The 72,089-nt window shown below is 38.5% G+C and overlaps 1 protein-coding gene and 1 non-coding gene across 2 annotated transcripts; both read left to right on the forward strand.

The window, feature by feature from the left end:
• The first annotated feature begins 13,243 nt into the window (after window positions 1-13,243).
• On the forward strand, window positions 13,244-13,350 carry LOC145161785 (small nucleolar RNA R71). The gene has a single exon (XR_013738659.1). It is a non-coding gene; the product is annotated as a small nucleolar RNA R71 (small nucleolar RNA).
• Window positions 13,351-38,679: 25,329 nt separating this feature from the next.
• Window positions 38,680-45,057, forward strand: LOC145157698 (uncharacterized). The gene is made up of 4 exons (XM_079076701.1): window positions 38,680-38,984; window positions 39,449-39,629; window positions 43,194-43,807; window positions 44,034-45,057. The coding sequence occupies exons 1-4, from the start codon at window positions 38,680-38,682 to the stop codon at window positions 45,055-45,057; spliced, it is 2,124 nt and encodes a 707-aa protein (XP_078932827.1).
• Window positions 45,058-72,089: the final 27,032 nt, after the last annotated feature.

Raw genomic sequence — 72,089 nt, forward strand, 5'->3', positions numbered from 1 at the left:
CTCTTCCCTTATTCTTTTCACTTCCTTGAGCACCATCCTGTTATTCTCTTGTTTTCGAGTCACCTGTTGATCTAGCCTCCTCATCATGGCAAAAAGCTCATTGTTGGAGACTATTATCGGATGATCTTGGGATCCTTGTCTAGTGACTGGTGGAGTGGTTTTCTTTGGCACATTAGGATTCTTTTTGGGACCTCCAGCTGGTGGTGGAAGGTTTTTGGAGGAAATGGGAGGAAATGAGGAAGAAGATAGGGTCGATTACGTAGACATGATTTTCCAAAAGGTTTTGAACACCACGGCCCCACGGTGGGAGCCAAATTGTTTTAGTCAAAAATTACACAAGTGAAACTCAACCAAATTGAATGAGAGGTTGTGGTGTTTGGATTGATGTAAGCAGAAAATTGTAATCAAGACAACACGAGGGTTTACAAGGAAACCCGTTGATCCTTGCTAGGATCTCTGGCACAAAACCTTGGGAGGTGATAATCATTACCTGCCTTGATGATTGATTTTATTGATTAAATTGTTGATTACAGAGATAAATATGTAAATGTAAGTACACATTTCGTGGATGAGCTAATCGTGTCTGTAGTGTGATGAATACAAGTGTTATTTATAGTCCAATGCTAATAACAAGAAGTCTGATAATTCTGGGATCCTCCGAGAATCAGTATATGAATGTTGTTTGACTTGGTATTCCAAGTCTTTTGCCTGGTCAAGATGATTCTTCATGGAGAATAAGTCTTTAGTTGTCTATTTCTACACATGTGAGAAAAATAAAGAAGAATATAACTGTTAAGGCTAGGATCTCGTAACTACATTTAGTTCCTCAAGTCTAAGGATCTTCAAAGGCTCAGGATCCTCGAACCTCAGGATCCCGAATATACTCCAGGATCCAGACTAATATTTTTTATTTATAATGGCCATATATTCTCTTGTCTTTCTCACATGTGCAAAAATAACTAGTCAAAGTCACACTCTTAATGAATACTCGTCACAACCATGCAAAAGACCTGGAGGACCAAGTCAAGCAACGACTATAAGTTGATCTCGGAGGATCCCAGAATTTTCAGAATTCTAGTTATTAGACTTTGACTATATAAATCACTTGTATTCACCACACTATACACGAGACTTGGCGGATCAATAGCATTTGTACTCATACTCTTTACATTTTCTCTATAATCAATCATTTCAGTCAATAAAATCATCAAGGCAGGTGATCATTATCACCTCCTAAGGTTTTGTGGCAGAGATCCTAGCAAGGATCAAGGGCTTTCCTTGTAAAACACTTGTGTAATCTTGTTCTAATTTCGTTAATCATTTCACTTACAACACCACAGCCTCTCATACACTTTGGTTGATATCCACTTAGTCGATTTTTGACCAAAACAATGATCATTATAGATGCTAGGAAAATAAACGATAGTAATCGTGATCTTGAAGTATGTTTAAGGATCCTGAGGCTTGAGGATCCTGAATGTAATTCTGGGGTCCTGGCCCTAACACTTATCATCTGCAGACCAACGGCTAGAGTGAGCGGACCATACAAACACTTGAGGATATATTACAGGTTTGTGATATCGATTTTGGTGGGAGTTGGGATTCCTACCTACTTCTTGCGGAGTTCTCCTATAATAATAGCTATCACTCCAGCATTAGTGCCCCGCCTTTTGAGCTCATGTATGGTCGGAGATGTCGTACCCCAATTTGTTGGGGGAGGTTGGCCATAGAATCATGGGAAGGACTGAGGTAGTCCTTAAGACCACGGAGCTTATTTAGCAGATTAGGCAGATATTGCAAACAACTCAGAGTCGGCAGTAGAGTTATGCCGACTGGTGTCGATCAAATTTGGAATTTCAGGTAGGCGATATGGTGCTAGTGAAGGTCTTTCTCTGGAAGCATGTGATATGCTTCAGGAAGAGGGGGAAATTAGGTCTCTGGTATATTAGACCATTCCGAGTGATCGCTAGGGTACGCACGGTGGCCTATCGATTGGATTTTCCTAGTGAGCTCAGCCAGATCCAGAACACTTTCCATGTTTCGTAGTTATGGAAGAGCATGTTGGAAAATGAGGCAATGGTTCCCTTGGATGATATTCAGGTCGATGAACACCTGAATTATGTTGAGAGGCCAGTAGTGATAGTGGAAAGGAAGATGAAGATTATGTGCAACAAGAAGATACATTTGGTAAAGGTACAGTGGGAGCATAGGAAAGGCTCCAAGTGGACCTAGGAGGCGTAGGCGGAGATGTGGGATCATTATCCTGAGTTGTTCGTGACGGCCGACTTCGAGGACGAAGTCTAGTTCAACTGGAGGAGAATTGTAACATCCCAATTATGAGGTACTTCTAATTTGACCTTAAGAATGAAGATTATTTGTATTTTAGCCTTGTGGATGGAAAGTATTGCGAAATGGCCCATACTAGCATTGTTGTAAATTTAGGCGAAACACACATACGCTGGGCGTAAGGAAGATTTAAGGAAACGACGCCGTTTTGGGAGTACGCCGGGCGTACTCTCTCTGGACGAAAACCCTAATCTTGAGGGTTTGGACCCTATATATTGAACCTTAAGTCACTTTTCCCCACCCCATTTCCAGCCTCCATCATTAGAAATGTCTTCTTTTGTAAACCCTAGCCCCATTGTTGCATTTTGAAGCTCGAGTGTCTGTTTTTGTGTGTTCGAAAGGAAGAAGAAGGTGGTGGTGAAGCTTGGAAGCTAGAAGCAAGCATGAATCTGGAAGTCTTGCATCATTCTCCATCTCTAGAAGGTATATAGTTCATACCTTGATGATTAGCTTGTTAGATCTTGGTTATATGATGATTTTATGACCTTTTGTCCCTAAGTTATGACCTTCTTGTGCATGGCATGCTGTAGAACGTATGATTTGTCCTTTTGGATGTTTTTCCATATTTATTAGTCATAAAAATATGATCTTATCCCCTTAGTTTTCCCCATGCAAGTTATTAAGAGCTTTAGTGGTTAAGAAAAGTTAGGGTTTTGTTGTTGGGCTTGATTTAGACGTGTAGAACCATAAAGCTGGAAACTTTATGGGTTGGAGTGTCACTTGGGACTAGAATTAAGAATTATGCGAAGTGTCTTAAGGGACTAAGTCCTTAAAATCAAGGTTGGACAGACGTCGTGTACGCTGGGCGTACGCTGGAGAGAGCCCCGATCTGGATCGCGAGTATGTGGGGCGTATGTGCCGAGTATGCTGGGCATACTCTGTCTGAGTTGACTTTTTGACCGTTGATTGTGACCAAGTTTGAACTAAGGGTATTTTGGTTATTTTGGATTGTATTTGAGAGTTTTGGATTGTATTTGAGAGTTTGTCACTTTTGATGGATATGTGACGGGTAGAGATGAGATTCGGAGCCGCGACCTTATCAACCATTGTGCAGATTAAGAGGTGAGTTTTCCTCACTGTACTTATGGGTCGTAGGCACCAAGGCCAGCCCATTGGATTGATATCCTGATTACCATATTTTTTTGGTTAAAAATTACACAAGTGAAACTCAACCAAATTGTATGAGAGGCTATGATGTTCAGAATAAACAAGTACAATATGATGATCAAAGTGACACAAGTGTTTTACAAGGAAAGCCCTTGATCTTTGCTAGGATCTCCGACACAAAACCTTGGGAGGTGATAATGATCACCTGCCTTGATGATTTTTTTGATTGAAGAAGTTGATTAGAGAGATGAATGTAAAATGTAAGTACAAGTATCGTGGATAAGCTAAAAATTATGTCTTTAGTGTGATGAATACAAGTGTTATTTACAGTCTAAAGCTAGTAACAAGAAGTCCGATAATTCCAAGATCCTTCGAGATCAGCTTATAGATGTTATTTGACTTGATATTCCGGGTCTTTTGCCTGGTCAAGATGATTCTTCGTTGAGAATAAGTCCTTGGCTGACTGTTTTTGCACATGTGAGAAAAATACAGAAGCATATGACCGTTATATATGTTAGGAAAATAAATGATAGTAATCAGGATCCTGGAGTATGTTTAAGGATCATAAGGCTTTGAGGATCCTGAATGTAATTCTGGGATCCTGGCCCTAACAATTGCCCCCAAATTATTCCTGCGAAATATTTTGAAGTTAGTTTATCAATATTTAAAGGGATAATTTAGGTATATTAAAAATAATTAAGAGAAAGAGATAGGAAATTTGAATTTCAAATCTTAAGTGGATAGGATTTATCCGATCTAGAGTAATTATTGCTCAGTCAAATCATATCTTCCTTCTTCTACCGCTAGGTTAAATAGGGTGAGGAACCGTCACTTTCTTTTACCTTCTTTACCATTCCCTCCGATTTTCCACAATTGCTCTCAGAGGTGATTCCCTTTTTCCTTGTTATTCTTTGTTCTTTCTATAGTCATCCATGGGAAAAAAGATGACCCGTTCGCGCGCTAGCATTATGGCTCCGTCGGAGAATGATTTCGTCGACCAGGGGATCCTGCCCTATAATGAGGTCTGTTCCTTCGATGACGAAGACATGTAATACCTAAGGTCTATAGGAGCTTTTCCTTCCGATGTCGTTTTCAAACATTTCGATGCCTTTATTCAATCCGATTTTGCATCTTCCTCATGGGTATGTTTTCCGAAATACCCTTTTTCCCTTGGTTTAAAGTATCCATTTTCTGGCATTGTCTCCAAGTTCTTTCAAGCTACTAAACTTTCATTTGTTCAACCATGCCTGTAATTTGGAGGATTTTGTCTTGGATTGACCGAGTAAATCTTTGCCATGAACAAGAGATAGGTCTTCCTGGGTTAGCCTTCGTTTATGAGCTATCTACCTTTGGAAATTCTTGTTTCTTACTCAAGCTTAAGCCCAAACAGTCCCCTTTAATTCTGAAATCAAAACACAATGACGGAGCTTAGAAGGAGAAGTATTTCTTTGTGAGGCGTGATTCCATTGCCGACGGAGAGTTTTTAGTAAAACTTGGGCTAAAAAGGGTAGTGTTCGTTTGTTGGTTTCGAGGATCTTAAAATTTAACCTTCTTATTTTGTTTGTTTCAATGCAGGTTTGAAGTTTAGGGAAGCATTTTCTGAAGCTGAAGATACCGAGGCAAAGGTTGCAGGCTTTCTCACTTTACCAATAGGTGTTAGGACGTTCAAGTTTGATTGTGCAAACACGACTACTTCCATGGCTACCGGTTAGGATACGTTTCTATTTTTTACTTCAATATTAGTATCCTGAATTTACAAGGATCCCTCATGACTTGAAGGATCCAAAACTACTCATTCTAGTGCTCGCTTCGATTTGGTCGATCTTGAGGATGACATGTCTAGTGTTTTGCTCGCTATGAGGAAGGAGAAGATCCCACCTTCTGCTCCTACCAACAAGACCCAGGTTGCCTTTCCTATGAAGCCTTCTTCATCTCTCAAGAGAAAATCTTCTAATATTTGGGATCTTGAGAATCTAGGGACGGACGAAACACTATGGAAGCTCATTTCTTTCTCCCAGTCTATAAGTGTTTTTGTGTTCCCCTTGTTCAAATTTGATTTTCTGCTTATTGTTGCTTTTGACAGGTGGATGATCATATCTATTGTTCTAATATGGATTCCAAGGCAAAGCTGGCTCAAACAGAGTGTGCCTTGAGAGAGCAAGAGGAGATCAATAAGGAGATTCTGCAGAGGGTGGAGATGTTGTTGAAGGAAAAAGCTGATAAGGAGGAGGACCACGCGACTGAGATGAATGAGGTCATAGCCAAGGTAAAAGCTAGTGCTGCAGTGGCTATTTGGGAGACAAAGTTCAAGCTCGCAGAGGATCTAGGGAATGCAAGATCCTTGGACGTGGCCGGATGGCGTGAGCCCCTGACCAAGTTGACTGTTGATGTTGAAATATTACTACACCTAATTTTACCTACTATCTAACTAGCTATTCAACTAAAGGCAATGTACCTTTTTGCAAATAGTATAGCACAAACAATCGGGTTTCGAACAGAAGGAACAGATTCAATTAACTAATCTAAGTACTAAAGATTAATCTAAAATAAGTAAAAGTTAATTAGGTTTTTATCTGATATTGCAAGTTCAGACAAACTTAAGCACTTAACTATCAAATTCAATCAATTACTGAAAACACTTATGTTTAGTTTGAATCCACTTCTCCTCTATCGTTAGCTACTAATTATGGATTATTAAAGTTGGTTACCAAATATTATATTATTAGTAATTTGAGTCTAAATTTACTAATGTTTCACTAACTCATGTAAAACTATGCATGATCACACACAATTAAACACATAATCAGTTATGGATTATGAAATTGGCTATGTTAGATTTATTAAACAAACACAATTATGGTTATAATTTATGTTCTCCAACACAACTAAATTTAATTACTTCAATTATTTACCTAAGATTGGGTTGATCCTAGCTCTAGCAATTCGATGGTCACTAAATCACTAGGTGTCAAGTTTATGTATTTTAATAGTTACTAAGCTACACATAACATGAATTCAAGCAATTTAAGTATCAAATATTAATATGCTAGGTATTAACAATCAAACATAAGCACATAACCAACCATCAAAAATCCATAATTAATTAAGCTAATCCATAAAGTTGAAGCTTCATCTAGCTAAACACAAGCTTCTAGATTCAGCTACTCATGGCTGAAATCACACACATAAACTCAATAAATAAAGACATGACCGAATATACCAAACTAAAGTGATGATTATGATCTTCAATCTCTAACCCTTTAATCAATTCACCTTCCTTCAATGCTTGGACTTGGTTTTTCGGACCAAACTTCCTCCTCAAATTGTTTACTAAACCCTACAAATCTCTAGAAAAAACCCCCAAAATCGTAAGTGCCAAGGACTTTATATAGTTTTCATGAAATCCTTGCTCATGTCGTGAGATAAGGTCTCTCACGTCGTGAGCTTAGTTGTAATTCGTATCGAACATGGACTATCACCTCCGGATGTCTATCTTCTAAATGCTCGAGGCTTACGTCGTGAGAAGGATTCCTCACGTCGTGAGGTTGACTTTTCAGCTAGATTCTTCTTCTTTTAAGCTCCAATCCTCCAAAGTTCCAATTCTTGTCGCTTTTGGTCCTTTATCTTCAAGAATGTTCCTTTTGGCTGCAAAATATAATTCAATCTCATAAGTACAACATATCTTTGCAAATAACAAAAATATTAAACAAAATGTATTAAAATATTGCCTAAAGATGTTTATAAATATGGCAATATCAAATACCCCACACTTATCCTTTGCTTGCCCCCAAGCAAAACTAATTAATTTTAAGTCAAACTTTCATCACCAATATCACATAAGACAATCCATTTTGAACTTATCCATTATATCAAGACCTCAATGCGCATATTTGTGTCTAAGGTTCCTAAAAACTTCCCAATCCTAAATACTCACAATCCTTATGAACCTTCACCCCTTAGCTTATACGACACTCATTTCTGCAACCCTCCAAATCCATCCTCATAAATCTTTCTTAACCTCAAGGTATTTTTGGTTAAGCTACCCAGCATACATAATCTAAAAAAATTATAACTTTAGATACCATAATGGAGCTCTTTGGAATTCTTCACTTCTTTGATATATTGATCTTTGATTTCTTTGAATTCACCACCTTTTTGTTTGATTTTTGGTATCTTCAACTTTTTGGATCTTCAGAATTTCTGATCTTTTGATCTTCATACTTTGATAGCTCCAAAATTCTTCAATTTTTTGGTAATTTCTCTCTTTTTCTTTTTATAACTCATTTTTTTCAAATCAAATCCTACATGCTTAAGCAAGGGAGCTTAACTTCAACCTTTATTAGATAGAGGTATTAGTCTAAGTGCAATGACTACATAAGCTCTCCTAGATAGGTTTCAGGTTTAGGCTACAAAACTTATTATGCCATATAAATTATCAGATTACCTTTCATATCTCATGACTTTTCACTAAGACTTAAGAAGCCACAAATATACTATAACATATGTTGGCTTAATTAAACATTTGAGCTCGCATTGGATCATTCCACACAACACTAGCAAGTTAAGTTTAAACTATTAATAGATTCAATTTTTAGATTAGTATTTCAAATCTATTTCTAACTTTTTCAAAATTTTAAATTTTAATTTTAAAATTTTCTAGCAATTTACTTTTTCGACCCCGTACCCCACACTTATTTCATACAATGCCCTTATTGTATGCATAAAATAATTTAAAAGCAATAAAAGGGAGAAAGAGGAACAGAATCCCCTAGGGTAGTAGTGGCGAAATCGAGTCGGAAAGTGTGGATAACTTGAACATCTTGAATTTGTGAATGGAACTCGAATCTTCTGAGATACGTGAATGTTCCGGCAAAATGTGAAGTAAAAACGAACAACTTCAACAAGCTTGGTGAATAAAACCTTCATAGTAATGCTTCGTAATGTGGGAAAGCATACACCACATTTTATGGTTGAGAGAAAGAGTAATAACCAGATTTATGATATCTTAGGTCATGATAATAGTGATCCATGACATGAATATGGAATAAAAGGCTTCCAAACCGTTGAAATATATGACTCACGACGTGGGGTATGAAACTCACGATGTGGTGTCATATGAAATCGACTTCTGAATATTATTGTCTTCGAGCTCACGATGTGAGGGATGAATGCTCACGTCGTGAGAACTGGGTATCACAGATTGTCATCTTGTAAAAACTTCTTCTAACAAGTGCAAGGCAACTGAGTGTCTTGATATATTAAGACCCTTCTATGACTCTATATTTGCTTAACTCTTTCCTCGTTAATCTTGTTTCACTCACGAAATTAACCCCACACTTATAAAAAATTATGGGTCTCGACTCTCAACTCTAAACGAAACGGCTTAACTCGTATACTCTCTTATCTCTATATCTCTATTTCTCTCACGATTTTCTGCAAACAAGCACCCAAAATATGGAAGGAAGCAACATAATCATCAAAAAGTTTTGTTACACAATCAAACCAAAACAAATAAAAACAAACAAAAACAAACACACCAAAAATTAGAAAAATAAAAACTAAAAAGAAAAGGATAAATATTAGTCATCATCTTCTTCGTCGTGTGTGCCACTCTGCTCAGCTCCATCTCCTCGTCTTGTCCTATAGTCGCTCTATGTTGGACAAACTGGATAGTGATCTCCTAAATGAGGTGGTTGCGAAACATTGAAGTGCTAGATCATATTCTCCATCGCCCCTCCAATCCAATTCATGATTAAGGTCACTTGATCAAAATAACCAGCCATAGTATCCTCGCCAAAAGGTGCAGCTCCCATGGGTACATTCTGGTGCACCGATTGACCTCTCTCACCACACCTTCTCACATTCCGCCTTCCTCTTTGTTGTGGTGGCTCATCCTCCTCATCATCAGCCGATATACTCCAATGTGTACCCATATTAATTAACACACACATTTTTTCCAAATAACTTAAGGAAAACTCATTCCACTCTTTACATGTGAAAGTCCTAGTCATCCCGGGAATGATAGCTCCATAAGAACGTGCTAAACGGGTCACAAAATTCCCATCACATATCGGGCTTCCGACCCGAGAACTAACTGCATGATCTGCCAAATACCTCACCAGAAAGTAAGGTATGTTGCAACATACCTCGGGTGCCAAAATTGTCAATAAAAAGAACAAATTAATTTTTGTGACCTTATCCCCGTGTTTCCTGTTGTGAATGGAAAAGGTAATGAGGCGGTGAATCGGGGATCTATTATTGCTTTCTGGATAAACACCGGAATTAAAATCCCCCATAGCAATTGTGCTCCAAAACTCATACCCGGATACACCCTCCGAATACTCCCTCACTGTACCTCTTAAAAATGCAGAACAAAACCGGTGTCATTGCTTCGTGTGCTTCGTACAAACCCATTCTCCATGAAAAATCAGAAAGGCTACACTCCCGCTATTACCATCCTAATAAAAAAACTAAAGCTTGTGGAAATTACAGTTCTTCCACATTATCATGAAACGCCACGGTAGAGAAAAATTCAACACAAAGCTCCTTGTAAACCCGCTCCTGAATAGCAAACAGGTTGCTCCATCCCTTGCATGTGAAAGTTATCACGTTCCCCACAAATGTTTTGGTGAGAAATGGGTTCAACCGGTCAAGTAGTCCGACTTCTCGCATCTTGTTCCAATTTATTCTTGGGGCTATAGCAAACTCGCGACTATGTAGCCACCCCAATTTGTTGATATACTGATTATACACTTCTCTAGAGATGTTATTTGGAAAATGCATATAACGAATGGAGGTTAGAAACATCTCCTTGAGATTGCTGGGTATTTCTCCTTGGACCCATATTCCTGTAAAAGTTTTTAAATAACAAAACCAAACCAAAACAACCATTAAAACTCAACAGAAGATAAAATATTGTTGTAATGCAGTTCTCACTTCGTGAGTATTAAAACTCGCATCGTGAGTCCGATACGAAGGCAGATCGAAGTGAGATCAAAATAAGATAGTTTCTAGGGCTAATCAAGTCCAAAATTCGCATAGGGTTTTGTCTTTCAGTGATTCTAAACATAAATAAGAAACATGCAAGTCAAAAATCACACAAAAATCGGGGGTAATTGCAAATATGAACATAAACCCTAACTCCTAAATCCCTAAAATTAGTCAACACAACGAGTGAATGACATGAAACGCTTACCTTTTGTGAGGATTATGTAAGAGAGAAAAAGATTTTTAAGAGGGGTAGCCAAAATCGAAGTGGGGGGGGGGCAAAATATGAGCTCACGTCGTAGGTGAAGAACAAGAGAGTTTAAAATATGCATCTAATTCGTTTAAGTCTGTGGTCCCGTGTTTAGTAAAGATCACATCGTGGGCCTTAGAGCTCACATTGTGAGTTTCTGTCTGGGCTAAGTAAATGGGCCAATTTAATGGATCACGAGGTGGGCTTTAGACCATGACGTGTTATCGAGTTTTTTAACAAAAAAATTCCATTTTTTTTGTTAAAACTTCCATTTCTTTCTAAATAAAAATTAATCACTCTAAATTTATGAACCCCACACTTGATTTTTGTTGGGTTTAAAAAAAAGATGACTTGGATGATGTTTACCCAAAATATCAACTAAAAATGCAAAAACGAAAAAAAAATTGCAAACCGAGCCTGGGTTGCCTCCCGAGAAGCGCTTCTTTTTATAGGAGTCATGAGTCAGACTCTATGTTGCTTCACGTTCAATCTTTAGGAGTTTCAATCACCATTTTCACCTTTTGTTCCGTCCATCGTTTTTTGTATGCTTGCACTCGTCGAAGATAAGCCTTTTTAGAATTCGGTTTTTTAACCTTAGCATCACCTTCTTCAAGCTTCCTGTTCACCCCTTTATTTCTCATAATAAACTCGTGTTTGTTACCTTCTTTTTCTTCATTTTTTAGTTCCATAGTAGCAATATTCTCATCAACAAAGGTTGGAGGTTCCAAAATTTGGGTAACTTCATCATCACTCGATACCAAATCTTCATCACTTTCCTCGCTTACTAAATACGTTGGATTTGTATAAGCAAATACCTCGAAAACCATCGAAATGGATGCTCTTGGCTTTGTACACTTAACTTCTTGAATGGCTTGAATCTCTTCTTCCATCAATTTCTCCAACTCCTCAAGCTCGTTTCCGTCATCCATGTTGAACACTTCATCTGGAGCATAGGCTGCTTTGAATCCATCTTCCACTCCAAAGGTCATTTCTTCATCTCCCACTCATAATGTGAGTTTTGACTCGCGTATATCCACCAAAGCTCGAGCAGTATTAACTAAAGGGCGTCCAAGGATTATGGGAACATTTTTATCTTCCTTCACATCTATCACGACAAAATCAATTGGGAAAACAAAATTTCCAATCTTTACTAATATGTCCTCAACTATTCCTCGAGGATGAGTCACTGAACGATTAACCATGTGAATAGCCATTCTAGTAGCCTTCAAATCTGGAAGATTTAGCTTCTGATAGAACGAGTAAGGCCTTAAATTTATGCTTGCTCCAGAATTAGCTAATGCATAAGTCTTCATATTATTCCCGAATTCACAAGGAAGTCTGAGGCGTCTAGGATCTCCCATCTTCTTTGGTATTTCTCCCAATATCACCCTGGAGCTCTGCTCACTAAGGATTACTTTAGATGTCTTTTCTAATTGTTGGCGAGTTTCGAGTAAGTCTTGGAGAAACTTCGCATATTCTAGTACTTGTGCAAAAGATTCAATAAAAGGATTATTTATAGGGATACCCTTGACTTGCTTCATGAAATTTAAATGTTCTTGCTCCAGTGGATGAATCTTAGCTTGAGAAGGAAACGACAGCGAAGGGAGATAAGCTTGAACATCAGCCACAATTTTCTGTTCAGACTGGTCCCACATCGTGAGAATGGGATCCTCACGATGTGAGATCGATGATTTAGCACAAATTTTTTCTTTGATCTTTGATTTCTTCGGCTGTGGTCCGGGTAGATGTGGCTCTACTTCTAGGGCTTCTAGGAACTCAGAGATAGTATCTTCTTCGGTATCGATGACCATGACATGTGGTTGTGGCTTTTTATCGGGAATTTGTGGAGAGAGTCGCTCATTAACCAATGTAGTTAATTGTTCAAGTTGAGCTTTGAAGTTTTGGATCGATGTTTGATGATTCCTTAGCAAAGCTTGCTAGTCCCTCATGAGAATTTGCTAGTCTCTTATAACCGCATTGGTCTCATCATGTCGTTTTTTCGAGCCTCCGTGAATCTAGTTAGCATGGAATCTAAAGCAACATTCTTTTCAGGTGGTGGTTGCTCTTTTTGATAAAAGCCCCGACCAGTTTGCCTAAATTTTCTTCTTTTTGCTTTCTATTTTCATCATATGGCAACCACTCCTTCTTTGGCTTCCTCCAATCTTCATCAGATTTGTCTCCACTAGAGTAGCATACTTGAGCCTTCTTATTCCCGTTCTCGTCCAAGTGGCAATCTTTTATCAAATGTGGACCATTGCATATTTCACAACCCACACGAGTAACATGTATCGATTGTTCCATCTTGGTCATTCTTCGGTCCATAGTATTTAGCATAGCTAAAACAAATGCCATATCCTCAGAAGTGCCACTCCCGATGCCTTTCGCTCCATCATGTCTAGGATTGTGGTATTCACGCGAATGCTTAGAAAACACTTCAATCAATTCCTTAATCTCACTTGGATTTTTCTTGGTTAAAGGTCCTTGAGAATCAAGGATTTGCCTTGTCATCACGTTTACCCATCATAGAAGATTGATACTTCTTGTTGCTCATTCAATTTGTTTTGGGGACAATTTCTTATTAATCCCTTGTATCTCTCCCATGCCTCGTAGAGTGACTCACCCAGTTGTTGCTCAAATTTTGCTATGACCTTCTTGAGTTTAGCAACTTTAGAAGGTGAGTCAAAAATTTCTAAGAATTGTTCTTGTATTTGCCCCCAAGTAGTAATTGCACCAGGTGGAAGCGCCTTCAACCAATCCTTAACAGCTCCTTTAAAAGTGACTGGAAGCATTAAAAATAACATCGTCTCTCTTAGGACATTCGGGATATTGAAGTAATAAACTATGTCATTAATTTCATCAAGGTGATTTTAAGCATCCTCATGATCTTTCCTGAAAAATGGGACTTCCTTAAGCAAGGAAAGAATATGTCCCTTCAGCTCGAATGTTGCAGTAGCGTGAATTGCAGGTTGCACTACACCGGGACCGGTGTCCTCTCGGATTCTTTTCTTGTATGCTTCCATGGACATGTTGGCAATATTTTCCATCTCATCTTTTGGCTCATCTTTAGGTCATTGTCTTCTTTTTCTAATTCGGGTTCAGACTTGTATTCAGTTTCTTGAGTATTAGGATTTTGCTCAAAGCTTTCAACCTTTCTTTCGTCTTTTGAGGAATTGCTCGATTCACCTATGTTCTTGCCTTTATTTTTTCCAAGATCTGATTTAGGATCCTTGAAAGGTGATTTCTTTGGTGGTTGAGTTTCTCCTACATGCTTATCCGTCTTCTTACGAAGGGCTGACTCTGGATCTTCAAGCGGTGGTATCAAAGGTGTATTGGATCCACGGATCACGTACTACTACAACAAAAACAAACATAAAAACGTAAAATTGAACAAAAACTATATAAAAATGCCTACTGACTGTTCACCACGACGTGGTAGAGAGTACCACCTCGTGTTGTCGCAAAAAAAATATATATATACGAAAGAAAATACGAAATTACTACACTCACGTCGTGAGGCTAAAAGCTCACGTCGTGAGTATGGTTATTCAGAAAAATCAACTAATACTAAAAATTAACTTTTTGCAGGTTTTAACCCCACAAAAAGGATCGATTAAACTAAAACAAATAAATTAAAAACTAAACTAGCCGTTCCCCGGAAACGGTGCAAAAAACTTGATGTTGAAATATTACTACACCTAATTTTATCTACTCTCTAACTAGCTATTCGACTAAAGGCAGTGTACCTTTTCGCAAATAGTATAGCACAAACAGTCAGGTTTCGAACACAGGGAACAAATTTAATTAACTAATCTAACTACTAAAGATTAATCTAAAACAAGTAAAAGTTAATTAGGTTTTTATATGATTTTGCAAGTTCAGACAAACTTAAGCACTTAACTATCAAATTGAAGGACCCTGTAAATGGTTTGGTCTAGGCTTTCATTGTGTTTAGTTCAGTTTGAGTCTGTAATAGTATTTAATGGGTTGTTTGTGCTTTTTGGTCATTTTGTGTGTTTACGACCGTAAACCCTGTTTACGGTCGCAAACCCAGTTTACGGTCTTGTCAAGTATATATAGAGGTGGTGTTGGTCTTTGTGCGGTTGTTGATGCCATAGAGTCCTATCGAGTTGTACCAGATGATTTTCTGAATATAATCGTGTGCAAGCTTGGTTTCTTTTCATCTTATTCTGTGATTGATTGTTGCTTAACTACTGGTAAAGATCCATATTTGGACCTTAAATATGAAAAATCCAAAAATATTGTGTGCTAAATTTTTCTTTTAGTTTTGTTTTGTCTTGAAAAGTGAATTCAGGTGAAGATGAAACTCATGGAGTTTGTGTTGAAGATTTCTGAGCCAAAGTTTCATCCGTGAGCATCGAAGAATTCTCATTCGAAGGAGCAAGAAATGAAGATTATTCTTTCGACATTCATTCTTTCAACCCCAGAAGCAAGGTGAAGTTGCACTTGAAGATTAGGTGACGGATTGCATTGAAGCTTCCTCAATCACTCTGCTGCTATCTTGAACCTGCTGAAGTGATCCAGAAGTTTTGTTCTCTCTGACGTTCTCTCTGAAGATTCTCAAGCTGAAAGCGCTATTTTTCAAGAATCAGTACGTCAAGCCTCCTCACCCAATGTGAGTTCAATGCCAAATTCTGAAGAAAAGCCCAACTGCTCAAGATGAAGTCATTCATTGAAGATTCATCAAGTTTATCTTGAAGTCGTGAAGAATTTGAAGAGTGTGTGTAAGTGTGTGTGAATCTTGTATCCGGATCTTCATTCATATCAATACATACAAGATTCATCATATTCTTCTTCTCCTTCTCTTCTATTTGATCTGACATCATCCGTTTGATTGGGATTCCGCACCATCAAACGGATCTGATTGATACACAAGCAGATTAGGGACTTTCAATCAATTACTAAAAACACTTCTGTTTAGTTCAAATCCACTTCTCCTCTATGGTTAGCTACTAATTATGGATTATTAACGTTGGTTACCAAATATTATATTATTAGTAATTTGAGTCCAAATTTACTAATGTTTCACTAACTCATTTAAAACTATGCATGGTCACACACAAAATTAGTTATGGATTATGAAATTTGCTATGTAAGATTTATTAAACAAACACAATTATGGATATAATTTATGTTCTCCAGCACAGCTAAATTTAATTACTTTAATTATTTATCTAAGATTGGGTCGATCCTAGCTCTAGCAATTTGATGGTCACTAAATCACTAGGTGTCAAGTTCATGTAATTTAATAGTCACTAAGCTACACAGAACATGAATTCAAGCAATTTAAGTATAAAATATTAACATGCTAGGTATTAAAAATCGAACACAAGCACATATCCAACCATCAAAAATCCATAATTCTTTAAGCCAATCCATAAAGTTGAAGCTTCATCTAGCTAAACAGAAGCAGCTAGATTCAGCTACTCATGGCTGAAGTCAAACACATAAACTCAATAAATAAAGACATGATTGAATATACCAAACTAAAGTGATGATTATGATCTTTAATCTCTAACCCCTTAATCAATTCACCTTGCTTCATTGCTTGGACTTGGTCTTTCTGACCAAACTTCCGCGTGAAATCGTTTACTAAACCCTCAAAGTCTCCAGAAAAAACCCCCAAAATCATAAGTGCCAAGGACTTTTTATAGTTTTCATGAAATCCGTGCTCACGTCATGAGATAAGGTCTCTCACGTCGTGAGCTTAGTTATAATCCGTATCGAACACAGAATCTGGCCTCCGGATGTCTATCTTCTAGAAGCTCGAGGCTCATGTTGTGAGAAGGATTCCTCACACCATGAGGTTGACTTTTTATCTAGATTCTTCTTCTTTTAAGCCCCAATCCTCCAAAGTTCCAATTCTTGTCGCTTTTGGTCCTATATTTTCAAAAACGTTCCTTTTGGCTGCAAAATATGATTCAATCTCATAAGTACCACATATCTTTGCAAATAACCAAAATATTAAACAAATGTATTAAAATATTACCTAAAAATGTGTATAAATATGGCAATATCAACTGGCAAGTCCATGAAAGCTAGTCAGGATCCTGCATTGCAGCTGAAAGAGGGAGAGGAGAAGGGCACGACGGAGGCGGTTCCGGGTGGTGGGGATCAATTTGTGGGTTAAAATTGATCTAGTTAAAAAAAATAATTTAAATGAATTTGGGTTTGTAAGATAATGTTACTATTTTCTTTTTTTTTTCTTTTTTCGGGTTGGTGGGCAACCCCTTTAATGCTATGTTTTTTATATTTATTTACATGCGTGATTGAATTGTGTAGCTGTAGCAGTAGGATTTCAAGGATCCCTATAACCTGGATCTTCAAAGAGTTCAGGATTTGCAAGAACTCTCAGGATCTAAATAACCTGAAAATAGTTAGTCACCCATTTAGGATCTCAAAATAGTTGAGATATATTTAGAATGATAAATCTTTAATCATCATAAGGAAGATAACTTTAAAAATAAGGATAGGTAGAACCTGATTATCCTTAGGATTTTTGGCTTTTAGACTTAGGAGAAGTTTAAACTTCGTACAGTCTTTGAAGTTCTCATATGATAGGATCCTTGCTTTAGGAGTTCATCAGTGAGGATCCTTGATTATCTTCAACTTAGTGGACTTTGGGGAGGATCCTACCTTAAAAATCAATCTTGGAGAAACACCAAGGGAACTTTTGTTTTGCAATATGATAGTGCTGCAATTCTTGCATATTTTCTGTGGAATATCCCATATTCAAGCAATATGTTTAGTATTATAATTTTTGAAAAAACCTTAGGGGAAAATCCCAATCTTAGTAAACTACGGGGAGGATCCCAAATCATATGATAACATAAAAATGTTATAAACCTTAGTTATTTTTTGGGGAAGATCCCTACTTGAGATAACATGAAAATGTTATGAACCTCTTGTGTTTTCTGGGGAAGATCCCAACTTGAGATAACATGAAAATGTTATAAACCTTGTGTATTTTAACATTAGGATCTTAACTTATGTTCAGAAATAAGAGGGTTTCCAAGTAACTGCAGCATGAAATGATCCCCTTATTCATATCTGATAGTTAGATAATGTGTGTCCAAGCGAGGTGTAGAAACCTTAACTCGTGTGAAAGAGGTAATTAACTCTTTACACCTTAGAGGGGATTAAGTAAACTTATTCGTAGTAGAGATGATTAGTCTTTATTATTAGTTGTGTTGAAAATTATAAAACGTTGTAGCTATGAGACTCTTAAGTACCAGGGCCTTCAAATGTCAAGATCCTTGTATGTCAGGACTCCTGAGTGTCAGGATCCTTGTGTGTCAGGATCCTTGAGTTCGTGAACACAACAAACATTAGCTAGGGGTGGGCATTATTCTAACTAACCCCCCCCCTGATGCTTAAAGTTAGTGATGGTATTTGAAGAGAGCAAATAGTAATAAAAATAAAGAGTATGTGTACCTTGAGGGTGTTGGAAAATGACTAATCTTACTTACATAAATTAAGCTTTAGGATGTATAACATTCCAGGATCTTGGTAATACATTTCCATCGAGGGTAGCTAGACAATATACCCCCTTCCCTGCTTCGGCATCTATGAGATACGATCCTTCCTATTTAGGTGCCAGTTTACCTGCACTAGGATCCTTGGTGTTTTGGAATGTTTTCCTTAGTACCAAGTCTTCTATTTGGAATCTTCTGACTTTTATATTTTTATTGTACACCTTGGTGATTCTTTGTTGATGAGCAGTGATGCGGGTCTTGGTAAGATCCCTAAGTTTATCAATAGTATCAAGATCCTGGGCTAGGATCCTATTGTTGTCATCTTGATTTTGAAGTAGGTATCTTGCTGTTGGGACCATCACTTCAGTGGGTATCATTGCTTCTGTTCTAAACACCACGGAGTATGGGGTTTGGCATGTGGCTACTTTGGAAGTGGTTTTATCTGTCCATAGTATGAAAGGAAGTTCTTCTGCCATTCTTCCTTTCTTTTCGTCCAACCTTTTCTTCAAGTAATTGACTATGACTTTGTTGCTAGATTCTATTTGACGGTTGGATTGAGGGTGAATAGGAATGGACATTATAATCTTGATTCCTAACTCGTATAAAAGTCTCTTTTCCTCTTGCTTATGAGCTGGAATCCATTGTTGCATATGATTTCGGTAGGTTTCGCAAACCTGGTCAAGATATTGCGTTTAATAAATGAGACTACCTCTTTGTCTCTTACCTGGACAAACGATTCGGCTTCTATCCACTTTGAGAAGTAGTAAGTCGTCACTAGCATGAAGACCTTTCCTCCAGGAGCTACAGACAATTTACCCACTATATCTTTCCTCCACTTCATGAATGACCAAGGGGAGATGATAGGATGTAGAGGTTCTGCTTGTTGATGTAGGATGTTGCTATGTCTTTGACAAGCATCAGATTTTTTAGCATGAAGGAAGGAATCTTTCTTCATGGTTGGCCAGTAGTATCCTGTCCTCAACACTTTGGAGCATAAGGATATAACCCTAGTGCGATTGCCGCTGTCTCCTTCATGTATATCCTTTAGAACTTCTGCAGCTTCATGATCTTCTAAGCATCTAAGGTATGGACCTGCCATAGATTTTTTATATAATTTACCTTGGATTATAACAAACCCTGAGACCCTAGTGCTAAAAGCTCTGTCGCCTTTTTCTTATTTTGGGATCGTGCTATTCTGGAGGTATTCCATAATAGGTTGGATCTAGGATCTTGAGGTTAGGGGGATCCTTGATGTTAGAATCCTGAAGATGATGTTGAGGATCGGGGTCTTTGATAGTAGCGACGTTGGTATTTTTCTCGTGATCGTTGGGATCCTTCAATCTTTTGGCAGGATCCTCGGTCGCTAGGATTAACACGTGGGTTATTGAGATCCTGGTTTCAAGCGGGATCCTAAGAGAAGATCCTAGGTTTGCTAAAGCATCTGCTTCAGCATTGTCTTCTCTAGGGACTTGGTTTAGGCTAAATTCTTCGAATTCTATGGCTAGGTTTTTGAGGATCTAGAAATATAGTGCTAGTCTTTCTCCTTTTATTGCAAAGGTCTATTAAAATGGTTAGTAAATAATAAAGAATCGACGAATACCTGAAGATCCTTGGCTAACTGTAATCCAATGATTAGTGCCTCGTACTCTGATTAATTATTGGTTGCATTGAACTCACAGCTGATTGCTTGGAGTAGGATGTCCCCATGTGGTGATTTGAGTATGATCCCTAGGCCAGTTCGTCTTTGGTTTGATGCTCCATCTATGAATAGTGTCAATATTCCTATGTTTTCTTATTCTAGAAGTTGTTTGGCTTCTACTTCTACTTCAGTTTGCAGATCATCACTAAAGTCAACCATAAAGTCTGCCAGTGCTTGAGACTTTATAGTGGATCTTGGCTCATACTTTATTTCATATGTGCTTAATTTCACCGACCACTTTGCAATCCTTCCTGACATTTTTGGTTTTCACATAACATTCTTAATGTGATAATTAGTTCTTATATTTATAGGATGTATTTCAAAATAGTGTCTTAATTTAGTAGAAGCAGTTACTAATGCAAGTATAAGTTTAGTACCTAGTCTCTGGATCCAAGAGACTTTTCCTTACATAGTAGATGGGATGTTGGTCCTCGTTAAGATCCTTAGCCAAGACTGCACTCACCGCATTCGAGGACACTGAAAGGTAGAGGAGAAGTGTTTCCATATCTGATGGTTTTACTAATAGGGGTGCTTAACTTAAATATCTTTTAAGTTCCTGGAAAGCATCTTCATGTTCCTTGCTCCACTCGAACCTTCTGTTCTTCTTCAAGATGTCGTAGAAAGGCTTGCACCTTTCCGAGGATCTTTGAATGAACCTGTTTAGAGCTGCCACTCTCCCTGTTAGTCTTGGAATATCTTTTGTCGAGGACGGTGATTTTAGATCGAGGATTGCCTTGATTTTCTCTAGGCTTGCTTCAATTCCTCTTTTGGTCACCATGTATCCAAGAATCTTGCCTGATCTCATTCCAAAGTAAAACTTAGAGGGATTCAGCTTCATTTTATATTCGTCCAGTATGTCGAAGGCTTCTTCGAGATCCTTGAGGTGATCTTCAACTTTCTTAGACTTGACCACCATGTCCTCGATGTAGACTTCCATGGTGTCCCCCAGTTTCTCTTTGAACATCTTGTTGAATGGCCTTTGGTATGTTGCACCTGCATTTTTAAGACCAAATGACATAATAGTATAACAATAGATACTTGTTGGAGTTATGAATGTCGTATCCTCTTGGTCGGATGGTTCCATCTGGATCTGTTGGATTCATGTTGATGCATCCATGAATGTTAATAAGTCATGACCTGCTGTGGCATCTATTGTTTTGGTCAAAAATTACGCAAGTATAAATCAACCAAATTGAATGAGAGGTTGTGATGTTCGAATTGTGCAATAGATAAAGGTAACGAGAATGACACGATTGTTTACATCGAAAGCCATTGATCCTTGCTAGGATCTACGACACAAAACCTTAGGAGGTGATAATGATCACCTGCCTTGATGATTTTATTAACTTAAAATGATGATTACAGAGAGTATTTCAGTAAGAACAAGTGACAAAGTTCGTAGAGTAAGCGAAGAGTAAGTAGAGTGTGTCGTGTGCAAGATACATGTGTCAATTTATAGTTTAAACAAGCTAACAAGATGTCCAATATTCCCGGGATCATCTATGACCAGCTTTGTGAACGTTTTTTGACTTGGTATTCTGGGTCTTTAGCATAGTTGAGACGACTCTCTGTTGAGAATAAGTCTTCTCTTGACTATTTCTGCACATGTGTTAATTAAGAACAAAATATAACCGTTATAAATGTTAGTAAATAAAAATAACGGTAATAGTCGGGATCTTGAGATAGTTGAGGATCCTGAATATCTGATGAGGTTTGAGGATCTTGAATGCTTAAAGGATCTTGGCCCTAACAATTTCCCCCAAGTTATTCCTAAAAATATAGGAGTTAATTTCGAGAATATTAAAGGGATAACTTAAAAATAAATAAAAAAGAGGAGATAAAGAAGAGTTTATACATTGTCCCTTAGTGGATAAGTTTTATCCATCTCGAGGTAACCGAGAAGCATTCAAATCATCTTTCTTATCTCTTCTTTGCTATAAATGTGGGCTTCCGGTAATTTCTTCTTTACTCTCTTCAGTCGTCATCGTCTTATTGCGAAGGTAAATTTTCCTCTTACTTGTTTTCTTCTGTTCCTCCGATTTTCCTCGTCATGGTTAATAAAACTAGTCGTTCTCGAGCTAGCCTTGTTACTTCTCTCGAGAATGACTTCAGTGATAAATCAATCTTATCTTATGATGAGGTTTGGTCCTTCGACGATGAGGATATGGAATCGTTGAAAGCCATTGGGGCTTTTCCTTCCGATGTAGTTTTTCGACCATATCTCTGCTGATGTGAGGCTTAAGGCTGAGAGAGCTGAACAGGCTCTTCAGGAACAGGAAAAGATGTGGAAGGTGACCAATGAGGATCTTATGAAGCAAGTGGAACTTTTGAGTAAGGTGAAGGTTGAGAAAGAGGATGAGCATGCTGCGGAGATTGAGGAGGTGATTGTTGAGGTGAAGAGTAGCGTTGCGATAACTATTTGGAAAGCTAAGATCAAGCTTGCTGAAGATCTTAAAAATTTGGGATCCTGGAATGTGGTTGGTTGGCGTGAGGCATTAGCCCAACTGACTGGCAAGCCTGCTCCTGTTACTAAGGATCCTGCGTCACAGTCGTTAGAGGGAGGAGATGAAGATAGGGCCAATGATGATCAGACTAAGGTCTAGGCCTGCAAGAAGATGATTTCAGTAGTTTTTGCTTTATGTAAGACATTTAGCTTTTGCCTTAGTAGGTTGGTGTGCAACTTTTTCAATGACATAGCAGTATTTCCCTTTTATCTGTCTTTATTTCCTTGTCCTGTTTAATATGTGTGTCAAATATAGTACTAGGATTTTTAAGTCGTTAGGATCCTAAAAACAGTGAATAATTTTCAAGATAAAGTTCTTTTGGCAAATAATAGATAGAATGATTTGATAAGGATTGAATTAGTTAAACAACTAAAAGTAATAACTTAAAATAATAAGAACTGACTTTGTTAAGAAATTTAAATGTTAAAAGTTTCTTTAAAAGTTTGATAACTGACTTGTAATCCTTAAGAGTTTCAAATAAAATTTATGATAAAACAAGTAATAAAGAATTTGTTAAGAACTAATTTTCGTAAATCTAAGTGCTTTAAAAAACTTCTTTAAAGATATCAATTTAAAATAGTAAATGACTCTAAAGTGATGAAAGTTTATAAATCAGCAATTGGTTTAGGATCCTGAAAAGTTTAAGATCCTTAATTTTACTTAAAAAAAATTCAAAGCTAAGAACAAGGAAATATGGAACCTGATTGCCTTCGAGTTTTTCATTAAGCTTCATAAGTTTTTCAATCTTAGAATTTACTCAAGATACATCTCAACTTAAGAAAGAACTTAGGATCGTTGTTGACTTTTGATGATAAGATTCTTACTGATGAGAATCCTTACCAATGAGGATCCTTAACGATGAGGATCCTTAACGATGAGGATCCTTAATGATGAGATCATATGGGGGAATTCCCTTCTTAGGATAACCTGTTTAGGTTATAAACCTTGAAAAAATTATTGGGTAACAACATAAGTTCAATTGATAACATGTTCATGTTATATACTGGGGAGGATCCCAGCTTGCGACATATTTCATGGGAAAGATCCTACTTATGATAACATGAAAATGTTATGATTCGTGTGTATTTTCTAGGGAAAGATCCCAATGTATTATAACATAAGATGTTATAAACCTTATGTAATTTATGGGGTAAGATCCTAATTTTAGATAACATGAAAATGTTATAAACCTTAAGGATCCTAACTTATATTCAAAGATAAGAGGGTTGCCATGCCACTGCATCGTTAAATGATCCCCTTATTCATATCCCATAGTTAGATATCGTGCGTTCAAGCGACGTGTATAAACCTTAGTTCGTGTGACAAAGGTAATTAGTTCTTTAAACCTTAGAGGGGATTAAGTACCCTTAAGCATAGGAGAGATGATCAGTCTCTAGCTTGTGTATATGATAGTTTAAAGATCATACCGTTGATATATTGGAATTATCCAAGTGTTAAGATGTTGAGATCTTCGTGTGTCAAGATCCTTATGTTTCAGGATGAATGCTTATGGAGATCCTTAGTTGTACCTTGTTATACATATCAAACGTTATCTAGGGGTGGGTGTTAGTCTAGCTAACGCCCCTCCGATGCTTAAGTTAGTAATCTATTCGAGGAGAAAATAAGTAATGATGAAAAGTTGAAGGTAAAGAACAGGTGCACCTTGGTTTTGTTGAAGATCAATTGATCTTATTTACATATGGTATGCTTTGAGATGTATATCATTCCAGGATCTTGGCAAAATTTATCCTTCGAGTGTTGCTAGACAATATACTCCTTTTCCTGCTTTAGCATCTATGAGATATGGTCCTTCCCACTTAGGAGCTAATTTACCTGCACTAGGATCCTTTGTGTATTGGAATGTTTTCCTTAATACCAAGTCTCCTATTTGGAATCTTCTAACTTTTATGTTCTTGTTCTAATCCTTGGTGATCCTTTTTTGATGAGCAACAATGCGTATCTTGTCAAGATCTCTGAGTTCGGAAACAGTGTCAAGATCCTGGGCTAGGATCCTGTCATTGTTTTCTTGATTTTGGAGCAAGAATCTTGATGTCGGGATCACTACTTCGGTAGGGATCATTTCTTTTGTCCCAAACACCAAGGAGTAGGGGGTCTGACTTGTGGCTACTTTGGAAGTAGTCCTATCTGTCGATATGAAGAAAGGAAGCTCTTCTGCCCATCTTCCTTTCTTTTCATCTAGCCTTTTCTTCAAGTTGTTTACTATGATATTGTTGCTAGATTCCGCTTGACCATTAGCTTGGGGATGAATAGGAGTGGACATTATCATTTTGATTCCCCAACTCGTGCAAAAGTCTTTTATCCTCTTGCTTATGAATTGGGATCCATTGTCGCATATGATTTCAGCAGGGATCCCAAACCTGGTCAAGATAGTACGTTTAATAAATGAGACTACCTCTTTGTCTCTAACCTGAACGAAGGCTTCAGCTTCGATCCACTTCAAGAAGTAATCAGTCATCACCAACATGAAGACTTTTCCTCCTGGAGCTATTGGTAATTTTCCTACTATACCATTCCTCATTTCATGAATGGCCATGGTGAGATATTAGGATGTAGAGGTTCTGCCGGTTAATGTAGGATGTTTCTATGTCTTTGGCAAGCATCACACTTTTGAGCATGTATAAAAGAATCTTTTTTCATGGTTGGCCAGTAATATCCTGTTCTCAATACCTTGGAGCATAAGGATCTTCCCCCATGTGATTGCTACAGTCTCCTTCATGTATGTCCTTCAAGACTTCTGCAGCTTCAGGATCTTCCAAGCATTTGAGGTATGGACCTGCTATAGACTTTTTATAGAGTTTACCTTGGATTATTACAAATCTTGAGACTCTTGTTCTGTATGCTCTTTCACTTTTTTCTTCTGTTGGGATCGTGCCATTTTGGAGATACTCCATAATGGGTTGGATCCATGATCGTGGACTTCTTTAAGGATCCTATTCATCGGGATCCCTTTGAGGAGGGATATGAGGATCAGGGTCTCCAATGGTATCTACACTTATTGGTTGTTCAGGATCATCGGGTTTGTCGGAAAGGGCTTCTATAGCTGGAGTTATTATGTGGGTTATAGAGATCTTCATTTCCGGTGGGATCCTTAGGGAGGATCCTAAGTTGGCTAATGCGTCTACTTCTGTGTTTTCTTCTCTAAGAACTTGGGTTAGGCTAATGTTTTCAAAACTAGAGGCTAATTTTTTTAGGATCATGAGGTATAATGCTAATCTTTCACCTTTCACTACATAAGATCCATTGAAGTGATTAGTTAATAATAAAGAATCAACAAATACCTGAAGATCCTTGATTTGAAGATCCTTATCCAATTGTAGTCCCATGATGAGTGCTTCATATTTCTCTTTGTTGTTGGTTGCGTTGAATTCGCAACTAACTGCCTGGGGTAGGATGTCCCCTTGTGGCGGTTTTAGTATGATCCCTAGCCCGATTCCTTTTTGGTTTGAAGCTCCATCCGTGAATAGTGTTTATTTTCCTAAGTGTTCATCTTCTAGGAGTTTTTTAGCTTCAATGTCTACTTCATTTTGTAGATCATCACTAAAATCAACCATAAATTCTGTTAATGCTTGTGACTTTATGGCAGATCTTGGCTCATATTTCATGTCAAACATGCTCAACTCCACTGACCATTTTTCCATTTTTCCATCCTTCCTGACATCTCTGGTTTTCTCATCACATTCTTACTAGGATAATTAGTTTTCACATGTATAGTACGTGTCTCAAAATAATGTCTTAACTTAGTAGAAGCAGTTACTAATTCAAGAATTAATTTTTCGAGATGAGAATACTTGGTCTCAGGATCCAGAAGACTTTTACTTACATAGTAGATAGGATGTTGGTCTCCATTATGATCCTTGGCTAGGACAACACTTACCACACTTGAGGATACCGAGAGGTACAGGAGAAGTGGTTCTCCATCTATAAGCTTCACCAACAGTGGCGCGTAACTTAAGTATCTTTTGAGTTCCTGAAAAGCTTTTTCATGTTCTTCGGTCCATTAAAACTTCTTGTTCTTATTCAAGATATCATAGAAGGGCTTACACCTTTATGAGGATCTTGAAATGAACCTGTTTAGTACTGCTACTCTTTCGGTTAGCCTTTGGATGTCTCTTGTTGAATATGGAGATATCAGGTCGATGATTTCTTTGATCTGCTCCGGGCTTGCTTCTATTCCTCTCTTGGTTACTATATACCCAAGGAACTTGACCAACTTCATCCCAAAGTGGCATTTAGATGGATTCAACTTCATGTTGTATTCGTCTAGAATGTTGAAGGCTTCTTTGAGACCCTTGAGATGATCTTTAGCTGTCATGGACTTCACCACCATGTTGTTAATGTTGACCTCCATGGTGTCCCCCAACTTGTCTTTAAACATCCAGTTCACTAGTCTTTGATATGTTGCACCTACATTTTTAAGACCAAAAGGCATTGCAGTGTAACAATAAATACATGTTGGTGTTATAAATGTTGTATCTTCTTGATCAGATGGTTCCATCTGGATTTGTTGGAATCCTGCTGAAGCATCCATGAAGGTTAAGAGTTCGTGGCCAGCCGTTGCATCTATCACGGTGTCAATGTAATGGTTTATCCTTATCTAAAGGGTATGGAGTTATAGAGCTTATGTTAGACAATAAGCTTAACCACTCTAGCATCTACTATCTGCATTTATGTAGACTATCCTAAATGATTGTTTAAGATGAAGTGTCTGATAATCCCACTAATTGTCATTCTAGAAGACAAGTGCTTAGAAAGTTCTTTTTCTAAGTGGGAGCTATTTGGAACTTTAAGTGCTAAAGATCCATAAGATAAATTCATCATAGTTTGGAACTAGCAAGTTTTCAGCTATTGTTGAATCTGGTCAATAGTTGATCAGAAACTAATAAAACACACAGAGATACATTCATGTATGATTATCAAGTATGGGCTTGATTAATCACCCTCGATATATTATGAATATAAAGAGTTAGTGAGTTTTCAAAGGAGAAAACATACATGAATGAAAATCCTTCCAGATTTAAGCTAACATCTTAAAGTAAGAATTTTATTTCTTATAAGATAATTACATAGTGTGATTTAATTATAAATCAATAAGACTCTTGTGTTTTGTACAAAGCTAGTGGGAGTGCAGTAACATTCCTAGTCTTATATGTAGTCGACATACTAATACCTGGAATAAAGATCTATATAGATAGATCATGGCAACTTAAAGGATTAAGTAAAATTGCATTAATTGTCAAGGATCTTAAAGAGCTTAAGATAAAGGACACTAAGAGAGTTATCTTGTCAAGTACCATATGACATGATTTTGAGTAAAATCCTAGTGCAAATATTTTTGAACAAGATAATATGATTATATTATATATGCTGCTGCAATTGGATTAATCATATATGTCATGATTATGCATAAAGGCCAAATAAGTCGTATGCTTAGACCATGTCGAATGATACCAGTATAATCCGAGAACAAGTCATTGTGTGACTTATAGGAAAATTTTGAAGTACTTGCGAGAACTATAGGAATATTCCTAATCTTCAGAGTATTTAAAAGGGAGTTATGTTTAAATGTGTTACACATGTGCTAAACTTCCATATAGATTGAGATTATTCTTAATCACAATCGGGTGTGCCCTCATTATGAATGAAGAGAAAGTTACATGGATAGTGTTTCCATGATGATTTTAATTACAATTACACATCAGAATTAGAGTACATTGTGGTTTGGAGAACCACATACAAAGATATTTAATGTATAGTTGATTATGACTATGAGTAATCCCATTACGCAAGTATTGGTATCTAAGTCATATTTAAGAATCTAATACATTCTCAATAGTTTTCTTTATATATGAGTCATATATATATATATATATATATATATATATATATATATATATATATATATATATATATATATATATAACTGAAAATGTTTGTATTTGCAAAGTTTATAAAAATTAAGTTTGACAAATCTACTTAACGAAGCTCCTTCATTAGCTAAAGCATGAAAGTCAAGTTTGTGCTATAGGGCCTTGTTGATATAAGTAGATGCATTTAACTGAAATTCAGTATTTGGATATTGGAACAATAAAAGCAACATATATTGTAATGAGTTGAGATATTGAATATGAGTCTTTCATTAAATAATTGTTGTAATCAATATAAGAATGTTGAAATCCTTGAATAACTAGGTTATTCTAAATATCCATAGTCGTTCATAGTTGTGGGAGCATCTATGAAGTAAGAATAATATGAGTGGATTGGTTGATTTTCATGGAGATGAAAATAGCAAGAGTTGCTACCAACTTTGTAGGTACTTGACTAGGAGAATAAGTACTGGACCTAAATCGCATCAAAATCAGTTTAGGGATTGTAGTCAAGAGTGATGTTTTGACCAGGGTTGTATGTAACATCCTGTTTCAGATTTGTTGCGATTCAAGACTCGTGGGTCGTAATCTGAATATTAGAAGGTTTCGAGATTTTGAAGGAGAAATGTTTAGGCCTTCTTGGATATGGATAGGGTGTATTGTGTGAGAAAAGGGTTTGGGTTGTGCTTTAGGTCCCAAGTGTATCGACAAGTGTTGGTTTGGACTTTTCATGAATTTTGGATCTGAGTTCGAGTGGGCTTTAGGAGAAATAAATTTGACATAAGTGTGGAGCTTCTCGTTACCTTTTCGTGGATATAAAGTTCGTCAGAAACGGACATCGGGTGAGGAAGATATAGCACTTTGAAGTTTTTGACATAAATGGTCCCTATTGGAAAAGTTGGCAAAGAAAGGGCCATGAATGCAAAGTAGGAGGCGCGTGGGTATGCCCAGCGTAAGCTGGGTTACGCCCAGCGTATGAAAGGAAATGACCGAGGGTATCATAGGCGTACACCCAGCGTACAAGGAGGTACGCCCAGCGTACGTCCGGAGTCCAAAAAACCCTTAATTTAAGGGTATGCCACTATAAAAGGAATGATAAGTCTCAAGGGTCAGCCTCCATTTCACCCTTGGTCAGTTCCCACGAAAACCCTAATCCTCTTGGAGCATCCTTGGAGCTTGGAAGGCTTTGTGAGGGCATTTTGGTGTTTTGGTTCCACTCTCCAAAGAAGGAAAGGTCAAGCCAAGGTGTTGGTGCAAGAGAGAAGGTTCAGATGTGGGATTATTGCTTCACTTCAGACCATCTCAAGGTATAAAGATCTAAACTTGGTGATTATTTCCTTAGATCTCTTAGAGTGAGTTTTTGGACCATTTTAGTCCAAAGGTAGAAGCTTTGTGGTTCAATCCGACTTCCAGGACTTGGAGTTGCTACTCTTAGTTCTAAAAGTGTCCCTAAGGCAGAAAGTTGCCATCTTGGAAGTCTTAATGGATTCATGCATGAGTGAAGACCTTTTCCTTGGAAATAGATTATTGTTTTTGGAGTTTGAGCTTATGTGGGTCATGCAAAGCCATCAAGTAAGCAACTTATGGTTTAAGACATGGAAAAGGACCTGGATCTGAGTTGGTAGCCTCTGGAGGGGAGTATTAAGCACTTAATGGGAAAGTATCTTAACAAGGTTAGTACGCCCAACATACATTCAGGTACGCCCAACGTACACACCATTTGTCTAGTATGCTTAGCGTACGTGAGTGTACGCCCCGCGTACTCTGGCAATTTGGGCCTTGTGTTGTTGGGCCATGTTATGGGCCATGCCTTGGGTCTTTACGCTGTTGGCCCATCATAAGTCTGAAGTTATGGGCCAAGGATATATTTGGGCTTGGGGTAAGGCCCATTGGAGGGAGCGGGCCTAGTTTAGCAAAGTGGGCCATTAGTGGGCTTGGGGAGTTTATCAAAGTGTTGGGCTTGCCTTGGAGATTTGAGATTTTTGGCCTCTGGAGAGCCCACTTATCGTTGGGCCTTGGTGGGCCCAATGGGTTTTAGGTCATTAATGGGCTGGTCAGTGGGCTACCCTTAGACCTTAATAGTGAGAGTTGGACTTAGTTCCTAATTGGGTTAATTGTGGGTTGACACAGAGTTAGTGGCCGGTGCGTAGCAGCAACATTTCTAGGGGTTGTTCGTCACCCGAGGTGAGTCTTCTCACTATACTTTACCTTGAGTGGTAGTTATGTGTGACCGGAAGGTCTTATGTGCTTACATTGAGTATTTTGTTATCCTGCCTTATGTTTTATGTTGTGCATTATTTCTTTGTGATTTATGCCATGCAGCTTTAAAGACCGGACAAGAGGGTCCAACGATCTATGAGGCCGGAAGGCTCAACCAGACCGGACTGGAGGGTCCAACGAGCTATGACCGGACCAGAGGCTCCAACGCGCTATGGGACCGGAAGGTCCCACTGAGACACAACGGACCGGAGGGTCCTACAGAGTTATAGCCTCGAGTGGCTAATATGTGTATGTGGTATTTTGGGGAACTCACTAACCTTCGTGCTTACCGTGTTATGTGTTATGTGTTTCAGGTTCTTAATTGGATCGCGGGAAGGAGCAGGCTTGATTGTACACACCAGTGAGAGAGTCATGTTCTTGAGGATCCTGGATTTCTAATCAAACAATTAAGAAGTTGCAAGTTGTAAATTAAATAAATGAGATTTTAATGAAATATGTCATGAGAATTTATATGATTTTAAATGAAAATTTTGTCTTGAAATATACGGTGTTACAAGTTGGTATCAGAGCCTTGGTTTGAGGGATTCGGATGCACCTTCGGGTAAATCTGGACTCAAACTGAGGATTTGAGAAAAAAATTCTAAGAAATGATTTTTGTAAAGCGAACAAGAATTCTAAGAGAAAACGAGAAAGAGCAGTGTGTACACCCAGCTAGAGCCCGAACGGTGATTTCCCAAAATACCCTTACTTTTGTATTATGAGATATGTTATGAGATATTATGCATGCTAGAGATAGGCTAGGTATTTCATATTTTAGGACTAGAGTGGCCTGATTTGTGATACCTTAGCCTAGGAGTTGCTGTTATCTATGATGTGCTTTCGAGTATGTGCTGAGTAAGAGTATCCAACAGGAATCCTTTTTAGAGAGGGATGTGAGTAGAGAAGTAATCTAGGAGAGATACCTAGATGAGCATTTGTGGAGTCTACTGAGAGAGTAGTTAGATGCCCGCGTGGGGTAGAGTTGCTTGAGTTCGGTGACACCTGTTGAGTATGAGTAAAGCAAATAGAGTTGTAACCTAGAGTGGGTTTTTGTGATTATTCGATGCCCGAATGTTGCTTGCTTCATGCTTTGTGGAACTCTCGATGATGGGAGTCAGCTACTAAGTGAATATGACGATATTCAGGAGGTAGATGGCTGACATCATTAGGAGTTCTTCAGCAGCTGATGGCGGAGAAGTGTGAGGACCTAGGAAGAGCCTAGGGGGTGACCATGGTCAGATGAGTGCGCTGACAGAGTAGAGCTATTCGCTGGGGAGCGAGCACGCGTGACGGGATTGGTGATTCAGAAGGTTGAGCAGCTACTTAGGAACTCTGGGATGGTCCGTGTAGAAACTATGGGTAGATATGGCAGGTAGTATGGGCCCGTACTACTGAGAGCAGAGGACCCATACTCGATGCAGGAAGTATCCCGGAGGATCTAAATAGAAAATCGAGAGGTGATGTCATGGATCGAGTACCATGAATTGTAGCAGATCGAGAGGTGATTTCATGGTTCGAGTACCATGATTTGAGGCGGATTGAGAAAAGAGAACATGGTTCGAGTACCATGATTCGTAACAGATTAAGAGGGGATAACATGGTTCGAGTACCATGATTCATAGCAGATCGAGATGTGGTCACATGGTTTGAGTACCAAAACTCGTGACGATTAGTGCTTCTGGTTTACCAGCTTTTCCGATGTGGCAGGTCAAACTGAGATCAGATGTGAAAGAGTATGGGGCCAGAGGGCCATGTTGAATGAGTTTCGATGGAGCATACCTTGTGAAGGAAATCGAGTTAGTTTCCGAGGGATTTTTGGTGAGATGCCGTTTGGATTCGCAAGACTCAGGGTTGAGTAGAAGATGGTGATCTTTAGAGTAGATGTCACTTTCTGTGACCAAAGTTGTGCTATTTCCGTATACTGTGCGAAGCAGAAGAGATATTGAGACTTTTGATTTATGAGCTTGGGGGTAAACCCTGTGGGGTAGCATTGATGGCGATTGCCCACCAGAGTATTTGGGCAGTATGTCTGTAGGGAGGTAATGATATAGCATGAGAAGGTTGTCAGTGGAGACTGATATGGTCAAGGATAAGGATACACCCTATTTGAGTATAGTAGGGCATGTATTAGCTGCAGCGTCGGGCGATCAAGAGGAGTGTGTCAGGGCGGTGGCTCGTATTGTCTATGATGGGTGTCGAGTGTGGTAATGAGGTCTCTGTTCTTATGATAATTCACGAGATGGAACGTTGGTTGAAGAGTCGAGGATGAGGAGTATGATAGTTCATTATTCCAAACTAAGAGTCAGGGTTACTACTGGACAGTTGAGATGTCCGGTAATGTGATGGTATGAGATTCTGAATGACTAGAGGCAGTCATGATGAGAAGTTTATGAGGATTTCATCTGAGATTCAGGTTATTTGGAGTTGCTTGATCTTAAGTGGGGAGATCGTTGAGCATTGAGTAGCACCTTCCAAGAGTAGGTGCGATGATACTGGTAGAAACAGTCCGTGGGATAAATTGTTAATGCGCTAATCGGTGATGGGTCGAACCCTAAGTGGGGGAGAATCGGTTATTTTATTAAAGGGATCGGAGATTTGTTCAAGAGAGGTTAGAGAACTAGATATAGAGACCTGTGGAATGGATTCATGAGACCAGGGTTATTGGTGGTCGAGGCGAGGTGCAGAGCAAGGTAATGCATGTTGTGCGTGTTCGAGAAAGGATGAGGGTCTCCACGGCAGGTGGCCGTTGGTCAGAGACCTTGTGGTGGTTAGGAATTCTTCGAGGATGTAATGGTGAACTCGATGTGGGTGAATCGTAAAAATTAGTTCGACAGTGGAGAGAATTCTGGTTCAATGTATGGGCTGTTATATGCAGTTTTGGGAAGGGGCAGAAGTTGATTAGGCAAACAACTTCAGGGTCGTTATGACTATTCTTGCATGAGTTTTGAGCAATAGGAGAAAGTTTCAGATTTTCGTCAATGTGTTCTGAGTCATTGTCGATTCCTCCGTGTTCCATTTGAGGGTTAAAATACTCTGAAGTTGCGCGTTGCGTGAAATGAAGATTAGTTATGAGATTATGAGGGAATGCATTGATGTATCTGTGTATGATGCCGTAAGTAGGAGATCAGTGGTTGAGGCCGGACATCGTGATGTTCTGTGATGGTGTTCCGAGGTATCCGAGTGTAATGCCCTGAATTCCGAATTATTTTGGGTCTTGAGTTTGAGACGGCAAGTGGTGTATCAAGTATCTATGGTTCCAGCGGGAGTCCTTTGGCTAATGGCAGAAAGTGAGACTATTTAAGAATATGGATTGCAGCAAGGGAAAGGTGTTCTATCATAACAGTTGTCGTCAGATATAGTGATGCATAATTTGGGTGAGAGCGTGCACCTATCTGTGATTGGTCCGCGAAGCATGAGTTAGTGAACGCAGTGTGGAATCGACGTGAGAATAAGAGTGTGGGGAAATAAGAAAAAGGTGTGGTGGTACTGCGGGGAGCCGTAGTACTCACCAGTCAGTGAGAAGGTGTGGTGGTACTGTGGGGAGCCGTAGTACTCACCAGTCAGTGAGAAGGTGTGGTGGTCCTGCGGGGAGCCGTAGTACTCACCAGTCTATGAGAGGGTGCGGTGATAGTGCGGGGAGCCGTAGTATTCACCAACCCGCAAGTGAGGAGCATTGTGAACCGACGGGGAGACGTAGTTTTCACTAGTCAGGGCGAGACTGGGGTCTCCATATTTGTCGGGAATCATTATGCTCTGAGTTGAGTTGCAGTTGTCGCAACCGAAGGGATTGGAGAAGTGGTGTACGCGTGGGTTGCGAGTCATGGGTCACGTGATGAGTGCTTATTGGGACGAGTGGTTCTAATCCTGTGTCGGACCAGACGCTTGAGTTGAGTTTGGCTCTAGTAGTGTATTGAGTAGGCAAGATGAGATTCCAGATTTTCAGATGGATTTCATTTGAGTGGTAATGATTTCCATCTGATGTTTTTAGACCTGGGAGGGTCGGTTCGTTGGTTGTGGGGGACTACGAGGCACATGGGACGGATAAGTGATAGATGACAGAGGTCGGTAGTGGGGCGTCATCAGATAGATTGTAGTACTCGCTTGAGGTAAAGCGAACTTCGTGATTTTGTGTGCCATATGATGGGTTGAGATAACGAATGTAATTCGGAAGGCTTTAAAATCGTTTTATTGGGTGTGCAAGGAGTAGCCTTGGAGGTTCAATTGTGGGGTCGGGAACTGATCTGGTACTTAATGACGGAAGGGACACTTGAGAGGAAGCTGGATCTTATGATGGTTAGTATCAGAGAGTAGTTCCGACCGGGTTTGGTCGTTCTTTTGTGCCCGAGGACAGAGTATTGAGGTTCATTTTTTCAAAGGGTTCTGTTTGGTTTCGGATGCCTTGGGGAGATCGTTTATTGTTGTGATTTTCGGATCCACTTCTCGGGTTGTCGATTTGATCTGAGTATTGACAAGGAGTGATTTCGAGGGCGAAATCAAATTTAAGTGGGGGAGAATTGTAACACCCTGTTTCAGATTTGTTGCGATTGAAGACTCGTGGGCCGTAATCTGAATATTAGAAGGTTTCAAGATTTTGAAGGAGAAATGTTTAGGCCTTCTTGGATATGGATAGGGTGTATTGTGCGAGAAAAGGGTTCGGGTTGTGCTTTAGGTCCCAAGTGTATCGGCAAGTGTTGGTTTGGACTTTTCATGAATTTTGGATCTGAGTTCGAGTGGGCTTTAGGAGAAATAACATAAGTGTGGAGCTTCTCCTTACCTTTTCGTGGATATAAAGTTCGTCGGAAACGGACATCGGGTGAGGAAGATATAGCACTTTGAAGTTTTTGACATAAATGGTCCCTGATGGAAAAGTTGGCAAAGAAAGGGCCATGCATGCAAAGTAAGAGGCGCGTGGGTACGCCCAGCGTATGAAAGGAAATGGCCGTGGGTATCATAGGCGTACGCCCAGCGTACAAGGAGGTACGCCCAGTATACGTCCGGAGTCCAAAAAACACTAAATTTTAGGGTATGCCACTATAAAAGGAATGATAAGTCTCAAGGGTCAGCCTCCATTTCACCCTTGGTCAGTTCCCAGGAAAACCCTAATCCTCTTGGAGCATCCTTGGAGCTTGGAAGGCTTTGTGAGGGCATTTTGGTGTTTTGGTTCCACTCTCCAAAGAAGGAAAGGTCAAGGCAAGGTGTTGGTGCAAGAGAGAAGGTTCAGATGTGGGATTATTGCTTCACTTCAGACCATCTCAAGGTATAAAGATCTAAACTTGGTGATTATTTCCTTAGATATCTTAGAGTGAGTTTTTGGACCATTTTAGTCCAAAGGTAGAAGCTTTGTGGTTCAATCTGACTTCCAGGACTTGGAGTTGATACTCTTAGTTCTAAAAGTGTCCCTAAGGCAGAAAGTTGCCATCTTGGAAGTCTTAATGGATTCATGCATGAGTTAAGACCTTTTCATTGGAAGTAGATTATTTTTTTTGGATTTTGAGCTTATGTGGGTCATGCAAAGCCATCAAGTAAGAAACTTTATGGTTTAAGACATGGAAAAGGACCTGGATCTGAGTTGGTAGCCTCTGGAGGGGAGTATTAAGCACTTAATGGGAAAGTATCTTAACGGGGGTAGTACGCCCAACGTACACACCATTTGTCTAGTACGCTTAGCGTACGTGAGTGTACGCCCCGCGTACTCTGGCAGTTTGGGCCTTGTGTTGTTGGTCCATGCTATGGGCCATGCCTTGGGTCTTTAGGCTGTTGGGCCATCATAAGTCTGAAGTTATGGGCCAAGGATATATTTGGGCTTGGGGTAAGGCCCATTGGAGGGAGCGGGCCCAGTTTAGCAAAGTGGGCATGGGGAGTTTATCTAGTGTTGGGCTTGCCTTGGAGATCTGAGATTTTGGGCCTCTGGAGAGCCCACTTATCGTTGGGCCTTGGTGGGCCCAATGGGTTTTAGGTCATTAATGGGCTACCCTTAGACCTTAATAGTGAGAGTTGGACTTAGTTCCTAATTGGGTTAATTGTGGGTTGACACTCAGTTAGTGGCCGGTGCGTAGCAACAGCATTTCTAGGGGCTGTTCGTCACTCAAGGTGAGTCTTCTCACTATACTTTACCTTGAGTAGTAGTTATGTGTGACCGGAAGGTCTTATGTGCTTACATTAAGTATTGTGTTATCCTGCCTTATGTTTTATGTTGTGCATTATTTCTTTGTGATTTATGCCATGCAAAGCTTTATAGACCGGACCAGAGGGTCCAACGATCTATGAGGCCGGAAGGCTCAACCAGACCGGACTGGAGGGTCCAACGAGCTATGACCGGACCAGAGGGTCCAACGAGCTATGGGACCGGAAGGTCCCACTAAGACACATCGGATCGGAGGGTCCTACAGAGTTATAGCCTCGAGTGGCTAATATGTGTATGTGGTATTTTGGGGAACCCACTAAGCTTCGTGCTTACCGTGTTATGTGTTATGTGTTTCAGGTTCTTAATTGGATCGCGGGAAGGCGCCGACTTGATTGTACACACCAGTGAGAGAGTCATGTTCTTGAGGATCCTAGATTTCTAATCAAACAATTAAGGAGTTGCAAGTTGTAAATTAAATAAATGAGATTTTAATGAAATGTGTCATGAGAATTTATATGATTTTAAATGAAAACTTTGTCTTGAAAATTACGGTGTTACATTGTATCTTTGTATTCTTAGACCTGAGATACATATTTAGGACTTGAAGTGTAGGAATTTTTGTGCTTTGACATGGTTTAACACTGTTCCGTAAAAGGCAGTTATAAGGGCCATTGTTGGGTATGACATGAACTACATTGATAGGTGTATGTATTCAAGATGGGATTTGTTCATCTTATTCGTTGAGAGTTAAACATCTAAGGCCTTACTCAAAGTTAAACAGTAAATGATATTGATCGCGATCCATATCCCATGTTCAACATGATGTCTGAGACAAAGGAATAATTGATACCACACGTTTAGTAACAATTGTAGCTTAGAGCTCCTGAAATTGGTTTTTAATGAAATGGCACCCTTCGTATGTTGTTAGGGGTAGTAGCCAGTTGTTAGACGTCAGCTACTGTCTATATCAGTCTGTAATGAATCTTGTGCAAGTGGGAGATTGTTGAATCTATATGCCTAAGAATCATTATGGAGTGATATTGTTAATAATATATGATCCTATATGGTCACACCTTTATTAAGTTGACACATTTGGTGTATTTAATATTAATGTGATTATTAATAGATAATATCAATTCTTGTATTTTAATTAGGGAATAATTATTGTTTTATGAAAATAATAATTATAAGAGAGTATAACTAGTTATTATTTCATATGGTGTGAATCAATAAGTCATGCACAACCTTTTGGACTAGTTGGATTCTTTTGTCTTTTACCTAAATACAAAGTTTATATTTTATATAATTTGAGTTTATAAAAATTAAAGAATTCTCCTTCTTTCAAGAGGCATGGCCAAAATTATTATTATAAGAAGAGAGGTTGTTTGTCAACTTTCTTCTTATATTCCCCATGATTTTAAAAGGATACCAATACTTTATGTTATTATAATATAAATATATGGCTTGCATGTGAGTATAAAAGGAAGGCTTTTGCATGAGTTTTTGACTAGTTTTTCTTCTCATCTCTCTCATGAACGAAATTATATCTCTTTATACACCTTTCTTTATTTTGAAGCAAGTTTGGTGAATTAGAGGCCCTCTTGAGTTGTCTCCTTTAGTGCTTATTTGAGTTAAGTACTTAAAGGCTTAAGACACTCAAGAATACAAGAAGGAACTAGCATTCCAAGTGACTTACTCTTGATGGTGGATACACATAGAGAAATTCTACTCTTGAACTTTTGCAACTTTTATTTCATTCTAACCTCTATAAATGGATCCTTGATGGTTTGGTTTTGTTATAAACTAAAAATAAACTTGTTATTTTTTAAGACTTCCATTGCGGTTTTTGTGAAAAACAAACTTATATTTTGTATCAAATCCCATCAGATAAAGTTTACTGGGAAAGCTTTAATTGTTGGAGAAAAAGATAGTGATGATGGCAATGTTGAAGTTTGGTTAACAAATTTTGAGGATGATGAGGTCTGAAATCAAACTCATGGATCCCACTATGTTATGAAAGAAACCATGGATGCAAGTGAAGGTGATTGTTTTGTGGCGAATAGTGTGAGTTTTGGAAGCCAAGTTTACTTCACTGATGATGGATCCAGTTTTGACGTGTGTTTTTCCACAAAGATGGTTCGGGAACACGTGGCAGAAAGCCAAAAGGTAGTCAATAAGGTACATTCTATCCTTGAATCTTTGAATATTCTTATTTCTCATTATAAATTTAAATTAACTGAGCTAAGAGATACGGTTTCAGAATTTAGTGAAAGCTTAAAATGGAATCGTATAAGAAACTCTAATATTGATGATGATCTTAGCAATATTTTGTATAAGAATGAGGAGAGGATAATAAGAATAGAATAATATGAAGTTGAGGTTTCTAGGTCTAGGGATGATGCCATTATGTTAAAAAGAGATAACAGGGTTGTCATGAAACAGTACAATATATTCTTTAAAATTGCACGACGTCTGTATAATAATATAATTTAACTCTATCCTAATTTTGACATTGCGAAATACATACATAAAACATGTCTCCATTCTTAGAATTTAAGGAGAAAGATATAGATTTTGAATGCTATCATTGTGAATCTATTCTTTCTTCTGATGAGTCATTGAGTGATTCATATAAAGTTGGACTTGAAAAAATTGATGAATTCTTGAATTCAAAAGAAAATAAATTGATGATGAATAATGTGTTAACATAAGAAGACAAACAACAAATCAAAAAGAATTCAATTAAGAAATTTAAATCATTCTGCTAGAAGTTGAATTAAGAAGAAATTCTTAGTTGTGTGAATGATTATGAGTTTGATGAAAGTGAACTGAGTGAAATATCAGTTGAAGATGAAATTGATTGTTCTTCTTTTGTGAGCCATGTTGAAGAACCGAAAAGAAAACTGATTTTTGAGGATTCAATTGAGTTTGAACGACTTTTTGAAAATCAAGGAATGAAAAATTTGAAAGAAAAGGTAGTCATTTTTCCAAAAGTTCAGAAAACACCAAATCAAGTTTTTGTTATGGAATGACTAGACATGAATGATACATATGGTTTAACTTGAATTGTTAAGACTGATAATGTCAATTCTTGTGATGATTATTTTTGGTTCGAACCAATTGATAATGTTGATGACACGAAATGTATTTTAGAGAAGACTTCCTGGAAAGTCAAAGTCATATACTGTAACACCCGGTTCCTTTTTAGAGAAGACTTCTTTGGGGTTAAGGTTTACCCATGCTTGAGTTGTTGGCCTTTTTTTATGTAGTTTTTGACCTAGGGTTTGGTATTGGGTCCTTTTTAGCCATGCAAGTTCGTAAAGTTGTCAACTTTATGGTTTAAGACCTTATTTAGTAGTAAATCTGAGGATTGGACGTTAAGGTCTTAAGGGACTACGACCCTAGGTTAGGTTTTGGGTGTAGTGACTATAGAACACGGTTTGGCATGTGGAATTAAAGATTACACAAGGAACATGGTGATTTCGGTGTTTAAGAGATGTATTGAATATGTATGGTGTTACACAAAAAGGGATCTAGATCTAGTCTACATAAATAACACACACTTACACACTCAACTTTTACACCTCTCAAGCACACCTCTACAAGTGGACTAAGCCCACCTTATATAGAGGTGTTTACATGTCTCTCTCTCATTCTCTCTAACTCATGAGTCAAAAAGCTAATGCACCACATGCAAGTGGGTTTTACAAAAGTCAACAGATTACAAAGTCAAACATGAATAACTTTGCACCCCAACATTCTCCCCCTCAAAGTTAGGAATGGATGAACCACTTCAAATCTTCAAAAATCGAGCAACTACGCGATCTGAGCCTCAAAGGTGACACATGTCGAAACAAACTTCAATCTTCAATTCTTCCATGATTCTTCAATTTGGGCTCTAGGATGTGAGACCATACAAACCGAGCATCAACGAATGATCACGAGCTTCTCAAACTCCAAATTGATCACCAAAAGTTGAGCATAAAAACACACCCCAAAAATCTTCAATAAAACCAAACCCATTTCGAAAATAAATCACTTCCGAACTTCCAATTGCATCATTTCGTAAGCTTCAAAAATTCAAGGTCACTTCGGTCTTCAAATCCGCGTAATATAAAAAATTCAAGTTCGAATTTCCATATAAATTTCTCCCCCTTTTTATAATCGAAATTTGATTGTAAAACCTTCAAGGAAAGAGAACGTGCTCTATTCGGAATTTTTCGTGTCAAAACTCTCCCTTAACATGTGGCATAAACTTTGTGCTTCAATCCGGAAAACCCAAAAAATATTCAATTTTTAGCTTCGTTCACGGACCGCCTTTGACAAAATTTCACAAAAATTGGTAGAAATTGTCAATTTCAAAATTCTGCAGTGACCCGGTGCGCCCAAAACAACAATATATGCAAAACTCTCCCCCTTTTTCAAAGCTGGGTAGAAAGCGTCAATTTGCACAAACTGTAGGGGCCTGAAATGCATTTTCTTCAATTTTCAGCAAAATCAGTCCTTTTTCGAATTTGGGTATGAACATCCAAATTTTCGAAACTCCAGGGGCTGATTTCGAAACTTCTTTATTTCCCTTTAAAACTTAGGAAGAAACATACAAATTTTTTTTTTTAAAAATGATCAAACTATCGAAACTTTAAGGGCCATATACGAAACTTTGCTTTTTCATTCCATACCTACGAAGACTTTGTCAAAAGCACCATTCTTATAAAATTTATTACCCCTTGGTATGAAATCATATGCCCTTTTTCCTTCCCTTCGTATGAAATCGTAAATCCTTTCTCTCTCTCCCCTTCGCTCAAACAGAGCTCCAAAACCATAACCCATCTGTTCGTCTATTACTCCACCTTTCGTTAACAAAAACTTCAATGCTTCGTATTTTGGTTGAAACCAAAATCAATATTACTTCCCTTGACTAGTCAATTAACGAAACACCATAAATTTTTCATTTAATCTCCTTTCGAAGTCGACTAGCAACATTTTGAAATCAAACATATTACCGTCAACATCAATCCAAATATCGACCAACATACTCATCGTTCTTATTCATCTTCCCAAACTTGACTCAAACTATCGAACAAAAATCAATCTCAGACTCCAAACATTCGAAATCCATAACCATCAAAATCTTCGCTGTTTGAGTTTCATTCCACTGTTCTTCCCCAAACATTCGACTATGAACCAATGAACTGCCTTCGCTCTTATCAAACTCAAATCTTCAAAGAGCGACTCCAATTAGTATACTCTATTAATTTCCATGGTTATTATGTACAGTATACTTAACGTTTTCGTATATTGGCCACAACTGTCTTAATTTTTATTTTATCGGCCACAACTGTCTTAATTTTGATTTTCTCATTCTAAGTCCCGTTTTCACGTCTACAACTGCAAAATTCTTTTCCTCCCTCTTCCGTCTACTACTACGATTTCCGTTTACGGTTTTTTTTCTCATCCTTCTCTGATCTTTACAATTTGTTGGGTCGGCGTTGTCTGATCAATCGGCTAACAAGAGGGAGTGATTTGGGTTTTGGTTCCGCATAGGGATTTCTGTTCTACTTCAACGTCCGTTCTTCTTGTGCTTAGGTTTGGCGAATAATCATAGAAGGTTGGAATCAAGTTCTTTTAAGTTGCTGTTTCTGTTGTTTGAAAATAATGAAAGGGATTAATTTGGGTTTTGATTACACGATTGATTTAGGTTTAGGTTGAGATTGATTGAGCAATTGTTTGTGCATCGGGATTCCTACTCTGCTTCAACTATGTGCTTCTCCTGATTATATTTTGTCAATTTATGATAAAAGGTGGGTACAATATTCTTTATTATATTGTTGTTTATCCTTTGTTGTTGAATTCTTGGGTCGATGTTTCCACGTAAACGAAGGAAAGGTTCTGCTTCTGTTCCTTCTGTTTCAAGACGCTCACGTAGAAATATATGTTCATGTATTGCCTGTGTATTACGATTGTGGCAATTGTTCTTGTATTTGCGAATTCTGTGGTGCTATTTTTTGGTATAATGAGAGGGTTCTGTATCTGTCACGGGCTGATAATCTGCGGTACACCAAGTGTTGTAAGTCTGGCACTATTGTTCTTCCTCCCCCACTGTCTCCCCCTATTGTGTTATCGCAACTTTTCGAGGATGGTCACTTTCTACATAATATAAGGGCTTATAACTCTATGTTTTCTATGACATCTTTTGGTGCAAAAGTTGATGACGAAATTAACAAAGGTCGTGGTCCATATATGTTCAAGATTTCTGGTCAAATTTTCCATAGGATTGGTTCTTTTTGTTCAGATGATTCTTCACAGCCACGTTTTTTACAGTTGTACATGTGCGATGATGAGAATGAAATATCTAATAGACTACGTTCTTTTCGTACTAACGGTGATGTAGTGTTTTCTGCGGATGTCATTAATTCTTTGAGTCACATGTTGGATACTCACAATGAGTACGTTCGTACCTTTAAAACAGCGAGGGATATGGCTGAATCTATGTGTTTGGATTCATATGGTGTATGCCTCTTCAATAATGTTCCTGACAGAAGATATGGACCCCCCCTGCTCCAGGGACATTGGGTTGTATTGTCTGTGGAGATGATGTTATTGGTGCTGTTTTTGATATTGTTATTTATTCCAAGTCTGGATTACCTCAACGAGTTAGTAAGTTACATCCAGCATACATGCCTCTACAATATCCTTTGTTATTCCCTTACGGTGAGGATGGGTGGTCACCTAAAATGTGTATCCGTGGTGGTTCTGCATCAGAAGATAGAAGTTTAACTAATAACATGTATTACAGTTACCAAATTCATGAGCAGAGGGGTGTCTATTCTTTGATTTTACATGCACAACGTTTGTTTCCACAATATTTAGTGGATGCTTATACATGCATTGAGCAGTCTAGGCTTGATTACATAGAGCATCATCAACAACAGTTAAGGTCTGAGTATATTAGTAGTGCTTACGACACCCTATCTCGAGGAGACACAGACAGCCGCGTGATCAGTAAGCGTGTATTTTTGCCTGCTTCATTCATTGGTGGCCCTAGGTATATGTACAAACACTATCAAGACGCTTTGGCTATATGTAGAGTTCATGGAAAGCCCCAGTATTTCATCACTTCTACTTGTAATGTGAGATGGCCTGAATATAGAAGGTATATGGATGTTGTTGGGCAAGGTGATATCCAAAATAGACCAGACATTATAGCCCGAGTCTTTCACATAAAGGTCCATGCCTTTATAACCTTTCTTAAAGAGCATAAGACTTTCGGCGATGTCGAAGCATGTAAGTTATATGCAGCCGGTTTGATGCCCACATTAATGTTCAATATTGCGGATGGAACATGATGATAAAGTACTTATTTAAGTACATATCTAAAGGTGTAGATCGTGTCTGTTACTATGGGAATCAGCAAAGGATAAAATGGGTGACGACATACGTTATTCATACATGCAAACTTACTCGACTTATCAAATTATACCTGACACTAATATCATTGAACAACAAGTCCTATTAGAAATTCAAAAAACACTACTTGCGTCAACACCATCCAAATCACTTGCAGACTTTGGGCTACCACTGCCATCCTCTTCTGTTGTAGCTGTTCTTAAGAATAGATTGCTATTGGAGGAAACAAGTTATGACAAACAATCGCTGGCCTCCCAATACACATACATGGTCTCACAATTGAATCCACACCAACTCAAGGTTCATGAGTATGTTGTGAAAGCCACTGAAGACAAAAGACAAATACTCCTTTTTTTATACGGTCATGGTGGTACTGGTAAAACGTTCCTGTGGACAACCCTACTTTCATATCTAAGATCCATTGGAAAAATTGTCCTTGCAGTTGCAGCCTCAGGAATTGCATCATTACTCTTACCGTCTGGTCGTACTGCACACTCAAGATTCGTCATCCCAATTGATCTAACTGATAAGTCGTCCTGTAATATTAAAAAAAGAACACAACTTGCCGAGCTGTTAAAAACTACATCCATGATAATTTGGGATGAGGCTCCGATGAGTGACAGACGATGCTTTGAATTCCTTGATAAATCTCTACGTGATATTTTGGAAGATGATAGTCATTTTTTTGGTGGGATGTCAATGTTGTTAGGTGGTGACTTCCGTCAAACACTTCCAGTTCAACCTAAAAGCAGAAAATCAGACATAATTAGCTTTACTCTCCCAAATTCATATTTGTGGTCAACCTTTACAGTATTCAGGTTGCATCACAACATGCGATTGTCAGACACAGGAACTTCTGTTGACTCTACACGTCGCACATCAGAATTTGCTTCATGGTTACTTGACATAGGTGATGGAAAGATCGGAACTCCAGACAAAGAAGATCCACATAGCACAAGGATCATACACATACCTGACATGCTTCTAATAAAATAAAAAGATCAGGGACTCGCAACACTTATTGATTTTGTGTATGGTTCTGAAATACTAACTAACGCATCACCTCAAGAGTTGTCTGCTCGGGCAATTATTTGTCCAAAAAACGAGACTGCAGAACGAGTCAATACTCTAATTTTGTCAAAAACACAAGGTCAAGAGGTAGTGTATAACAGCTATGATTCAATAAAATCACCCACTCGAGATGCATTGGACTTGGATACACTTTATCCACAAGATTACCTAAATAACTTAGATTTCTCCGGTGTTCCCACACACAACTTGTGTTAAAGTTAAACACACCTATAATGCTGCTAAGAAATATCAATCAAAGAGAAGGTATGTGCAATGGGACACGTTTGATTATTACACAGTTGCTACCGTCGGTCATTGAGGCATCCATACTAACAGGAACATGCATAGGCAAACGGGTGTACATTCCAAGAATCAAGTTTATTCACAATAGTCCAGACCTACCATTCATTTTCACAAGAAAACAATTCCCGGTAAAAGTTTGCTATGCAATGACCATAAACAAGAGTCAGGGTCAATCGCTAAAAAAAGTCGGTCTATTTCTTGAAAACTCCGTTTTCAAACATGGCCAACTATACGTCGCACTATCTAGAGCTACCTCACCCGACTCAATTAAAATTCTATTACAAGAAGAGGAAGATTTACCAGTGAATAGTACCAAGAACGTTGTCTTCAAAGATTTGTTGGTGAAAGTTGAAATGCGCGAGGTTTTATATCATATATATGTATTTGGAATATGATCTATCTAACCCAATGTGTAAAATTGTTTTGTTACAGAATTTCAAACCCCATGGTCACCATATTATTGTTTTTCACTTACTAAAAAACTAATCAACAATTTTTTTTATGCTAGCACCCAAGTGATGCCAGATATGGATAGAATATCCAACCTCTACTTCGGAGCACTGGGAAAACCACTAGAGATACGTGTGCTTCGAAAATGGACATCGAACTTCAGGAAAAACGACACCTGGTTCATCATTGTGGACAAACATGTAAGGAACAAATTGAATCACAAACCACCTCAGTCATCCACATTTATGTCCACAACTTTCTTGCTTTTTTTTTCAACAGGGAGATGCAATACAACTACTTGAACAAAAAAAAGATGAAACAACTATACAGTGAAAACTACTACTCAATGAATGCTATCGCATTACAGATTACACATGTACAACTCCAGATAAGTACCAAAAAATTCTAGATCACCCAGTTCACATTAACATTGGGGAGGCATCAACAATTGAACAAATATTTGAATGTCCATCCCTTCCAAAAGTATGGTTTCGATTCCAACCACGTGCTCACTTACATACCATAGCTGACAAGAACATCGAATATCCAGGTATAGTTTGCATGCAGACACAAAGATTACCTTACATTGTAGAACATATGTACACAACTTCCTTAAAAACATACTCATTGCAATTAAAACTATGTTCAGATTTCATCGGGGTCCTAATAAACATAAAGGAACGAAAGAAGAAAAACAAGGAACCCTTCGTAGCAATGACACTTGCAGACGCAAAGTAAGTAATACATATCATAAACAAATCTCATCCGACAAATGCATAGGACTAACATTTTAATTCATCACCACCAACACAAGTGCTGAGGAGATCACAATACTTTTATGGAAAGAATGCATAGACTCACCTACAAAGTTTGACCGGAATGCCATTATGTCTAATCCCAGCACATCTGTCATTGCTCTAACAAATGTCAAGGCAACAATGTATAACGGTTAGTTTTACAACATTATTTCTTATCAAATCACCGATGTGACACATTATACAATATTAACTAATTTTGTATTCTAAACAGGAAGCTTAACCTTAACAAGTAGCATGGCAACATACCTATATATCAATCCGCCAATTTCTGAAACCGAAACTCTTCTTCAAAGGTAATTGACAATCTAATATACTGATAAATAGCATTAATACTCTATTCCACAACTGTACTTTCTACTGAAAAATCCAAACTTTTTAAACTTAATATAACCAATTACAAGGTTTGGAACTGAATTCCGTCCAAGGCTTAGTCCCACAGCAGTAACAACTACGCTACAACAACTCAAAAACTCAAATTATTCCGACATTGTGGTAACTATTCACCTCATCCCCTATCTCCAAAAAAAACACATATAACATTCGTTCAATATCTAATTAAAACATGTATCAGGGGAAGAAATTCGTCGCAGAGGCTACAATAACAGACTTTACGTTCAAAGATTGTTGGTACCATGTTCCTTGCAATAGCTGTGCAAAATGAACACACAAAAAGGGAAATGGGTGGTTCTGTATATCACATGGAACTATCAATGATCCAAAACTTCTGTGAGTGACAACTTTGTTGCACCATACTCCAATTATCCATACCCACTAACAAATAATTTTTCATCTAATAACAGTTACAAAGTTTCAGCTGTTGTCACAGACAACACAGACTCAATGACAATTTTTATGTCAGATGAAGCCACACAAACATTGACAAAGGCTACCTCAGAAGAACTGATCAACCGCAATCTAAGTCAACCAAGGGATATCCTACCCCCAACATTAGAGAGATGCAAAGGATCAACAAGAAATTGGTTTATACAATGCACAAATTTATCAGCCACCAACAACATCCGCTTCATAATCACCTCAACAAGTGAAACTGGAAATCGAGAACCCAAGGTTGTCATCCCCTCAAACACACCAGTTACACCAATGACAACAACAGAACACATTACGGTCACAACAAAAAAGTCGACACCTGTTGCAACAACACTCAAATCCGAAAAACGGCTAACATCTGAAGATACTGGTATATCACATAACTATACTATGTGGGTATCAAAATAACGCATAACAATTTTACTGCTTTTACAGATGCCACTTATGAACAACAACGACTAACAAAAGGGAAATGCACAAGAAAGACAACAGCAAGGGCAACAATCAATCCAACAACATAGCACCAACAACTGACCATCACTACATAACATTATGTATAACATAAGATAGAATTACCATTACAAATATGTGCCACCTTTACTGATTAATGCTAAGTAGGTCGTTTATGTGGTAAAATGTTGACATTCAGATACTTTTTAGTTAAATAAATAAACTATTTTGTCCTTCTTCTTATTATCTCACCGTAATGAGAGTTTTTTGTCATATGTTAAAAATATTTTCATATCAAGTGATTAATATTTTTTGACCATTTTGAACTCAACAAAACTCAAAGTTGTTATCAGTTTTCACTGTAATAGCTAAATGTAAAAGTGTGTACATAAACGTTATAGAAAGCAATTTAAATAATAACAAAAGTAAACTTTTATTACAGTAATGGTCATTGTTGCGTAAACTTTTATATAAATGGTCATTATATCAACATATCTGTTACAGTAATGGTCCTTGTGCCAAGAATCTGTTACATAAATGGTTCCTCTATCATGAATCTGTTAGAAAATGGTCCCACGTAAATAAATTGCTTAAATTTCCTTCTTTTTCTATATTTTTTTTCCAATATATAATATTTTTTCCCAAATAAAAGAAGTTTTTGTATGTGTGATAATTATTGATTTCCTGTTTCATTTTCCATTATGATTTTGCTTTTTTTTTTCCTTTCCAACTCTGTGGATTTGAAATTTCACAAGCCTTCTTGAAATGGGGACAACATATGGGATCGTAAAAAATTGATAAATAATAGAAGGTGTTTTAACAATCCCATGAATTAAAGGAAACCTGAGAAAAAATGTTTTATGGCTTTCTTGAAATTTTGCTCCATAACATCCTTTAATTACGTCAGCATCATGGATAAGGGTAAATGACGATTTTACCATTGCTAGAATCCAAAGGTATGAATTTGATAATCTTGAAAATGGATAATGAATGACTATTTAAGATTCAGGTTTTCCGGTTTTCATTAACATAATAAGAATTTTGTATTCATTAAAATTAAATTTTAGAGTTGTTTTAGTTAACATACGCTTGATTTTTGATCAATTAGGAAAAAGAATTTTATAATATACCCCCATAGTTAGTTGCTAATTAGAATGGTTAGTTTCAAATTTACTTTTTTGGAATCGATTATAATATTTGGATTGATTAAGAGTATGTTAAAAGTTCATCAAATCTGGATTTCCATTTCAATCCAAGAGTCCAATTGTGACATTTTTTAAAAGTATAATGCCATTCTTTTTACTTTTAACGTATAATGCTATTATGGGCATATTTTGCTACCCCCATTAAAATTAAGGCCATTAAAATTAAATTTTAGAGTTGTTTTAGTTAACATACGCTTGATTTTTGATCAATTAGGAAAAAGAATTTTATAATATACCCCCATAGTTAGTTGCTAATTAGAATGGTTAGTTTCAAATTTACTTTTTTGGAATCGATTATAATATTTGGATTGATTAAGAGTATGTTAAAAGTTCATCAAATATGGATTTCCATTTCAATCCAAGAGTCCAATTGTGACATTTTTTAAAAGTATAATGCCATTCTTTTTACTTTTAACGTATAATGCTATTATGGGCATATTTTGCTACCAGAATTGAAATTTTTTAAAGAATGATTATTATTTTTTCTTTTTTATAGTATAATGCTATTATAGGCTTACTTTGCTACCACTTCTTACATATTTTTAAAGTACAATGTCATTCTTTTATGTTTCTAAAAGTTTATATTCATACAATTTGAACACTTGATTTGTAGCATAGGTGCATTTCGGTTTGGTATTTGTTAACATAGAATACGATAGAAGGGATGTGAAATTGTTCATCAATTCACCCATTTCTTCTGAAAATTCAGATATGATATCCTTTAGTTAGACTTTTTGATTTTTGCTACTATTTTCAAGATGGATGTTGTAAATAGTCTTTCACCAGTTAAACACATATTTGAATTATAGTGTTTAGGAAGCATGTACTACAATTTAAATACAAATCCATCAACCAATAAACATCCAAAACATGTGCCCAACTACTATATTAGAAAGAAGCCAAATTTTGTATAAGGAGAAGAGCATAAACGACTAGGTAAAAGCGGAAATTAAAATTACAACCGGGAAATGCCAGCTTTCTTATAGGGAAATCATGACTTTGTTCTTGACCATTATTTCAAAATGAGATCTCCTTAATGGAAACGAACTTTATCAAATAAACTAATTATACAATAGTTACTGTTAGTGGAAGGAAGAAATTTTCATTTATGAAATACCATCTATATCATGTCTTTACTACCTTTTTAATTGTACAATACGCAACACTAATAATTGAAACGTTTATCATTTAGAAAACGATGACAAAATAAAACAAATAACGTGACCCGTGGTTCACCACGGGTTCATACACTAGTTCATCTAAATCGACATCACATTCTAATAACGAATCTAGACCCCAATTTTCGTTAACAACAATCAAAATCATCGACAATACAGTAACCCTTCGTACATCAACGATTTCTTCCCAAAACAGTCGACGACTCCAAAATTTTCGTTAATTGAAATCATCGATTCCAACATCAACTGTTCGTTCGTTAATGGATTCACTTTTCATCGATTACAATCCTTCGCTTTTTAGTGTAAACCATCTGTTCATCAGACCCATCAAAATAAACTGGCAGCGATCGACATTGAATTCCATTCACGATTCCAAAACCTTCAATCTCTAATAGCGAACCCCAAAATCAAATTCTTCATGACAGAAATCCAAAAAATTTCAAACGAGTTTTAATTTCAGTCCATTCGAAATCCAGAAACTCATACTCATCGATTACAATTTCATCTCAAAAATCCAATTTTGACTTTTGCTTTTGACTTCGATAAACTGTTATCAATGAACACCAAATTGAGTTCTTCCAAATCAATTTTCAAATAAAAAAATACCGACTCAACAAACTCATCCTGTTCTTGATTGATCATTCAGTGTTCATCAGTAAACGTCATTAAGAACTTGATTTAAATCAACAATCAACACATCCGATTCATAAATCGAATCGAGATAAAGAGACGGAGAATATGATGAATATAATCGTGAATCAAAATCTGATCGAATTGAGTGAGTTGATATACTGAACAAATATCTCAAATCAATTTTTTAAAATACTCGAGTAGATGCGACTTGACGGAAGAAAAAAAATCGAAAGATGTGAATAATAGATTCAAACGAGAAGAGATCGGCCACATATTTTGACTTGATGAAATATGTTTTGTGGTTCAATAATCAATACCACAAAATTGGGCTCAATAACATCAATAGTAACAAATCACGAGAATTGGGCTAAAACTTGATTATCAAATGAACAGACATATCGAATTAATCAAATTAGAGTACCCGGTATGGGCCTCAACGAGAAGAGACGAGGCTGAGGTAGCAAGGCGCAACGCCGTCTTAACGGGGAAACACCGCCCCCCCAACTCGTTGCATCTCGGCAGGGGTAATTTCAAATCACGAATTGATGCGAAATCCAGGCTATGCTATTGTCATTCAACCGCTACAAGATCAACAATTCCATAAGCTTGGGCCTCTGTTGCTGACATAAAAACATCTCTTTCCATGTCTTTGGAGACAACCCATAGGGGTTTGCCCGTTCTTTGTACATAAATATCATAAATTTGGGCTAAATAAAAAAAGAAATGGATCATAATGAATTTTGAGCTAGATTTTGATTCAAATGAATTGCAAGTTGAGAATCGAATCGAGCAAAATAATATGAGATTGGATCGGGGCTTGATCAATGAAAAAATTATTGGATCATAGCAAGTGGGTTTTTCAATAAAAAATTGATCCAATGAGTCAAAATGATCAAAAATTCAAGAACGCAACGCATGATTCAACAAGATTAAGAGAGATCATAGAGAGAGACTCACCAATAATGCTTCAATTGTGACAAAAGTTGTCAAACCCGCTCTGATACCAATTGTAGTGACTATAGAACATGGTTTGGCATGCGGAATTAAAGATTGCACAATGAACATGCTGATTTCGGTGTTTAAGAGATGTATTGAATATGTATGGTGTTACACAAAAAGGGATCTAGATCTAGTCTACATAAATAACACACACTTACACACTCAACTTTTACACCTCTCAAACACACCTCTACAAGTGGACTAAACCCACCTTATATAGAGGTGTTTACATGTCTCTCTCTCACTCTCTCTAACTCATGAGTCAAAAAGCTAATGCACCACATGCAAGTGGGTTTTACAAAAGTCAACACATTACAAAGTTAAACATGAATAACTTTGCACCCCAACATTGGATCTCTGGCCAGTACACCCTGCGTACTCCTTAGTACGCTGCGCATACTGGGTCAACAGTCAGCTTCCGGGTCAACATGTGTATGCAGGACATACGCCAAGCTGTGGGCCTCCTTTTATTTTGGGTCACTTTTGGGCTATAGGATTTTGGGACTTGAATATCTTATGGAATTGGGCCATTTTAGTAAGGGTAAAATAGTCTTTTATCATTGGAGTCGATAATTTTGAATTAAAGTCTTGGTTATGTTTCATGACCTAGTTATTAATTAGGGTATTATTTGATCATATTTAGTGTGGAGATTTCCTAGATCAGCAGTCCTAACATTTATCTGATTTTTTAGCAGTTTGAGGTGAGTCTCCTCCAGTGTTTGGTGGGTCGAAGGCACTAATGTCGGTCGATGGATTATTGTTATTTGTATACTAGTTGTCTATGTGAATCTTGCATGTATTGTATGTGTTTTTATGTATACCGGACTGGGCTCGATGTGAGGCAAGGCTTGATGAGTGTGTTGGGTGGGGCCCATAACATGTTACAGACAGATCTGTACCCGGGCGGGGCCCGATGAATAACGGGCGAGACCCGATGCCGGGTAGGGCATGATGTATGTTTGATATGTATGGTATGTCGTATTTTGGGGAACTCACTAAGATTTGTGCTTACGGTTTTCAGTTTATGTTTTAGGTACCTCCGGATGGAAGGGGAAGAGCTCGGGATGATTGCATTGCACACACCATGATTTTTCCGCTTATTGACTCTGATGTGTTTTTGGGATGATGGTTTACACTGAATAGTTTATGGTTTGACAAACATGTTGATTGATGGTTTATTTACTATAAAAAAAATTTGGTTATGAGTTTTGGGACGTTACAAGTTGGTATTAGAGCCTTGGTTTGAGGGAATTGGTCATACTCTCGGGTATGTCTTAACACAAATTGAGGATTTGATAGGTTTTTCATAAAAACAAATGTTTTATAAATGAGTTTTCTAATAAAAGAAAGGGGTGTGGTGCATACAATCGACTGAGCTCAAGTAAGTTTTCCCAAAATAACCATACATGTTCTATGTGATATGATTTGAAGTATGAATTTGTGAACTGCATGCTAGACTAAGGCTAAGGATCTGCTCAGGATTTTGCATGGTAGAATGCTAGGAGAGATGCCTTTATATGCTTATTGTATGACCTTTTAGACTTGCATGCTAGTACATGTTTAGTTAGTGATAGGATGTCATATTTAGGTTATGCTTTGATTCAATATGCTTGAATGTTGCTTGCTTTGTGCTTTATAGGATTTCCCATTAACATCTGCTAACTAGTAAGTGAATACACTAAGTTACATATCACTGAGATTAGATAATTTTAGAAGGTTAGGTTTAACCCTATTATGTAACTCTTGTCTGAGTCCAACCATTGTAGGGTGAGACCCTTCATTCAAATAATTATCTAGTGTCACTGATATATAAGTGTGTTTGTAAGCTAGTTGAAGGGTATTAGAGGGAGTTCCTTCTTTAGCTGATAGCGAGGAGTGGTGTGGTGGTAGCTCTAGGAAAACCTATGAGGTGATTCGATACCGAGAGCTTGCTATGCTAGAGGTCGTTTGGATTGATAAGGAAGTAACTTGGGGGATTCAGTGCGATCCTTGAGGAAAGTACATATAGGTGTGGAAGGTAGTATAGGACCGTACTACTGGAAACTGAGGATACATACTTGAGTCAAGGAAAGTCACGATGATGCCATGATTCTTGTAGAATGTTGGATTATTCGAGTATATGATGGTGGTTTATATGGTTTATTTTCAGTATGGTCGTCACTCGAGGAATTTCTAGTGGAGATACAGGTGTCAGTGCCGGTTTTGGTGTTGGTGATGGTTCAGGCTCTGGGGCCGGGATTATGGATGAACAGATGCGGGAGTTCATTTCATCAGAGATTACTCACATCATTCATGAGCATAATCATGTGATCTTCGGTACGATTAAGGAGAGTATCATGGAGATTCTGGATGAGTGCTTGGGCACTTTCCATTCTGAGATGGTGGAAATGATGGGCGCTCGCACTTTGACTTTCCGTGAGTTTCGGGCATGTGGGGCTCCGGATTTCTTCGGGAAGAAGACCCGATTGCGAGCAGGTATTGGTTAGCGGATGTCACAAATGCCTTCTGTACTAGTTATTTCCTTGAGGGCGAAAAGGTCAAACTTGCATCATGTCTTATGAAAGACAGAGATCCAGACTAGTGGGAGGAAATTGGACACACCTTGGGAAGCAAGGCGGTTGAGTCGATGAATTGGGAGGATTTCGTGATGAGGTTTCAGGCTGAGTTTGCACTGATGATTAAGGTCCAACAGTTGTCGAGTGAGTTTCAGGACCTTCACCAAACCATTGAGACGATGGCAGAGATCACTGCTATGTTCCGAGAGAGGGCATTAATGGTTCTGCAATATATGGTGAACGAAGGAGAGATATCACAAGATGTTGAGGAGGGATATCATACAATTTGTGAGCAGATCTAGTTGTAAAACACTGGATGATATGGCGGCGTGATCAAAATATAGGGAGATTGACCTGGAGATGGAGAAGAAGAGGAAGTCAGATCAAGTACAGAGTTCTCAGGGTTCGGGCAAGAGGCCTAAGGTTTTTGACTCAAAATCGATGCACCAGCAGGTTCGGGGACACTATGACAAGTGCGGAAAGATGCACGATGGGGCATGCAGGGTGGGTGGTTCTGGCTGCTTCAGGTGCGGCAGGACGGGTCACTTCAGCAGGGACTGTACTGCCACCACCACCACCCAGGTATCTCATCTGATTTTCTTCCATTGCAATCAGAAGGGATATAAGAAGGCCAACTACCCAAGTTTAGCAATAGGAGGACCAGTTGTATCACCCTCTCCGGCGACCTTGCGAATTACAGACGACCGTCAAGGCAAGATGGAGGCGCCTGTTGTGGGGGTGGATTGGTTGAGCACCAATGGAGAAATGATTGATTTTGAGCATCAGTTGGTGCGTATTTGGAAGCTAAGTGGGGGAGAGATAGTGACTCATAGAGAGGATGGTCTGCATGGTCCAACTCTCTATTTAGTGGCTCAGGTCAGACACTACTTTCAGTTGGGTCATTATGTATTTGTTGCCTATGTGATGGATGCCCAGGAGAAGGCTAAGGTGACTATGGACGACGTACCGATTTTTCGAGAGTACCCAGATGTGTATCCTGAGGATCTGCCTGGTGTGCCTCCGGAGAAGCAGGATTGACTTGGTTTGTAACGCCCCGATTCCCAGGTATTGATTTTTGATATAAAAAATTTCTTGATTTCAAGGTCTACTTGAAGAGTTGGTTGCCCGACTCGTCGAGTAGCAGCGGGTTGGTCCACGTGTTTAAGTGACCTACTCGCCGAGTCCAAGGAGGGACTCGACGAGTAGGAGTTGGAGGATGAAACCCTAATTTCCGGGGTTTTGCACCCTATTTAAAGGATCATTGGCCTCCCCAGCCTCCCCTCACAACCTCTTGATACCTCATAGCCTTAACTCGTGTGAGTGTGCTCCATTTGTGTGTCTTAAGCTTTGAAGAAGGATTTTTTGTGAGAAAAGCTTGGGGAACCAGTAACTAGAAGCAAGGAACGTGTGGGAATCAGAGATCTACTTCAGTTGGAATCCTTTGGAAGGTATTAAGCTGTTAGCTTGGCCTCATTTCATTCTATATCTCTTTTGGGTGGATTTTAGGAAGCTTTTCTTGTGTTTGAGCTAAGATCTGGAGTTGAAACTTCAGATCTAAACTCTCTTGGGTCTCTAAGTCCATAAAGTTGTCAGCTTTGGCAAGCATGAACCTCCCCTCAAGTGTAAGAGTTCTTTGCAAGCTTAGTTTTGTCATTTTAAGACCTTAGAGCTTTACATGCACGTAAGGTTTGCAACTTTACGTGATAAGCATGCCTTGGGAAGCTGGATCTACAATTTGGAGCCTTTGCATGGCTTAAAAAGCATCTGTATGGATGAAGGACTGAAGGGACTCGGCGAGTTGCATGGTCAACTCGGCGAGTCCGATGAAGATTGTCGTGGGCTCGACGAGTTAGATGAGTGACTCTGTGAGTCGGCTAGGGTTTTCCCAACCTTTGGACAGGTATGAACTTGGCGAGTTATGCACGGAACTCGGCGAGTAGCTGAGGGTACTCGACGAGTTGAGGTCAACATGGACTGTTGACTTTTACAGTTGACTTTGACTTTGACCAAGGGTTGACCAGTTGACTTCTCGGGACATTTTGGGAGATTGGAAATTCACAGCAGGGTTCTATGGTGATTATAGGTGGTGGAGTTTGTGTCGGTGATCCGAGAGTTTGAGTTTGTCCTTCGAATCGACAGTTACGAGGTGAGCTATCCTCACTATATCAACAGGGTCTAAGGCACCCAGGCCTGCCTTTTATGGATTATATCTGGTTATAGCACGATATGCTTATTGGTTTGCATCCTGGTTGTTAGGATGAGGTTATGTTTATGCTTAGCGACCTGCTTAGGTCAGTGTCCTGGTTATATGATGGTATTATGTGATATGCTAGTATGATCTGTTAGATTGGTATCCTGATAGATAGGATGGTATTATGTGCTATGTGGTATGATCCATTAGATCAGTTGTTGTCTATAGACTGTTATGTGATTATCTGTTATATGTGCACATGTTTGTTTGGTGGTTGAGGCTTATCTGCTTTGTGCGAAAGCCAATAGACCTGGGCATTCCAACCTGTTGGTTGTGGGCCGTGAGTATTCCATCCCGAGGATGATTAGACTCATAGTATGTGGGCATTCAAACCTGTTGGCTGTGGGCCTGGGGTATTCCATCCTGAGGATGATTGGACCCATAGTATGTTGGCATTCCAACCTGATGGTTGAGGCCTGGGGTATTCCAACCCGATGGTTGACTGGAACCATAGTATGCCGTTTATGATTATATGTGTTTTGTTGTGGGTATGAGTATTTTGGGGGGACTCACTAAGCTTTCAGGCTTATAGTTTCAGTTTATTGTTTCAGGTACATCAGCGGATCGAGCCAAGGCGAAGGCGTGATCGTACAGCACCTCATGTTTTGTTATCGTTTCTGGGGAAAACTCCGATATAGACTATTTTGGAAACAAATTTGTAATAACTGTTGGTTTTAAATGTTTTTGAAAAGTTTTAAATTGGGTTAAATTTTATGGGTGTTACAAGTTGGTATCAGAGCCTTGGTTTGAGTGAATTGGAGGAACATTTGTGTGAATCCAGTCTCAAATCAAGGAAAGCTTTTCAAAATGATTTCCAAAATGGTTTTCAAAATAAGTAAAGGAGGATGCAGGGTGTACGACAGCCGGAGCCAGTAAGTAAACCCCAAAATACCATATAGCTATTTGATTATGTGATATGTTAGAACAACATGCTAGTACTAGGCTAGGGATCTTCAGGAATTGCATGATAGAATTGCCTGATTATATGATGCCTGTTAGCCTAGGGTTTTCCTTATATGGGATTGACATCATTACTGTAGTTGCTTGTGTATGTATCACGGCTCTACATAATTAAGATCTTATAGCCCGAGAATGTTTGATTTGGCCTTATGTTCTGTTCTTATTGATTAGGGCTTAGGGTAGGATCCGATATTCGAAAGTCTATAGGGTCCAGCTGTTGGGTTTTGAGCATTCTAACACTCCTAAAGTGTACATGCAACCCTAAATACCTTGGATCTACGTTTTCTCTATTATACATTCAAATATGAACTTTCCAAGGTATTACCCTAACTAGAATACAGTCATATGTACTAGGATAACAAAAACTAGATAGAATACATACCTTTTGGTGTAACTTGATTCCATGGAGCTCAAGAGCCTATTGCCCCAAGTGTGACACCTCAAATGGTTCACACAACATCAAAACAACTTGGAATAACCACGAGAAGAAGATATGAGTCCATAGAAATCGGCTTGCCTTCTTGTGTATTCACTAGTGCCCATTTCACCAACCATATGACTCTTTATATAGTGTGGAGGATTAGGGTTAAACCCTAATATCCATGGCCTTTCAATTCCATAGGATCCATGGGTTAAACACTCCATGGACTATCCATGAAAGCTTAGCCCAACCTAAATGAACTTGACCCACCATATATATATATATATATATATATATATATATATATATATATATATATATATATATATATATATATATATATATATATATATATATATATAAGAGTCCATATTTAATTAGTTCCTTTTGATCACTAAATTAATTCCAAATTAATTCTTGATCAATCCTAATTAAATAATATGATTTCATATTAATATATTAGAACTTATAATATATTAATATGTCACAAATATCTTCTTCTCATAAAAGGTCTATCCAAATTGTTTCGATGCCATGCAACCCAAATGGACCATGTCGGGTCGGGTCAAGTATATACCAATTCCAGTTATGGACTTAGACACTAATCCAACAGTCTCCCACTTGGATAAGTCTAATAACTATTATTGCAAGTATGACTTCACAACATGACTGGCAATCGTAGCTCTTAAAAGCTGCTGCCGAACTCTGAACAAATCATTGACGCGTCCATTAGACAAATGATCATATATTCCTCCATTCTGGATATCATATGGACTGAGACATGGATTATAATCATTCTCTCTGTCCATTTGTTGTTTCCCGATTTCTGATTTATGACGATCGACTAATTAAACAAATCAAATTAGTCCAGGCTTGGCCAAGCACTTCGGGGTGTCATCAGTAAATCATCGAGGGGCCCACAAATATCGCTTTTATCCCTTTAAGGGTAAAAGGAATGGATAAACTTTGACTCATATGCTTGTACTAACTACTTGTTAAATCATACACAATGACACGTTTTATAACATCGGGTTACCAATGCGTTTTCGTGCAATCAATGTATAACCAACTCATAGTCAACAACTCATATCTCTAGGTTTGAAGAATATAAGATATTGTCATCTCATGATCACTCGTGATAAAATCCATGAAGTGATTCAAATGAGCGTGGGTTGAATCCAATACTCATAACTTATGAGCACTCATGAATGTTGTAGCAACTCTTGCTATGTCCCATACCTTGGACATCTACAATCCAACTTCATGACAGTCTTGATTCATATCTACTTCCAACATATGACCGACTGTGGATGGTTTGAATAACTTAGTTATTCGGGAAGTCAAAACATGCAAAGTGAAACACAAGAATAATACTAATCTTATATGGCCTCAACACTTTGAGTGTAAATAAAACACCTTTTATCTAAGCACCATATTGATTACTCATTGTTCATGTTTCGATTAATCAACTTAATACTTGAATTAAAACAATAGTCATGCCATGCTCCAAGCATGCACGCTATGTTTTTCCAAACAATAGCTATGCCATACTCCAAGTATGCACACTATGTTTATCTATGATCCTTACTTTGTGAAATAGATCGATTGACAATATTTCAATGATGCTCATTTCACAATCCTAATCCTTATTGTAAATGTAAGAATACCAGACTCTTGCCATTTACTATAATCTGTTAGATTCTAAACTTTTATGCAATAACCTTCTTGTAATGACTATGCACAAAAGTCACAAAGACTTGTCAACATACATTACAAAGTATTCCAATGGAGAGCAATTCCATGGAAATGTAGTCTCAAATTCAAGGTACATTCCTTTGAACATCCTTCTTGCATTAAGTTCTCTAATCTTACATAGATTCAAAGAATGACTTCCACCTATGGAAACATATCCATATTCCCATTTTGACCATCACTTTTGAACAAGAGTTGCCTCTTTTCAAAATATGTCAATATGGTCCTTACTCTATACTTCCAATTGTCCATGAGCAACCACTCTTTGGTAAACCTCAGATTGTCCTCGACAACTGCTTAATCATTTTAGTCATATCCAATACTAGACCTTTTCCCCTCTCAATGCCCCCGGGCATTTGGAAAATTTAGAAAGGATAGATATTATAGCACATGCAATCAATCCTATACCCAAATCATATGGGACACGATTCATGCTATAAAATTTTTTATATGTCATGTTCTCATAATTCGAACTATGAAGAGGTATGCCGTAATCATAATCGAATTTTGAGAATGCAACATATATAGAATTTCCTTATGTTGAACCATTCCAACATAACATTCATATATATTCTTGACTAAAGTTGATTAAAATCTAAATCTAAGCTTGTAGAATTGGAATGAAGTATAAAATCATCTCCCTTAATTATAGCAAAACAACTTTTCAAAGCGAATTGAAACTTTTGTTTTCTATAATTAACATTGCCAAACTTGCAACATTTAACATAATAATCATGCTCCCACTATCATAATGATTATTATCTTACTAGCATAACACTTATGCTCCCACTAGCTTTGACATGTACCCAGAAATCAGCTGGACTTCTAGAAATCAATACTTTATTGACTTTCTTACCAAAGTTCTGATTTTTTATACGATATTGCTTTGATAAGACTTTATCAAAATCATACACATTTCCTTAGATAGCTCATATGTTTGTCTAGACCTTTTGCCATTCTCACTAGTTAGTGTGCCTGTTAGCCACACACGCTCCACTAACGACATGAGAATGTAAATATCACAATTGCTATCTACTTAAAATTTATTTAGTGAAAGCGTTTCCTCACCATCATTTTTATGAATCGAAGAGAAACCTTATGACACTTAGATTTTTATGGTGTATGTGTTCCTATCCATGTGAATTTGTCATAACCATAATCATAAGACAAGGTCAGTGACAAATCCAAACTCATATGGACTGAACTTGTTCAATCTTAATTTCTTGCCACCAGGCAGCACAAGGGCCTACCATTGCTTCCAGGTTGTTATTCAAAAAATTGAGAACTTGTAGAACTCATATGCATAGTCAACATTAACTGGAATGGGCATAGAAACAAAAATATGTCAACACGATAGGTTACAAACCTCAAGTCGTGGGCTAGTGATTAACAATACTCTTGATTGGTTCTTGAAACTATTTAAAGACTCCTACTGTCCTCTTGACATATAAGATTCTCTTTGTCAAGAACCGTTCCTTGACAAAAAAAATATTCAAGAGTTAGTGCGGATTCTTATCAAGTTAAACACTTCACACAATTGGTCTTAGTTGGTCTTTGTCTTATCCAAGACATCACAACTTACCAATTTCAAATGTACAAGAGTAGAAAACATTTTACTTAACATTTGACAAGTGTGATTTATCTTGGAACGAAGTATGATTTACTTACCAATTTCAAATGACTCTAAGATTTTATTTTGGAACGAAGTATGATTTATCTTTTGATTTAACCATTTCCACAATTCACGATTCCTCTCCTTAGCCAACAAATGAACTAAGGTGTCCTTAGAGGATCAATTGTGATATGGTTTTACAATCACTAAGATAATCATAAAACAAGATACTCAAGTACTCTCCCATCTCTTCAGATTGGAGAAACTTTTATCTTTCTGCCTAATTGATTCTTCTTATCGTTCTGCCATACATTGAAACTTTTCCAATGTTTCAGAATTACACTTAAACTTGTAAGCATAACATTATTTACTAAACTTTAGTAAATCATAACGAATAATCTTATCAACCTTTGTGGTGGACCTGACCAGCACACAACCTAATGTACCCGATCCTTTAGTCCTTCACTTGACTCACATGTACATGTGAACAAGGAATTAGTCTTAATTTCCCAAAGATGAAAATTCTCATTCATCATACAATACAAGTTGCATGATTCCAAGTTTCTATCCAACTGAAACTTGGGTGATGAGAATCTTTCCTTATTTGGTAAATTATGACACTACGACAAATGAAAGAATCAAATTCATTTTCCAATATTTCTATCAATGAAAACATATAAACAACAATTTTTTTCACAAATGCCTTTGTAAGGATACTTAAAATAAACAAAATCAAAACTTTTCTTTTATTTTAAAACTTGCGGAAAAACTTATCCTTACAATGCAAATACATATGAAAAGCTTTTGTTGTCTATTCCTAAGCAATATATCATAACTCTTTAGCAGCAGCTCAAAATTCTGATCATCGGACCATGCGATCGAAATCCGTTTTCGCGATCAGAATCAGCACACTCTTTCTTTAAGCTTCCTTTGATTCTTCCAAAACATCAAAATGCAATGTAATTGCATTATGTATTAAGAATCTCTAAAAGGATCGTAATAGAGTTGGATAATGGACTTTACCTAAAGTAGAGTCAAACATTTGACTTTACTATCCTTATGGACTTTCAGGTAAATTTGGCAGCTTCGCAACCAATGCCCCTTCTTTTGGCAAAAGAAACATATGGACTCTTTGAAAATGATACACGGGACTATCACAGACTTAGCCTTTCTCTTTACCATTGGGTCAAACAACTTGACCATGGCCGATCCCTTTCCATTGGGAAGAGAAAGTTTTTTTGGACTTCCAATGTCACCATTGTCAATGTACAAATAGGTTTGGGAAGTACATCTTCCAATCTAATTTGCTTTATCAATGCACCAAATGATTGCTGATTTAGCAACATCAAGCAAATAGGTAAGATTACTAAAAGTTCATGTCGTGATCTGTCATCAGGAAATGACTGAAGAACCATGTCAACAGCCAGCTACCTCGAGACTTCGACACCCGACTCTCCTGACTTGCCAATATGTGATTTAACCTCCGAGATGTAAGCACATATAGTCTTTACTTGCCAATATGGATTGAGTGACTTAGAATTTTTAAGTCTTGAAACTTGTGGGATAGGGAGAATTATTGGAGGAGGTGGAGGAAGTGAAGTATGATTTCCAGTCCCATTAATGCACAACAAAGGGATTAATCTTTCACCTTGATTGCCATTTGGGATATCATCTTCATTAGGAAGCTTGTTCCTATAGATTTGGGAAGACCATAGTTGTCTAAGCTACACATCTATAATGGGAGAAATTCAACTTAGTTGATTTAAAGTCCTCAATATAACACCCAATATGAGATATTAAGGCTAGGACCCAACAAACTATTTATAACTGGAAAAGGGATGTCGTAATCCAAATTATAAAATAGTTGAAGGTAGGTAAATGACGATTTACCAATTTCCACCATGGAAAACGAAATATAATTAAGTTTTTTAATTGGATTTAAAACTCCTAGATCTTTTGAGATACATTGAACTTTCAATGGCATGTTTAAATCTCGATTGTGCCCTGTTTGTGACTGGGATGCCGAGGATGACAAACAAGGTGTGAATAACTATGCAAATTAACTTGGTACCCTTAACTTTATCATCTAATCGATGTGCCGGTTAATCAACGCGCTCCACAAATATATGATAAACAATTAAGTTACCCTTTGCCACACATTGTCAGTCCCATGTTAGTGTGCTGGTTAACCACGCACGCTCCACTAACGACTTAACAAAGGTGCAAAGTGCAATTTCATGGGTTAGCACCATTTCACATTTTCATAAGTAACTAAGATTGGGAATTTATAAGTGTTTAGTTACTTAGTATTTATCATTATACTTTTAATGAAGGGAGAATTATAGTCCTTATCCTACCCGTTCGGCTAACGACCCTCCACCAGTCAAGGAAGCGGTGGGTGAGAGTGGACACCCATTAAACTGCCATTTTATAGGCAGTAACCTTATACCCGCTTATAGACCGGCTTCGTGAATGAGGCCTACTAATGGTGAGACTGACTTATTTTTATACATATCTATATAATTAAAATTATAATAATAGTATAAGGGTTGAATTTTAAACTTTTAAAATTCTAAGATTCAATTTGGAATTAAAGTATTAGCGTGTAAGACTTTACAAATTCCAAAACTTGAGGGAAAGTTTTGAAACTATTCAAGACTTTTCATTTCATAACTTATGAGTTTAATATACATTAAAATGAAGACTCTTCATTTTTATGTAACTCCTTATTCTTTAATAACACTTTTAAAGAAGCGACTCTTAAACATCCATAACTTGAGGACAAGTTATGGAGTTATAAAACAATTTAATGAAAAAGACTCTTCATTTTTGTGTAACCTATGACACTTTTATGAGTTTTAAGATTCATAAATGTGACCTTTTATGTAACTTGAGGACAAGTTACAAAAACACATTTTATAAACAATTTGTAGATTAATTTGGATTGAAAACAACTATCACATAATTTTTATCAATCTAAATTAACTCATAAAACAAGTCAACACAAAAAAACTTTTGGTAATCCATAACTTGAGGACAAGTTATGGAGTCCATACAATCTTATTAAGATCAAGAATTACACTAACAAACAATTTGCACCTAACTCTTATGATCTACCAAAACTCATAAGCATGAACATCCATAATCAACAATTTTCAAGAACCATATAAACATATACAAAAACTTGAAACTTTGATTACAACTATGAAATTGGTTTAACATAATCATTACCACATTAAAAACAGTTTTTATAAGTGCAAAACAGTTCAAGGTAATGATTTTAGACCAATTCCAGCCAAAAACATCGAACAGCAAGCTGTCAGGACCCAAAACTCATCAAGTTCCTTGAGGAACTCGTCGAGTTCATGCCTAAAATGATGAACTAGTCGAGTTTTTTTGCTTAAACTCGTCGAGTTTTATAGTATGGACAGATTTCAGCTTTGCAAAATCACATAAGCAACAATATAACAGAAAACAAGCCTAGGCTCTGATACCACTGTTGGGTTTTGAGCATTCTAACACTCCTAAAGTGTACATACAACCCTAAATACCTTGGATCTATGTTTTCTCTATTATACATTCAAATATGAACTTTCCAAGGTATTACCCTAACTAGCATACAGTCATATGTACTAGGATAACAAAAACTAGATAGAATACATACCTTTTGGTGTAGCTTGATTCCATGGAGCTCAAGAGCCTAGTGCCCCAAGTGTGACACCTCAAATGGTTCACACAACATCAAAACAACTTGGAATAACCATGAGAAGAATATATGAGTCCATAGAAATCGGCTTGCCTTCTTGTGTATTTACTAGTGCCCATTTCACCAACCATATGACTCTTTATATAGTGTGGAGGATTAGGGTTAAACCCTAATATCCATGGCCTTTCAATTCCATAGGATCCATGGGTTAAACACTCCATGGACTATCCATGAAAGCTTAGCCCAACCTAAATGAACTTGGCCCACCATACATACATATATATATATATATATATATATATATATATATATATATATATATATATATATATATATATATATATATATATATATATATATATATATATATATTATAGTCCATATTTAATTAGTTCCTTTTGATCACTAAATTAATTCCAAATTAATTCTTGATCAATCCTAATTAAATAATATGATTTCATATTAATATATTAGAACTTATAATATATTAATATGTCACAAATATCTTCTTCTCATAAAAGGTCTATCCAAATTGTTCTGAAGCCATGCAACCCAAATGGACCATGCCGGGTCGGGTCAAGTATATACCAATTCAAGTTATGGACTTAGACACTAATCCAACACCAGCATTATGTTTGGTTAGCATACACCAATGCTGCAGGGGTTGGTGGAAGTCTTATAGATGAGTGAGGTCGAGCGACCACCATATGCATGTATAGTGTTGGGGTGTTGTGATGATACTTGAGACAAATATGGGTAGGTGTGGAAGGTAGTATGGGCCCGTACTACTGAAAGCATAGGACCCATACACGTAGCAAGGAAGTCACAACCCCTAGGTTTTAGTCAGGAGTTGGTTCGCAGTTATTTATGCGGATTGATTGATATCTTCCTGTTATATTTTCAGTATGGTAGTTACGAGGCGTTTTGTATCTGGGTCCAGATCGGGATCAGGGCAGGGCGATCAGGAGGCCCCAGCAGCGCCTGAGGTTATCGGCTAGGAGGGGCTAATGTTGACAGAGGATCGAGTCAGGGAGATCATCCGCGAGGAGGTGGTCGAGATTGTACGGGGTCAGATCCCGGAGTTGTTTTGGTCTATCAAGACTGCTATGATGGAGTACTTCGATGACAGATACGCAGCCCTTGCAAAGACGGCTGTCGCTGCAGCTACATCAGCCGTAACAGCGATAGGAGATGGAGTAGGATCCAGTCGGGGCTTCCAGTACAGGGACTTCGACAACACGGAGCCGCCTACTTTTGATGGGACTCAGACACCATCAAGGATATGAGATGGGTTTCCGATGTGGATGGATGTTTCTTTACTTGCTCATGTCCTACTGACCAGAAGGTCAGGTGTGCTCTGAACCTGCTTAGGTCTGGAGCCAAGGACTGGTGGAGGCTGACGACATGATCGTACACTGATGATCAGAGAGCTGCGATTACTTGGGAGCAGTTCCGGGATATGTTCTGCGCCCGATACATTCCACGGGTTGAGCGGGAACGTTTGGTTCAGGAGTTTTTGAGTTTGAGATAGGATGGGGAGTCGGTGACGGAGTTCACCCGTATGTTCACAGAGAGGGCGATGTTCTGCCCAGAGTTTGCTTCCGAGCAGGCTCAGATGACTCGTTATCCGAGCATGCTCAAGACCGATATGCGACAGTTTGTGTCTACCCAGCGATGTGATACTCTTCTGGATTTACAGGAGGCCGCGAGGCGGCGTGAGTTTGAGATCGAGCTGCAGTTGAGGGAGCAGCGGCACGCCCCGACACAGTCATAGCCGACGCTTAAGCGGTCTAAGACTGCTGATACCAGGATTGGGGGACAGCCAGGCCGCACTTGTGGAAAGTGCGGAAAGGCTCATTCAGGGATGTGCCGATCAGGGAGTGGGTGCCACCGATGTGGAAAACAGAGCCATTTGGCTAGGGATTGCAGACAGCAGACTCCAGCTTCAGGAGTCAGACTTTGTTATCATTATTAGTAGGTGGGCCATATGAAGGCCCAATGTCTTCTTCTAGCCGCCAAGCCGGCGCAGGCTTCAGCGCCGACTATTCTGAGGACTGCGGATGGGAGGCCAGTTAAGGCAGAGCCTCCGAAGGCTCAGGGATGTGCCTTCCAGCATACGGTCGAGGAGGCCAAGGCAGCACCAGATGTGGTTGCTGGTATGTTTGTATCCTTTATCTCATTTATTATATATGTGTTATGCTTATCTGTTGTACCTGTGTTTAGGTACTTTTTTAGTGAACTCCTTGCCTGCATTGGTTTTATTTGACTCGGGGGTGAGTCGGTCTTTCGTATCTCAGACTTTTAATAGGGAGTTCAGTGTGCCAGTAGGCGAACTAGAGTGTCCGTTGCGAGTCTCTATCGCCAACGAACACGGGGTTTCTACTTCTTCGGTCTACCGAGGATGCGAGTTAGAGATCTTCGGGGTGTCCTTTCCGATAGATTTGATTCTGATTTCCATGGGGGAAGTATGCGTGATTGTGGGGATGGACTGGCTTAGTCGATTTGGTGCCATGATAGATTGCGAGGGCCAGCGAGTGGTAGTTCGAACCCCAAGTGGGGGAGAACTGATGGTATATGGCAAGGGCACCAGAGTGAGATCAGGGTTTTGTTCAGCTGCCAGGGCTCGGCAGTATATTCAGCATGGGTGTGTGGGTTATCTGGCGTATGTGATGGATACGCGAGCCATGGATCAGATTTCAGTATCAGAGGTTCTAGTGGTTAGGGAGTTGTCGACGTATTCCCGGAGGAGTTGCCACGAATACCTCCGGAGAGGCAGGTCTTGTTCCGGATCGACCTGGTGCCGGGTGTGGCTCCTATCGCCAAGGTGCGGTACCGGTTGGCGCCACCCGAGATGCAGGAGCTGTCTTCACAGCTGTAGGAACTGCTGGACAAGAAGTTCATTCGACCTAGCAGTTCTCCATGGGGAACTCCGATCCTCTTCGTCAGGAAGGACGGATCGCACCGGATGTGCATTGATTATAGGGAGTTGAACAAGTTGACGGTGAAGAACCATTATCCACTCCCAAGGATAGACAATCTATTTGATCAGTTACAGGGTGCATCTTGGTTCTCCAATATAGATTTGAGGTCGGGGTATCATCAGGTCTGGGTCAGAGAGGAGGACGTGGAGAAGACCGCGTTTCGGACTCGTTATGGTCATTACAAGTTTGTGGTGATGCCATTTGGGCTCACCAACGCGCCAATAGTATTCATGGACCTAATGAATCGGGTTTGCAGACCGATGCTTGATCGCTCGGTCATAGTGTTTATTGATGATATCTTGGTATATTCCAAGACTCGAGAGCAGCATGAGGAGCACCTCAGGGAGTTATTGGGAGTTCTGAGATGAGTTGTATGCTAAGTTCTCGAAGTGTGAGTTTTGGTTACGAGAGGTCCAGTTCCTCGAACATCTCGTTAACCAGGAGGGGATTCTGGTCGATCCAGCCAAAATCGAGACAGTCATGCAGTGGGAAGTGTCGAGATCTCCTTCAGACATCATGAGTTTTCTAGGATTAGCAGAGTACTACCGGAGATTCATTCGGGATTTCTCTAAGATTACAGTACCCATCACTCGTCTGACGAGGAAGGGGGTGGATTTCCGGTGGGGCCCTGAGCAGCAGAGGGCATTTGAGACCCTTCGTCAGCGGTTGTGCGAGGCTCCGGTCTTGACACTCCCAGAGGGAGTGGAGGATTTTGTGGTGTACTGTGATGCGTCCATAACAGGTTTAGGGGCAGTCCTCATGCAGAGAGGACGTGATAGCTTATGCATCGCGGCAGCTGAAGCCGCATGAGACGAGATATCCTACTCATGATTTAGAGTTGGGAGCGGTGGTGATCGCTCTCAAGATATGGACACATTACCTATATGGGGTCCGTTGTACCATATACACGGATCACAAGAGCTTGAGACACATCATGGATCAGCTGAACCTGAACATGAGGCAGCGCAGGTGGCTGGATGTAGTCAAGGACTACGATTGCGAGATCCTTTACCACCCCGGTAAAGCGAATGTGGTGGCGGACGCTTTGAGCCACAAGTCCGCTGGGTCCTCCACCCCAGCGATATGTATGAGGATAGTGGTGGATTCTCTGCTGATGAGCTTAATCAGGGATGCTCAGGTTGAGGGCATGCGACCAGAGAACTGGAAGTTAGAGAGGATCAAGGGAAAGAACACTCGATTTGTGCAGGATAGCCGGGGATTATTGACCCGATGCGGTCGAGTATGGGTTCCGATGTCTGGTGGGGTCAGACAGGCAGTCATGGAGGAGGATCATAAGTCTCATTTCTCTATTCACACGAGGGCCACTAAGATGTACAGAGACCTGAGTTTTAGTTACTGGTGGCCATGTATGAAGCGAGAAATTGCTTGGTATGTCAAGAGGTGCTTGACCTGTAGGATGGTCAAGGTCGAGCATCAGAGGCCGCATGGTATGCTACAGCCTCTAGAGATTCCCATGTGGAAATGGGAACAGATCGTGATGCACTTCATTACCAAGTTGCCAAGGACGGCAAAGGGATTTGATGCCATATTGGTCATCGTGGATCGATTGACCAAGAGTGCCTATTTCTTGGCGATACGGGAGAGTTCTTCGGTCGAGAAGTTGGCCGACATGTACGTCCGCGAGATCGTCGCTCGCCATGAGGTTCCGGTCTACATTGTCTCCGACCAGGATCTTAGATTTACCTCCCGTTTCTGGCAGAAGTTCCACGAGGAACTGGGCACGCGGTTGCACTTTAGCACAACATTTCATCCGCAGACCGACAGTCAGAGCGAGCGGACCATTATGACCCTCGAGGATATGTTGAGGGTGTGTGTTATTGATTTCGGTGGGAGCTGGGATTCCAACCTACCCCTTGCGGAGTTCACCTATAACAACAACTATCATTCAAACATTGGCGCCCCGCATTTTGAGCTGTTGTATGGGCGGAGATGTCGCACCCCGTTTTGTTGGGGTGAGGTCGGACACAGGGTGATCGGAAGGACGTAGGTAGTCTTGCAGACTACCGAGAAGATTCAGCAGATTAGGCAGCGATTGCAGACCGCTCAGAGTCGGCAGAAGAGTTACGCTAACAAACGCCGATCTGAGTTACAGTTCTAGGTGGGTGATATGGTACTCCTGAAGGTCTTACCCTGGAAGGGTGTGATCCGCTTCAGGAAGAGGGGAAATTGGGTCCCTGTTACATTGGGTCGTTCAGGATCATTGCCAGGGTTGGCAAGGTGGCATACAGGCTAGAGCTGCCAGAGGAGCTTAGTCGGGTCCACAGCACTTTCCACGTTTCGCAGTTGCGAAAGTGCATCATGGATTAGGAGGCAGTGGTGTCGTTGGATGATATTCAGGTTGATGAGCGCCTGAATTACGTGGAGAGGCCTGTAGCCATACTAGAGAGGAAGATGAAAGTTCTGCAGAACAAGGAGATACCTTTGGTAAAGGTACATGGGAGCATCGGAGGGGATCCGAGTGGACGTGGGAGTCGGAGGCAGAGATGCGGGAGCACTATCCGGAGTTGTTCACCGCAGCAGACTTCGAGGACGAAGTCTAGTTCAAGTGGGGGAGAATTGTAACGTATCACACCCCCAAACCTAGGATGGCAGAAACGTCCGGGGGTGGAGGACTTCATGTATAGTATCACAACAACGAATATAATAATGCTCAAAGTATAGACAACCAACATAAATATAATTGAAAAAGTTACATCATAGTATATGTTTACATGTTTCTGAATCAATTACATTATGTTGACAAAAATACAATGTTTGACGCCTTAGCGTTCCATCCTCAAAAGCGGCCGATTACCTGTTTACTGATTTCCTGAGAATACAAGTAGTTTTGAAAAAGTGTCAACAATTAATTTGGTGAGTTCATAAGCTTTTGAAGGCGATGATAAAATCCTTTTCTTTGTAAAAGAAATGTTTGTTCAAGGAAAATCCAATATTTCTCTTATAAAATGCATTGTAGTCTTAAAAGTCAAAACCGAAATGTACAAGTATTTTTCCATACTTAAAGTAATTTATGCAAGTTTAAATTGACGTAAACTCGTTTAATTGTTGAAGTAAAACCCGTAAACCTTACGTTTTGTTAATACCCCAAGTGAGTTATTCTAACCATACTAAGACTCAGACGGCCTCATAATACGACGTTCTTCAGGCATCGCAAGTTAAATGACACTTGTCACCTCAGACCTGCCGGTCTAGCTGTTGCATGCAGCTCAGGTGCGGGTTTGTCAGACCCAATATAGATCTATACACAACTATCACGCTCTCCCTACAAGAGACTCTGGTTACAATTTACAGGACTTTTGACTTTGTTACTTTGAAGATAACACGAAGCGAATGTCTCACAAATTTATTCATTAACAGATTTACGTGAACTGAACTGAAAACCCCTTGGTAATGAGTTTGACTGGTTAATGAAACATAAACTATACCTATTATAGTTTAACATAATTGTTGGTACTGTGTATGAAAATAAACTATACTTACCATAGTTTATCATAAGTGTTTGTAATGTAAAGAACCTTTTTCTATGTAAGTCGAATGTATAGCAAAAAAACATAACTATGTTTATTATGCCTCATTTAGTAATAATAAGGATTCTTACAACTTAATGTCTATTTTTCTGTTATATAATTTTATCACAACAGAAAACACATGCAAAATATGAAGTCATCAAGGTTTAACACTTTGCTCAACATGTTACAAGTGTTATGAAAGTTGTAAACTGTAAATTCGTTTTTACCATTTTTGCACTGATTTAGAAAATCACAGAAAATTCATACGAAACTGAAAACTAGATTCGTAAACTCTGAGAGTTTAGAAAATGTGTCTAGTTTGTTC

Source organism: Lactuca virosa, chromosome 2 (genome assembly GCF_052849685.1).
Source record: "Lactuca virosa cultivar CGN04683 chromosome 2, Lactuca_virosa_CGN04683_v6, whole genome shotgun sequence".
Taxonomy (NCBI): Eukaryota; Viridiplantae; Streptophyta; class Magnoliopsida; order Asterales; family Asteraceae; genus Lactuca; species Lactuca virosa.

Coding starts and splice junctions, on each gene's coding strand:
- LOC145157698 (XM_079076701.1), top strand. CDS start 38,680: ATGGATGCAAGTGAAGGTGATTGTTTTGTGGCGAATAGTGTGAGTTTT. Junction 39,630..43,193: donor TGAAAAATTTGAAAGAAAAG/GTAGTCATTTTT, acceptor TGTTCCTGACAG/AAGATATGGACCCCCCCTGC. Junction 43,808..44,033: donor AGATGGCCTGAATATAGAAG/GTATATGGATGT, acceptor ACATATCTAAAG/GTGTAGATCGTGTCTGTTAC.